This window comes from Manis javanica, chromosome 13, assembly GCF_040802235.1.
Source record: "Manis javanica isolate MJ-LG chromosome 13, MJ_LKY, whole genome shotgun sequence".
Classification (NCBI taxonomy): domain Eukaryota; kingdom Metazoa; phylum Chordata; class Mammalia; order Pholidota; family Manidae; genus Manis; species Manis javanica.
The window spans coordinates 87,710,754-87,762,964 of NC_133168.1; the positions used below are offsets into that span (position 1 = coordinate 87,710,754).

General features: G+C 39.4%; 2 protein-coding genes and 2 pseudogenes across 2 annotated transcripts; 3 read left to right on the forward strand and 1 right to left on the reverse strand.

Moving 5' to 3' along the window:
- Window positions 1–8,118: 8,118 nt before the first annotated feature.
- On the reverse strand, window positions 8,119–9,102 carry LOC108394507 (olfactory receptor 7G2-like). The gene has a single exon (XM_037009079.2). The coding sequence runs from the start codon at window positions 9,100–9,102 to the stop codon at window positions 8,119–8,121; it is 984 nt and encodes a 327-aa protein (XP_036864974.1).
- An 18,273-nt stretch (window positions 9,103–27,375) lies between these two features.
- LOC118970681 (olfactory receptor 7G3-like) lies at window positions 27,376–28,296 on the forward strand. Its single transcript, XM_037009085.2, has one exon. It carries the CDS (start codon window positions 27,379–27,381, stop codon window positions 28,294–28,296), a length of 918 nt encoding a protein of 305 aa, XP_036864980.2. The 5' UTR covers window positions 27,376–27,378.
- A 4,926-nt stretch (window positions 28,297–33,222) lies between these two features.
- Window positions 33,223–34,131, forward strand: LOC108388416 (inhibitor of growth protein 3 pseudogene; annotated as a pseudogene).
- A 6,513-nt stretch (window positions 34,132–40,644) lies between these two features.
- On the forward strand, window positions 40,645–41,343 carry LOC140845395 (eukaryotic translation initiation factor 3 subunit J-like; annotated as a pseudogene).
- Window positions 41,344–52,211: the final 10,868 nt, after the last annotated feature.

The window sequence follows — 52,211 nt, forward strand, 5'->3', positions numbered from 1 at the left end:
TTATTGCAATAAAATATAGGTATATGTGAAGCACTCATGTCACATAGTTGCACAATCTTGATTCTTTTCTTCCCAAGTGAGTCACCACAATAGAACTTTTATTACTGCTAACCCTAAAACTTTTACAATTAATATCCACAAACAATTGCAGTTCTGTATTTTGAATGCTTTATGTACACTGAACGATACTGTATATGTCTTTTATAATTGGCATTCTTGCATGTTCCATTTTTTAAATCAGTGTTTATATATTTAATCCTGCTTCATTAATTTTAATTACCAAAGAGTGATACATTATATTGCTATATGACAATTCATTTCTCCATTCCCTCATTCATGGGTATTATGGTTGGGGCCTTCTACGCTGTGTTTGTGTATGAAGACATATGCAACATAAAGCCTAGGGGGTTACTTCACCATAAAGATGATGCCTCTGGGAAGCAGAACAAGAATTGACAGGGAGACAGGAGACATGCCTGCTGTAAGCTTTTTGTTCTGTTACTTTACTTACCGAAGATGATACAGCAGAATGTCAACATTCATTAATCCTAGAATAAGTTGAAAGGTGGTTCTGTTTTTTATCTATTGTACTATCTCTGCTGCATTTATATAAAATATATGGTAATTTTGTAAAGACAAGCAGTTGTACAAGGAAGGCAGCCAGCTGAGTCTCTGTGTCTCCACTTTCTTCCCAGCGTCCTCTAGCCCAGCTATGGGGATAATAAAAACACCCTTCTGTGCAATGTTGTATCAAAAACAGGCTGGCAAGATAATGAAAACCTCTCCAAAACCCTTCCCTATGACACACAAGAATTGAAGTAGATGTCAGAAACATGTATAATCATGTCTGAACATGCATAAACATGTTTGAACATGTATAGGCTGCCAGATTACTGCTCAGAAGAACACATTCTGCCAGTTTTTAGAGAGATTAGGAGATGAGTAGATCAAGAGCTGGCTGTGTATTCGTGCAAATGCACATAGGAACTTGTTATCAAGGAGAAGACAGTCAGGTTGGAGAGCATGGCACACATGGTTGTGGTCATTTCATGCCTATTGCCTCCTGCTTCCCATAGACGCAATTGTAGTAAAACACCTGTGCTCCTCACCAAAGCCGTAGCTATGGGACTTTGTTACCTGGCTGGTACCAGTTTGGAACAAGCTTTACATGTCACCTGGACATGGAAGACAGATCTGTCCTCAGGAAGGGCAGAGATAGCAAGTGAGACAGGAGGCTCCCAGACAGGAAAGGGCAGCCCAGCATGGAGCACAGCTGTGCGCCTCCTGACTAGGTCAGCGCTGCTCCGGGAGGTTGTCACGGGCTGACTCCTCACAGTCTCTATGCTCTGGGGGGGCTGATATACAGTGCAACTCATTAAAAACTCTTTTAATGTCATTCTGATCCATTAGGCTATGCAAATCCTTAAAGACTAAGAAAATACAAGCATAGAATTCATAGGGCCTGATTCCTGCCCTGGAAAGCCATGTATACACCATGCATCCTCTTCACCTGTTCTGGACCACCTCTGTGTTACATACTTTGCGCACATGTACACATACTCCTTTGTTAATGAATCCAGACCTCTCTTTTAACGTTACAATTAAAAGCACCTGTATGTAATTAATAAAATTAGGAAAACTGATTGCAATTTTACATGTGAAATAATGTTTTTATCACTGTAAAACATTTATAATCATAGATAAAATATTGCAAAATTCAAACACTTAGGGGTATTCCATTTTAAGAGTCACGAATGTGTCCTGTACCTTGATTTCCATTTTGTCTATGTTACATAGCAGAATCTAATCTATTCTCTGTGATCATTTGCAATTGTCATCCATATTCTTCCAGACTTCATATTCTTTCTGGAAGTCTGTCATCCAGACTTCATATTCTTTCTTTAGACTTTTATAACCAATTTCCCCTATTTCCACACAATAAATACAATGTGCATATTTCTTCCCATTGGGGAACATCGGGTTGCATTATGTTTCTTCACTTTTAATTGTCTTTGGATAAAACATCATGTCACCAAAAGGCAGTAGTGTGTAGTTTTGTCCTTTATCTCATGAGATTTCATCAATAATTTAATAGATGTGGGTGATGCTCCATGTTAATATTTATTTTAAAACATTTTTCTTTAAGGACTTCAATACTTTAATGTGTTCATCAGTCTACCTTACATTTTAACTCCCTGTGTATAAACTTTCTTAATCTATATTTTTCCAGATACATTATTTGAAAATAAATTTACAGCAATTTTGCATGGTTATGTCATTTCACCCTATTAATCCCATTCACTTCAAACACATGACTGATTGATTAAAAAATGCAAAGACATAACTGAACTACAAAGAAAAAGTTTTCATGTACCACAAAAAGAACAGAACATAAAGTGGTAGATGGGCTGGAGCCAAGGAGCTCTACGGGTTTGCTTCTATATATAAGAAGACCTTTGTTCTTTCATTTAATGAGGACTAAATGTCCTAGAAAAAGACTAAGGGCTTAAATTAACATCAAGGACAGAAATGGAATGCTTTAACTTGAGAAAAATTGGTGAACATAGAACTACGGTCATGACCAGACACATGACTGTGGGTATAGAATATTTAACATTTAAAATAAACAAACCATTGTGTATATGTACCACCTCTTTGTTATCCATTCATCTACTGATGGACACTTAGGTTGCTTCCATTTCTTGGCTATTGTAAATGGTGCTGCGATAAACAAAGGGGTGCATCTGTCTTCTACAAACTGGGCTGCTGCATTCTTAGGGTAAATTCCTAAAAGTGGAATTCCTGGGTTAAATGGTATTTTTATTTTGAGCTTTTTGAGGAACCTCCATACTGCTTTCCACAGTGGTTGTATTCAGCCATAAGAAGAAAACAAATCCTACCATTTGCAACAACATGGATGGAGCTGGAGGGTATTATGCTCAGTGAAATAAGCCAGGCAGAGAAAGACAAATACCAAACGATTTCACTCATCTGTGGAATATAAGAACAAAGAAAAACTGAAGTTGGAAAACAGCAGCAGAATCACAGAACTCAAGAATGGTCTAACAGTTACCAAAGGGAAAGGGACTGGGGAGGATGGGTGGGAAGGGAGGGTTAAGGTGGGGGGAAGAAAGGGGGTATTACGATTAGCATGTATAATGTGGGGGGGGGTTGGGGAGGGCTGTGCAATGCAGAGAGGACAAGTGGTGATTCTATGGCATCTTGCTACACTGATGGACAGTAACTGTGATGGGGTTTGTGTGGGGGGAACTTGGTGAAGGGGAGACCCTAGTAAACATAATGTTCTTCATGTAATTGTAGATTAATGATAACAAAGTATTAGATGAAATTAAAAAATTCAAAAACAAACAAACAAACAAACAAACAAACAAACAAACAAACCTCCAAGGAAGAACTGAACTAATCTAACAGCTTGATCTGTGGTATTCTCAATGTCACTGAGAAACAAGAGTCAGTAAACTGAATTCAGAAGTAGAGAACTGGGGATTGGTGAGTGTAATTGTGAAGCACTACACAAGGAAGAAAGAACAGCAGCACATTGGTAGAAAAAGAGAGCAGGGAAAAATTTATCATTCACATAAAATCTGCCAGTCAAAAAGCTAACAACTAGCCATAAAAATAATCCTGTAATAGAAAACAAACAAAATGAATAATCAGAACATAAGGAAGCCAGCAAGGGCTGAGACAGATAAGAGATGGGGAAAAATATTAAAGAGAATATCAAAGAGCTAATGTCAGACAGACTGTATCAACATACAATTGATGACAAGGCAGACACAGGGTAGACCACGTGAGGTGGTTTTTGAACAATTCTAAATTTTAGTGGCTCAACCAAGGTGGTTATTGCAGAGATGATAATATTTGGCTGGATTCTGGATGCATTTTGATGATACAAACAACAGGGTTTTCTGGAAGACTGGGCACAGGCTATAAGAGAACAAAGTGAATCAAGGGTGGTGCCCAGTGAGAGAAAACTGATCAGCACCAAAAGATTTGGATTTGCCATCAATGATAATGGGAGAAAGTGTGTGCATATAATATTTGTAGATTAATATCAAGATTTTTGTCATCAAAATGCCTATTAGGCATCTATGTGGGAATGCCAAGTGGACAGTTGAATATAAAACTTCTGGAATTCAATATAGAGGATCTCTATAGAGACTTGAATTTGAGAGTCCTTAATGTGTTGATGGCCTATAAACCATTCAATAGGCTGGATACTATTGCAAAGAAGTGAGGTCAGCTGCAGGACAGGAATGAATGCTGACCCAAGAGTCTCTCCTGAGTTGAGGGCTGGGGACATGAGGAAGATGATCATAAGAGACAGACAAATAGTAGCCAGTGACATGGGAATAATAAATCCATAATAATATGTGATGCTCAAAAATGATAAAGGAATGTATTTTAGTAAGAATAAACTGAATCAGTCATATTTCCCCAGAAGAAATACACATGGCCAAGAGCATATGAAAAGATGCTTCTGCATCACTAGTCATCACGGAAATGCAAATTAAAACCAGAATGAGGTATCATCTCACACCATTCAGCATGGCCACCATCCATAAGACAAGGACTAACAAGTGTTGGCAAGGATGTCGAGGAAAGGGAACCTCCTACACTGTTGGTCGGAATGTAAATTGGTACAGTCACTATGAAAAGCAGTATGGAGGCTCCCCAAGAAATGAGAAATAGAAATACCATACATCCCAGTAATTCTACTTCTATGAATTTACCCAAGAAAACAAAATTTCCAATTTGAAAGGGAACACACATCTCTATGTTTATTACTACATCATTTACAATAGCCAAGATATGGAAGCAACCAAAGTGTCCATCATAGATGAATGGATAAAGAAGACATGATACATATATGCAATGGAATATTATTCAGCCATAAAAAAGAAAACATGCTGCCATTTGAGACAACATGGATGGATTTAGAAGGTATTATGCTAAGTGAAATAAGCCAGGTGGAAAAAGACAAACACCATATGATTTCACTTATTTGGGGAGTCTAAAATCAAAACAAACAATCCCCCTTGCCAAACTGCAGTAGATTCATAGACACTGAGAAGGGATTAGTCATTACCATGGGGCAGGGGGTGAGGTGGGTGGCTGGAGATGGTGAAAGGTATAATGAGGCACAAAAATTCTCAATAGTATTGTTGGTAATAAAAAGTTGGTCACAGGGATGCTAGTATAGCATGGAGACTATAGCCATTGATTCTGTAACATCTTTTTTATGTTGATAGAAAGTCTCTGTATTCATTGGGATGAGGATGTAATAATGCGGGTAACTGTTGAACCACTGTATTTCCTACTTGAAACCAATATAAATGTTTATCAGCTATACTTCAATAAAATATAAATAAATAAACTGAATCGATGTTGCTGTTAAGTCATTTAAGGGAAGGTTTGAGAATTAAACAATGCAGACTTGACAAGGTAGAGAACCCTGATGACCCTTTAAGAACCCATGGGTGGGCCAAATCACTGTCACTCTGGGGAGGTAAGGGGAAAGGCCTCTTATTCTACCACCTTGGCAATATCACTCTCAGAGCAGATGCTAATATATATTCTGTAATGGACTAAGCATGAACAAATTTTTCACTCCCTTTTTAGAATTCCACTACCAATGTTTCCCAATTTCATAATAGCAGCTTCAACATGTACGTCAATATTTTAAGCCTCACAGGATATAGATAAAAATTATGGGTCTTATAGTCAATAATGTTGCAATAAATTGCAAATTATCATGAGTGGTTAACCTGTGGTGTAATGTATCATTGTGATTATAACTGAAATAGGAAATGGGACTTGTTTGTTATCACAATAAATTTAGTTTTAGCTGAATGATTTGATACAATAATTGAGACACAGTATATTGGTGCAGGGTAGCTATCAGATCTATTATTCTGAAAACAACATCCAGAAAAATATCAATGTATAGATGAGCAGTATACTTATTACTGATTGGCATTATAGTGAATGGATGGACATAGTAATAAAATGCTCTTGGACATAAAAACAAATTTGGATATTCCTGTCTCACACCAAACATAAAAATTAATTTCACATAGCTTTATGCCTCAAGTTTAAAAGGTAAACATATCTGTCCCTTAGATTACAGTAAGTAGGGATTTCAACATCTAGTCCTATGATCAGGGAAAATATGGACAAATTACACTATTTCAAAATTCAGCACAATTATGCATCACAAACATTGGAGATAAAGCACATGAAAAGAGCAACTCCACTAAAAAATAGATTTTTAATGCATAAACTCATAAAGGATGGCTATACCAATAGAATAAGGAGCTCATGGATTAATAAAAAAATGATAAACATCTCAATGGAAACATGACAGATACAGATTTCAGTGGAAATACCATAAAACATGGATTTCACACAAGGAGGTAAATAAAAGGCCAATAGTATGTGAAAATGCTTACACTCATAATAAGAGAAATGTAAATTAATTAAATGATAATTTACAGCCCTTTTTCAAACTGACTGAAAATGTTTTGGTGATGATGTAGAATAGCAGGACCGTGCAATGTGTCGGTAAATTGGTCCAACTGCTCAGGAAAACTCTTTGTAACTACAGAGGAGGAAAGATACTTCACAAAAACCAGTAATTCCACTCCAACTATAAAACCATCTCTGATTTATCCCAGGAGATATAGAAGAGAATATTCAAACAGCTTTACTCATAATAGGAGAAAAATATTTGCCCAAAATTTCATCAACATCAAAAAACCTATCTTTTTTATTGTAACCCTAAGTCATATAGAGAACACTGAAAACAAACAAATAGCTGCCAAACCCCACAAACCGATTGAACCTCAGAAGTGAAATGAAGAGAGTAACAACCAAGAGATATTCATTCATTAAGTTGAAACTCTAACAAAGTCAAAAAGAAGCGAAACTTTGTAATACATTGTATACATGTACATGCGGAAGCAATAAAAAGCTGCATGAAGTTATAAAAATGACATTTTTGTAGGGTAAAATGTACAATACTGGCAATTAAGTATTGGCTGCATGAACCCAATTTCTGTGTGTGGTTACATTGCTCCCACTTTCTCTTTGTGTCTTTTCCTTATCTATCTGTATGATATGGATACATGTGATTACATGTATTTCCATTCCTCTAGATAATCCAGCTGAAGGTCCTTCACTGTAAAGACTTTTTTCCTGGTGACTCTGTGGCATCTTGCTGCGCTGATGGACAGTGCCTGCACTGGGGTCAGGTGGGGACTTGATAATATGGGTAAATGTAGTAACCACATTGTTTTTTCATGTGAAACCTTCATAAGAGTGTATATCAATGATACCTTAATTAAACAATAAATATTTTTTAAAAAAGACTTTTATTCTGAATAAGTACCATTGATTCTATTATCATACAAGTTAATATTTATATGATATCTTGGTAAGGGGAGAATTCGGATGTGGCTATATATTCAGAAGACCACACCATTCTACATATGACTTCTTTTGACTCTATGGAAAGGTCTAGTATCAACTGACCAAGGGAAGGACAGATTTCTGTTTCTTACCATGTGTCCAAGAATGACACCTGTATCTGCTTCCCGCTGATGAATTTCAAATATCTCACAATCATTTCAAACCACTGAGAGAATCTAATTATGTTGATTTTATAGTTAATGTAAATGAATGTGCTGGATGCCAAGGTTGCCTCAGAAGAGTATGTTTACCAATGACTCCTCTCACTGAGTATGAGATTGGGGACTGAAAGGACCAGACAAAAGGTAGTTTCTGGAAATGACCACAGACTTGCTTTAATCCTACCCTATCCACATTGTGCAATGCTCCTTGTTTGGAGAGTAAAGTACAAAAGAAAAAGAAACCCACTAAAACTGGAACCCCTGACTGAGCATTGCTCATATGGACTCTGAGAAAAGAAACTGAGTTGAGAGAACTGAAATCATTCTCAAACACCAATTAGCTGGACAAAAAGCATGACTGTGTGTCAACCCCACATTGAAATGCACTTGGTCATTATGTCATTTAATCATTTTAGAGACACATGGTAGTGGAAGAAACAGGCATCTGACTCATACAAAAATCCTGTCATTTTGACTCATTCAATAAAAACAAGTCTAAAGCAGTTGACATCGTTGAAAACAGAGGTATCCTACTGATTATTTTTCTCAAGGCCCCCTTTATGTCCCTGTTCCTCAGGCTGTAGATGAAGGGGTTCATCATTTGTGGAACCACGATGTACATCACTGAAGTCACTGCAGCCTTCCTGGAAGAGTCAGTAACTGCAGAGCTAATGTACACCCCTAAACCTGTCCCATAGAACAAGGAAACAACTGAGAGGTGAGACCCACACGTGGAAAAAGCTTTAAGCTTTCCCTCCACCGAGGGTATTCTCAAAACAGAAGAGACAATTTGAGTATAAGACAAAATGATCCCAGAGACAGGAATACCTCCAAATACACCAGCCACAATATATATCAGGATGTTATTGATGAGGGTGTCAGAGCAGGCCAGCTTGATGACCTGAGCAAGTTCACAGAAGAAGTGGGGGATTTCCCTGTTTGTGCAGAAGGACAGTCGCAGCGCCATCAGACTGTGGAGCAGGGTATCCATGATGCTGAGGAGCAGACAGAGCAGAATCAGCAGGACACAGAGCCGGGGGGTTATGATGACCGTGTACCTCAGTGGATGGCAGATGGCCACATAGCGGTCATAGGCCATTACTGCAAGGAGGGAGCTTTCAAAACTAATAAAAACAAGGACAAAGCAGATCTGGGCGATGCAGCCTGTATAACTGATGTGCTGATTCTGTGCCTGGATGTTCACCAGCATCTTGGGGATGGTGGTTGTGCTTAAAGAGATGTCAGCCAGGGACAGGTGGGAGAGGAAGAAGTACATGGGTGTGTGGAGGTGGGGGTCAGAGCTGACGGCCAGGATGATGAGCAGGTTCCCCAGGATGGTGACCAGGTACACAGACAGGAACAGCCCAAAGAGGAGGGGCTGCAGTTCTGGCTCCTGTGTCAATCCCAGGAGGAGGAATTCGGAAATATCTGTGTGATTTCTGGGGTCCATGAAGTTAATGAACCTATAGAAAATATTGGGTGACAAGAAAATAAAACATATGGTCCGTGGACCAGCCACAGCACCTGGGTACTTGTTAGAAATGCCAATCCTCAGGTCCGTTTCCTTCTTACTGATGACACGTTCCAGGGCTGGTGCCTAGCAACATGTTTTTACAATCCCTGCAGATAACGCTGACCTGTACATTAACGACTGAGGACTGTTACCCTAGAAACACGCTCATGCACCCCATGAACCCCAGGTAATACAAAAATCTTTTCCTCTCCTTTTATCTCTCTCTATCCCACTTCCCTCCCTCCTTCTCTACCCTCTTCTTCCTTGATCAACCCAAATTTTATTGAGAATGACTGACACACTGCAGTAAGTCCTGAGATCAGAATAAAGACCACATGGGTTTATTCCCTCACAATATTCCACACTTCCAGGCAATCAGAAAGATGAGAATGAAATTACAGAATCTGTCTCATCTTCAGGATCATCTTCTCTTAATGTGAGAGACATTATATGAGAAAAACAAAACCCAGCTGCATGGGGAAGGATGAAATGCATAGGATACTGAATAGACAGATACGAATAATGACAACGTGTGCTGGATACACAGACGTGTAAGGGAGCACCAGTGCCACACATCCAAACAGGCATGTCCTGTGCACCCGAGGTTCTCCGACTCCTCTGGAGAGAAGTGGCCGTCAGAGGACTGGTCAGTTGGTATAATATATAGACTCAGACACTGTGAATTTAATCCAGGCTCCTGCACTTGCCGTGTGAGCTGGGAAAACTTTTTAACTGCTGAGAAAGAAGCCCAGCGTTCTTGTTGGGATATTGGGAATTCTCATAATGATGAGGAATGAGTAGGTTAGACCCACCAGCACACGGGACCTCAGGCAGGATCTACATTTCCAGTTGTGACATTTTTTTTCTGCCATGAACCACAGCACCTGGTCTGTTCCACTCCTAAGATGGACCGGTGTGGGGTATGGTCCCACTGAGGAAAGAAGAACAAGGAGAGGACATGCCTAGGGTGATACGTGCACATTTCAGGATGGGCTGATGTGCTGAAAGTCCCTCCAGGAAACTTGGTCATGTACAGGGAAAGAAAGGAAATACCAACATATCAATTTGGCATGGACATAAAGCCATGAAAATGAATTAAATAGTAAAATAAACTTGATACGCGAATCAATGAAAACTTACAGGACAAAAAATTGGTATAAATTCTATGGCATGCAAACATATTAAATACGCTTAAAAGGACATTGGTATGTTTCTATGAGGGATTATTCAAACATTAGGAAGTACAGAGAATGGTGGCGAACGACTGCGTACCCTCCTGCCAACATTAGCTATTTCACACTCCTCCCCGTCCTTCCTAGAGGCATTTTTATTGCAGGAAACAAGAGGTACATCTGAAGCCCCACATCAAGGTTTGTACAATTTGGGTTCCTTTCCTTCCCAGCAGAAAACGTTGTACTAGCTTGAGATCCATTATCCACCTGCACTTTTTCTTACATGAGGTACTATTCCTGCAAAACCAGCTGCATCATTCTTGCTTTTTAAAGAGATGCACACACACAGTGTTATGTTCTGTGTGTTTACAATTGGCTTTTCTGCTAAACATGTTTACTGATGCTCAGCTTTCCTCATTCATTTGAACTCCCATGGAGTGTTATGCATTGTACATACCAACTCAAGACTCCATTTCCCAGCTGATAGATGTTACGATATTGTCATTGGAAAAATTAATATGTACGTTAAATATATATGTATCACAGTAGTAAGCATTTACTAATGTATATAATTATTACATCATTATATTGTCCATCTGAAACCAATGTAATACTGTATATCAACTATATTTTAATTTAACAAATATATGTTTAAACACCCAATATGATCGCATGCTGGGGAGCACTGTCACAATGGTGCTGCCTCTGTGGAGGGAGTCAGGAATGAAGGGGAAGTAAAAAAATAGGCATCAAGCTGATATAGTAAAATGTCAATGTTTGCTAATTCAGGAAAGGGGTTAATGGTGACATTTCCAATTGATTATGCTGTCTTATAATACAGAATATTTGCTCATTTTAGAAAGAGGGACAAGTAGACAAAGGAGGCAGCCTGCTCTGTGGGTTTGGGTCTGCATTTCCTCCTCCTCAGTCCTCACAGTCAGGCAGCCAACATGACACCAAAGCTCTTCTATGGGTGCACGTATGTGGCTTCAGGTGAAGCTGATCCCTGTAGGGAGGGGCACTCCCAGCAGCTTGTCTTGATGCGTGTCTCCTAAATGCTGACCTCATGTCAGAGCATTGTCTAGTGGACATTATATTACCTGGTTGGCATCACTGCAGGATGATGCTTGATATGTTTCCTGAAAACTGAACAATGGAGACAGAAGGTCTGCTTCTTTGAAGGGCAGACAGACACAGTGAAATCCCAGGCTTCTGGTCAGCAGGGACCACGGCAGGGAGGTGGCTCAGTTGTTGCTTCCTGGCTGGGCAGGGCTGTTGACTAAGGTGGTCACAGACACACTATTTGCAGTCTCTGCATCCTTGGGGGCTCAACATCCAAAGCTCCTCATTAAACAGACTTTCATTATTATTCAGGTCCCAGGACAGTGTGCAAACCCTTAAAGACCAAGACTCTAGAAGGAAGGCATCTGGGATGGCTGCTTCCCTGTGCTGTGAGGCCAGGTGTTTACCATCCTTTTCTCTCTCTGCATTGCACACACCTTGCACGTGTGCAAACATCAGCTTTCTCTATTTGGACCCAGTCTGCATGTTTTCAGTAGAAGCTATGACATCCAATCCTATTAGTGATATCAGGAAACCAGTTCTAAATTATATGTTTTAGATGTTAACCCCTGATCAGATAAGTCAATTACAAATATTTTCTCCCATACCGTAGAAGGCATTTTGTATTGCTGATGGTGTCCTTTGCTGAACAGAAGCTTTTTCGTTTGATGTAGTTCTGTTTGTCATTTTTTATTTTGTTTGCTGAACAGAAGCTTTTTAGTTTGATGTAGTCCTGTTTGTCATTTTTTATTTTGTTTCCCTTGCCCGAGGAGATGTGTTCAGGAAACAGTTTCTCATGTTTATATTCAAGAGATTTTTGCCTATGTTTTCTTCTAAGAGTTTTATGGTATCATGACTTACATTCAGGTCTTTGATTCACTTTGAGTTTACTTTTATGTATGGAGTTAGGCAATAATCCAGTTTCATTCTCTTACATGTAGTTTTCCAGGTACTAGTTGTTGAAGAGAGTGTCTTCTGCATTGCATATTCATGGCTTCTTCATTGAATATTAATTGGCTATATATGTTGCATTCTGTTTCCACCTTTAGTTCTGTTAGTACTTGTTTTACATATCTAGGTGCTTCTATATTGGGAACATAGATATTTATAGTGGTTATGGCCAAATAGAGAAAGCTGATGTTTGCACATGTGCAAGCTGTGTGCAGTGCAGAGAGAGAAAAGGATGGTAAACACCTGGCCTCACAGCACAGGGAAGCAGCCGTCCCAAATGCCTAGTGGACATTATATCATTATACAATGTCCTTCTTTGTCTCTTGTGACTTTCTTTGTTTTGAAATCTATGCCTGATACAAGTACTGATACTCCTGCTTTTTCCTCCTATTATTCGCAGGAAATATCTTTTTCCATCCCTTCACTTTTAGTCTGTGTATGTCTTTGGGTCTGAAATGAGTCTCTTGTAGGCAGCATATAGATGGGTCTTGTTTTTTTTTATCCATTCAGTGACTCTGTGTCTTTTGATTGGTGCATTCAGACCATTTTCATTTAGGGTGATTATCAATAGGTATGTACTTACTGCCATTGCAGGCTTTGGATTCATGGTTACCAAAGGGCCAAAGCTTCCTGACTGTCTTACAGGCCATCTTAAATTGCTAATTACTTTATTCTTTTTGAAAAGGTACCTTTTCCCCTCCCATTTCTCCTCCCCCTCACATTATATATACGGAATCATATTCTTCACTCTGTGTATCCCTTGACTAACTTTGTGAGTAGTCGATCTAATTTTGTATTTCTTTAGTAATTAATTGGTCTACTACCTTTACTGTGGGGTTATGTTCTCTGGTGGCAGCTATTTATCCTTAGGAGCACTTTCACCTAGAGCAGTCCCTGTAAGATACCCTATAGAGATGGTTTGTTGGTGGTGAATTCCCTCCACTTTTGCTTATCTGGAAATTGTTTAATCCCTCCTTCAAATTTAAATGATAATTTTGCTGGATAAAGTATTCTTGGTTTGAGACCCTTCCATTTCCTTGCGTTAAGTATATCCTGCCACTCCCTTCTGGCCTGTAAGGTTTCTGCTGAGAAGTCTGCTGATAGCCTGATGGGGTTTCCTTTATAAGTGTTCTTTTTCCTCTCTCTGTCTTCTCTCAGTATGGAAGTTCCTCAAAAAACTCAAAATAGAAATACCATTTGACCCAGGAATTGCACTCCTAGGAATTTACTCTAAGAATGCAGCAGTCTAGTTTGAAAAAGACATATGCACCCCTTTGTTTGTCACAGCACTATTTACAATAGCCAAGAAATGGAAGCAACCTAAGTGTCCATGAGTAGACGAATGGATAAAGAAGATGTGGTACATATACACAATGGAATATTTTTTAGCCAAAAGAAGTAAAAAAATCCTACCATTTGCAACAACATGGATGGAGCTGGAGGGTATTATGCTCAGTGAAATAAACCAAGTGGAGAAAGCCAAGTATCAAATGATTTCACTCATCTGTGGAGTATAAGAAGAAAGAAAAAGCTGAAGGAACAAAATAGCAGACTCACAGAACTGAAGAAAGGACTAATAGTTACCATAGGGAAAGGAATTGGGGAGGAAGGGAGGGATAAGGAGGGAAAAGAGGCATTATGATTAGCACACATAATGTAGGGGGGCACGGGGAGGGCTGTACAACACAGAGAAGACAAATAGTGACTCTATAGCATCTTACTGCACTGATGGACAGTGACTGTAATGGGGTATGTTGGGGGGACTTGATAATGGGGGGAATCTAGTAACCACAGTGTTGCTCATGTAATTGTACATTAATGATACCAAAAAAAGTGAAAAAAAATATGCCAACAAATTGGACAACCTAGAAGAAATGGACTATTTTCTAGAAAAATACAGTCTTCCAAGGCTGATCCAGGAAGAAACAGAAAATCTGAACAGACAAATTACCAGCAATGAAGTTTAATTGGTAATCAAAACACTACTGAAAAATAAAATTCCCACACGAGATGGCTTCACTGATGAATTTTATCAAACATTTAAGAAGAGTCCTCCTACTTAAAGTGCTCCAAAAAGTAGAAGAGGGAATACTTCCAAACTCTTTCTGTGAGGCCAGCATCACTCTCATATGAAAACCAGAGAAAGACACCACAATAAAAGAAAATTACAAGCAAATATCTGTAATGAACACAGATGCAAAAATACCAGGCAAAATATTAGCAAACCAAATCCAAAAAACACATCAAAAAGATCATCTATCATAACCAAGTGGGATTTATTCCAGGGATACAAGGATGGTACAATATTTGTAAATCAATCAAAATCATACACCACATCAACAAACAGAAGGACAAAAATCACATGATCACCTCAATAAATGCTGAAAAAGCATTGGAAAAATTTCAACATCCATTCATGATAAAAACTGTCAACAAAATGGGTACAGAGGTAAGTACCTCAGCATGATAAAGGCCATGTATGACAAGCCCACAGCCAACATCATATGTAACAGTGAGAAGCTGAAAGCTTTTCCTGTAAGACTGGGGAACAAGACAAGGATGCCCACGCTCAATAGTTTTATTCAATACAATAATGAAGGTTCTAGCCAGGCAATCAGACAACACCAAGAAATAAAAGGCATCCAAATTGGCAAGGAAGAAGTTAAACTGACACTGTTTGCAAAGGACATGTTATTTATTATATATAGAAGCCTCAAAGACTCCACCAAAGAACTATCAGAACTAATAACTTAATTCAGCAAAGTTGCAGGATACAAAATTAATACACAGAAATCTGTTGCTTTCCTATATACTAATCATGAACTAGCAGAAAGAGAAATCAGGTAAACAACTCCATTTACACTTGCATCAAAAAGAATAAAATACCTAGTTATAAACCTAATAAAGGAAGTGAAAAACCTATACTCTGAAAACTACAAGACACTAATGAGAGAAATTAGATACCAGTAAATGGAAACACATCCCATGCTCATGGATAGGAAGAAGTAATATTGTCATAATGGCCATCCTGCCTAAAGCAATCTACAGATTCAATGCAATCCCTATCAAAATACCAACAGCATTTGTCAACGAACTAGAGCAAATAGTTCTAAAATTCATATGGAAGTACAAAGGACCCCGAATAGCCAAAGCAATCCTGAGAAGGAAGCATAAAGCTGGGGGGATTACACTCCCCGACTTCAAGCTCTACAACAAAACCACAGTAATCAAGACAATTTAGTACTGGCACAAGAACAGACCCACAGATCAATGTAACGAATAGAGGAACCAGATATAAACCCACACATATATGTTCAAATAATATTCAATAAAGGATCCATGAATATAAAATGGGGAAAAGACAGCCTCTTCAAATAACTGGTGCTGGGAAAATGGGACAACTACATGTACGAGAATGAACTGGATCACTGTATAACCCCATACACAAAAATAAAGTAGAAATGGATCAAAGACCCAAATGCATGTCTTGGTACCATAAAACTCTTAGAGGAAAACCCAGGCAAAAACTATATTCTCTTGAATATAAACATGTGCAAGATTTTCCTGAACACATCTCCTCAGACAAGTGATACAAAATCAAAATTGAACAAGTGGGACTACATCAAACTGAAAAGCTTCTGTACAGCAAAGGACACCATCAGAAGAACAAAAAGGCACCCTACAGTATGGGAGAATATATTCACAAATAACTTACCAATAAGGGGTTAGTATCCAAAATACATAAAGAATTCAAATGCCTCAACACCCAAAAAACAAATAACCTGATTAAAAAATGGGCAGAGGTTCTGAACTGCCACTTCTCCAAAGAAGAAATTTGGATGGTCAACCGGCCCACTAAAAGATGCTCCATATCGTTAATCATCAGGGAAATGCAAATTAATTCCACCTCACATCAGTTAGGATGGCCAACATTCAAAAGACAAGTAACAACAAATACTGGTGAGGATGCAGAGAAAGCGGAACCCTCCTGCACTGTTGGTGGAATGTAAATTGATACAACCATTGTGAAAAGCAGTATGGAGATTCCTCAAAAAACTAAAAACAGAAATTCCATTTGACCCAGGAATTTCAGTCCTAGGAATTGACCAGAAGAAAACAAGATCCCTTATTTGAAAAGACATATGGAGCACCGTGTTCATTGCTGCACTATTTACAATAGCCAAGATATGGAATCAACCTAAGTGTCCATCAATAGATGACTGGATAATGAAGATGCGGTACATAGACAAAATGTAATATCATTGAGCATATAAAGAAAAGAAATCCTGCCATTTGCAGCAACATGGTTGGAGCTACAGGGTATTATATTTAGTGAAATTAGCCAGGCAAAGAAAGATAAATACCAAATTATTTCACTCATTTGTAGAGTGTAAAAACAAAAGAAAAACTGAAGGAACAGAATAGCAGTAGCCTCACAGACACTGAGAAGTGATTAATGGCAGGGTGATTGGGGATGGAGAAGTGGATTAAGGGACACTATAATTCACAGGCACAATGTAAGTAGGTCATGGGGAAGGCAGTACAGCATGGAAAATACAATGAATGACTCTATAACATCTTACTATGCTGACAGTGATCGTATAGAGGCGATGAGGACATGATAATATGGGTGAAATGTTAAAACCCCTGTGTTGTTTGTATGAAACCATCATAAGGTTGTATATCAATGATACTTTAATAATTTTGTTTAAAAAAAGAGAACAGTTTGTAATAATGAATAAAATGGAGTAACATATTCAATTAGGAATTAAGGTTGAGATCTCTTTCATTCCACTGACAGTATGGATTAACCAGCATACAAGTGCTTTGCCTGTGAAATCATAATTTCTCATTACTATATTAAATTGAAGTGTGAAAATTTTAACTCATGGTCTCATACAGGGAAAAAAATGTACCTGAATCTATTGATGTGAAATGGGAAAAGTGTTGGAAATCTTAAATATGTCTGTATTGATGACAGTAAGAAATGTTTAAAAATTATAGATCAGAATCTGCAGCATGAAAATAGAATAAAGATTAAGATACAAGAATATTCAGGGGATCTGGAATGAAGCACCAGAGTGTTTGCATTTTACTTTTATTGAGCAGTACTTACAAATGTATTTTTTACAGAAAATATTAGCTGTGTTTTCACACTGAAAGTTAGAATCATTTTCCTGATATTGCTAATTGGATTAGATGCCATAGCTTCTACCAAAAATATGCAGACTGGGTCCGATTAGAGAAAGCTGGCGTGTTCACAACATGCATGAAATGGGGAGACAGAAATGGCTGGTGAGCACCTGAACTTGCAGGGTAGGGAATAAGCCATCGTGAATGCCTCCCTTCTAGAGTCTCCGTCTTCAAGGGTTTGCACTCTCCTGGGACTTATTGAATAACAATGAAAGTCTGTTTAATGAGGAGCTTCGGATATTGGGCCCCCTGGGATGCAGAGACTGCAAATAGTGTGACTGTGGCCACCTCACCCAACAGCCCTTCCCAGTCAGGAAGCAACAGCCGAGCCACCTCCCTGACAAACACGTTTCAGGTTTCCTTCCCATGGAAGTGACAAGACCCAGAAATGGAATCCCTCCTTTTCAGTGTTTCCTGTCAATGTACCTGGTCAACACAATGGGAAACCTGTTCATTTCCTGGATGTCTTCTCTGACTCCCAATTCCACACCCCCATTTACTCTTCTTCTCCAACCTGTCCCTGGCTAACATCTGTTTAAGCACGACCATGATCCCCCAAATGCTGGTGAACATCCAAGCTCAGAATTAGCACATCAGTTACATAGGGTGCATTGCCCAAGTCTATTTTGTCCTGTATTTATTTGTTTTGAAAGCTGTCTTCTTGCAATAATGGCCTAACCACTATGTCCACCACTATGTGGACATCTGCCATCCACTGAGGTAAATGCTCATTATGAACCCCCAACTCGTGTTCTGCTCATTCTGGTCCTTCTGCTCCTTAGCACTGGGGATGCCCTGCCCCCACGGTCTGGTGGTGCTAGAGCTCTCCTTCTGCAAGGCCTGGGAAATCCTCTACTTCTGTGAACTAGATCAGGTCATCAAGCTGGCCTGTTCTGTTAACCCTCATCTACACCATCATGATTTTTTTTTTTTGTGGTTGGCTTATGTGGAGTTGTTCCTCTTTCTGGGGTGATTGTCCCTTATACTCAAGCTGTCTCATCTGTTCTGTGAATACCAACAGCAGGGGCAGGGGGAGGAATACAAAGCCTTTACCACCTGTGGGTCTCCCTTCCCACTTGTTTCCTTGTTCCATTGGACAGGATAAGGGGTTATGCTCTTACTGACTTTTACAGAAAGCTTGCTGTGGCTTCAATGATGTACATTGTGGTTGGTTCCTCAAATGCTGAACCCTTTCATCTACAGCCTAAAGAACAGGGACATGAAGGGGCCTTTAGGAAACTCATCAGGAGGATAACTTCACTTAGTGATGTTACCGTTTTGGATCAGGTTTCTAGAATGAATGAAAGGTATTGTTCTACAGAATTCCTAATTCTTCAATTACCAAGGTCTTCTAAAATGAGTAGACAGTGTATGGGCTATGTGTATTTCGTTTGACAAATGACTTCAAGTGTCTGCGCTCCAGTTTTTAGGCTTCATCCATAGAAGTAGAACTTGATTACTGGGGCGCTGTTATAGGGATTTTGGAGGACAACATTTTTAGAATAAAGTGGAGATGATGGAGAGGGCTAGGAGAGGCTGTAAGGAAGACTGTAGTCATGGGTAAAGACTTGCTTACACTTCATTCCAAGACTGATATCCTGTGAATGTTTCTCCAGACTTAGGCCTGAGAGGCAAGGAAGCCTATTTCGTACCCAGACCTGGTAATTACTGAGAGTTGTCTCTATTAAACTCTGCCTTTCTGGATCAGTGTCAGAATCCAGTATATACAGATTCATCATAGTAATATTGATATAGTTATATTATCTCAGTGTATTGAGACAAAGATGAGATTTGTGAACTTCAAGTTGAAGATGTCTTTGATTCTAGTAAGCAAAAGAAAATCTGTCTCTAATATTCTCATGCAAGGAAGATAATTATCATCTTATGGACTTCAGAGGTATGGAATATGTGAATGTAAGAGAATACAAACTCATTCATTTCTCCATGAGGCAGCCTCATTCTGGGACTACCTGGTGGCAGCAGGTGCAGGTGTCATATTTGGTCATGATGCCCAGAGAACATAAAAATGTTTGTCTTTCTCTAGGTCATTTGATAATTGGCTTTTCCATCATGTTACATGACACTTATTGTTCATAATGTCTCAGTCTGGAACTGAGAATAAGGTCATACACCCCTACTTAATCTAATTACTGGTGTGTGGAAAACAATATGAAAGCCTCAAATGACTAATAGGGCACATCACTGTGGGGCAACTCTAATACCCATTATAAGCACTCAATACAATACTTGACTCAAAAACACTCAGTAACATTTAACATACATCATAGGTTTTCATATCTTGTCTATATGCAAGTCTTACTATCTTTTTGCTATCATATATTTTTACTACCTGCTTCTGTATTTACATTTGTTTACCTTTATTGTGGTTTTTCTCATCTGAGTAATATATGCAAATCTCTAATTATTGAGTAAGCAGGGTAATGGTTAATTTTTCTTTCTGGCAATTTACTTGCTTTGGTTCATTCCAATTAATTTATTGAGAAGAATGTTTTTGACTTTTTACTGATCTTTTTAGTTAACTCTTCTTGTTGTGTATCTTACTCCTCCATGTGAGATCCACACAGAGAAATGATTGAGTGAAATTAATGGAATGACTGAAATCTTCAAGAGCTGGCTGTATAACTAGGTCTCTTTAGCAAAACTTTATGAAGAACACGGTGTTTTTTTGAGGAGAGGAAGTTGAATGTAAATTATACATGGAGAAAATAAACTGATAGGGTTAGAGACCATCATTTTCACACAAGAACAAATACACAGGACCATCAGAAAGAAGCAGCTTTCTGCATATGTGTTAAGAAGAGAAAGATGGAGATATCCTTGGGAGAATCAAGGAATAGCCTTCGTGAATGTGGACCAGAGGTACTGTTTCAGCACCACTATTGATGAACAGCTCCCTCCCTGTTGGCCTTGGTGTCTTTTATAGCCCTTCCTCAACTGGAATTCATGGAACACCTGCAGGAATGGATCACCTGGGGCCCTTGTTCATGCCACAGATTTCCATCTCACCTGAGAACAACTGACTACTGGGGAGACATCCAAAGGATGAGTTTTTAAATAAGCACATTATGGGTTTCTGATGCACCCTGAAGTCTGAGAAACTGACTTGAATATTAAAAGAACATGGGAGGATGTGTTTGTATTTTGGAAGATGAAAGGTCTTATCTCAATATTACTTGTTAAAATATCATATATGAAGTGATATTTAAAATGGATCTGTAGTTCTTAAGATTAGCAATATGGTGAAAAGGAATACACCCATTTCCAAGTTAAGAAATAAAGTATGCCAATACCTGAAGAGTTTCCAGATCATAACACCTTTTCTGACCCAGTGGTAACCATTCTCCTGAATTCTACATTGGCCATTATTTTATGTTGTTCTAGGTTGAATTCTATGAAATTAGCAGTATTTGATGGTGTTTTCTCTAAGCACTGGCACATTCACAGGATTCAACCAGATGTCTTATATATATCTCTAAACTCCTGTATATATCCCTATGCCAGTTATTAGCTATATTTTAAAAAATAAACTTTCTTATTTTTGAGCTTATTAAAAGTTTAACTGAAAGGGTTGAAATCTGTGTCTTGTTTGATTTTGCATCATTTTGCCATTGTGTTTCAAACCTGTTGTTCAAGGTAGCACTAATTTGTTCATTATCTATGCCATATAATTTTACATAGTGTAGGCTTCTGTCACAAAATAGTTATCCTTTCTGAAGTGGATAAATGCTTGGTTGTGTTCTGCTATTATGAAGTTTTATGTTTGGGTAAACTCATACAGGTATCTTCTTAGAAATGAGAGAAAATTTTATATTGAGTGTAGGTACTTAGTACATGGGAGCACTTCTCCTTTGCATAGTTCTAAATAGTTTCCCTAAGAGGCTGAACTAGGTTTCATTCCACAAGACTTTTCTTGAGATCTACTCCATCTCTAACATGTTTTCATTTTCTCTAACAACCTAGTGGTTATAATATATTTTCTAAAGAACTTAGATTTCTCTTATTATGAGATAAAATGTTATCAAATACCATGGGCCTTTTATTTTCTTCTTTGAAATATCTGTTTATAGTATTTTTATTACCCTACCTATTTTTTCTCATTAATTTATGGAAGCTCTTTATTTAATTGAGATAGTATTTTTTTGTTATATGCATTGAAAATGTCTTCAATATGTTGTGTTTTGTATTGTAAATCATTTGTAATGTTTTTGGTGAATCTAAATGCGTAGTTGTAATAGAGTTTACTTTCCTAATATTTTCTTTGATGTTTTATTCTTGGTAGGTCTTGTGCCTATACCTATACTTAGCTCAAAATAAAATATTTCTCATTTGGAATTATATATGTGAGGCATGAATCCACTTGGAGTTTCATTTTGACTTTGATATCAGATAAGATACTAAACTTATTTGATGTTTCTGTACCTTTTTATTAGTTCTTCCATTTACCTCTTCAGCAATAGATAACTATCCATTCATGTCTTGGATTTTCTCTGGGCTCTCCCTTCCAATCAATAAGTCTGTCATACCTCTCCCTGTATTAATGATTGTATTATAACAGTCAGCTACAGGAAACTGTTATAACAACTGGCCCCAAATCTTACTGTTATGTTCTCAAAGTCATGCTGTATCACAGGTTGATGTGTTGTCTGATAATCTGTAATTTACTGCAACAATATTGACAACTAAAAACAATAATTCCAACCCATGGCCCATCATGTGAAAAAATATGGAAGCCATTAACATTGATATGGGAAAAGTGGTAGTGAAATTCTATAAAGAGAACCAATGCCTGTTACATCCGAGTGCATAGAATATAGTAGCAACTGCTAAATATAATGTGGACAGGCAGAATCAATAGTCAATGAGCCATGCATAAAATTAGCCCTAAGCATTTGAATTTTTAAGGTACATTTCCTATATTATCACATATATTTATCCAGGTAATACATATCTACCCATATAAGAAAACTATTTTTGAGCTTAAATATAGTACCAGTTTTCATGATATTATTTGAGCAGGATTTTTGTGCTTAAATATACTATAGAAAAAAAGGCTAGAATCCAATAACCAAAGAAAGATGTGCCTGGCTGAGCAGGTGACTTCAAAAGAACGTGATCCAAGCAATGTGGATGAATGAGACAGCATTCACTTGCCCTCTCAGAATAAGAGAATCACACAAAGCGAAGTTCTTCATCTCTGAGCTTTGCTCCTAAAGGATTTGTGCTGCCCTTTGATCACAGCAGAGAAGGTTTGACTAATTAAGCGCTTTGGATATTGAAGTCCCAAGGGACACAGACACTGCAACCATTCTTCCCGTGACCACCCACCCACTCAACAGCTGTGGTCAGGTCATATGCAGCACACCTGAGCCTGGTTCCAGCGACCAACGCTTCTGCAGAAAAACCCAAGTGATTCACTATCTTGCAGTGCGCTCCCTCATTACAGAGCTTTCCATTTTTCTCCTTCATATCCAGGAAAGAACTAAATGCCTTCCCTTGTTGGCACCCAGGTAATCTGAAATCCCCCTACTTCATGCTTTGCAAGAGGGACAGGTCTTTGTTCACCAGTGCCTTTGGCGGGAACTGTGAGACGAATACATACAGGTGATGAGCAGAATAGGTAACCTGCAAGGTGCCTACCCAACGTTCCACCACCTTCTCAACTTACTGGCTTGTCCCTTTGCAACTCTCATTCAAAAATCACCAACTGTGATCCTAAAGCCCTGGGATTGTTTCCATCCTCAAGAGCAATGTATTCTTGCTCAATTTTGAAGAATGTGCTAGAATTCTCTAACATTTTCTTTAATTTCTTTGGCAAGGGGCAGAGGTGCGTGGCCAGCCTCTCCTTTCTTTTCCATTCCTGGCTTAGGATACCCCCTGCTAGAAGAGATCTTTGATTTTGACATGGTTTCCTGGTTATGTGTACTCTGGGAGGGAGGAGGTAGAGAATGGGGCAGACCCCAAACTATACCCTGGTACAATTCTTTCTCTTTAAGACTGTGAAATATTTGAAAAGGCAAAACAGTATTAAAAAAAGAGAACAAAGCCTGGATCCTGCTTCCTGACTTAGTAAGACTTGACATTTTGCCATCAGAGTTCTTTCTTAAAGTAATAATACAACATGAATATATCCTCTCTGTTTCCAGAGGCAACCACAGTCTTTAATTTAATTGTTCTCTATGTGTTATTTACAATTGTTTTATACATTATGTGTGTGCTCACAAGTGTGTGTAAAAGGCAATAATGAAAATGCCTCTCAGTTTGAGAAGAGAGAATATATGTGATATAATAGGACACTGGAGGGTAGTTGAAACTAATGAAACAGAGAAAAATGTGCCAGGACATTAACTGTATAATTTCTTAAAACCAAATGCATGTACAGTATGTCAAGTTTAAAATACAAAAAATATATGATTTGTGGACACTGATTCAGTGTGTGAAAAACAGAGGAATAATGCCTCCATGTTCAGGTAGTTGTCCCCATGGGAAAAGGGATTTAGGATATGGAAAAATAAATATGTGTTATTTTATTTCTTAGAAAACTTCTGCTGCAAATATGGCAAGGTAGTTCATTTAATGGTCCTTAGTGGTCAATCCCCAGGGCTTTGTCTTCTCTGTACTTTTTGTATGCTTGAAGTATGTTTGTTGGGTAACTGAAGCTTTCATGTATGTGTTATTTTAAAACTTATTTGAAGTGAAACATGATGTAGAGGTCTTGTTAGAAAGCTACCTGCTCTTTGGAACTTTTATTATTTGTGTCAATACATCTAGATCTCTTAGTCCTTTGAATTCCTTATACATGTTATTATATGTCCATAGGAAATAAGCATTAATCATTGCTGTTCATTCAGATTTCTCTCTGCCCCTGTTTCTCTGTATGAGGAAGATTCCCACCTCAAGACTCATTTCAGCCCATCCATGCTTCCCTAAAATTTATGGTTCTACAGTAAATATGTTCTCTGTTTTTCTCTCTTCCTACACCTTGTCCCACCTCCACTTGCCCTCTATAATCAGCCATGGCAATTGGTGCACTGTGTCCAAGACAGAAACAGATCGCAATAGAAAATAGTAAGAGTGTCTCAGACATCGAACACTCTGCTTGGTGATTTTGTCTACTCATTACTCATCCTTGGACAGTTCCATAAGGTTTTATGATGTTTCCCACTATCCAAAAGAGATTGAGACTTCTTGCAGAGTTAAAAAAAATTTCCTTTTTTGCAAAGCAAGTTGTGTAGACAGAAATTAATGTAAGTATTTCTGAGCTGAAATCTTGATGAATGTTTTTATGATTGCTTGTTTTCATATTTCCTCTCTGGTGAAATAAAGCTTACCTAGGGACATTCAGTTGTAGACATTATATCCGAATCTGCTGGGCACATTAGTGACACCTTTGCAGGCTTTTTCTAAAATATAGGCTAAGAGGAATATTTGGAAGGTCCATTGATGAACCTAAGATATTGCCACTTACTTACCTCTGGCCTTTTAGGTGATCAATGATTGTATTCTTAGGAACTCACCGTAACACAGACAATAGGAGTACCTTTGCTTTTTCCTGATATGTAAACTAAGTATCTCTTTGGGAATAAGTTGCCAAAGCTGCCTGACCCATCATTTAATGGGGTCTAACAAACCCAGAGCAAAGATCTGAACTTCTGTGACTGATTTTCAAAATTTCTTTCCCTAGCATTGTCTGCTGATTATATATCATGGACAGAAGTGCCAAAAAAACCCACAAAAACCAGAGAATCAAACTGCTGGTTACCATGGAATCAATTATTTCCATAGTCTACCATAAAAACAGGGAAACGAAAGAAGGGTCACATTTCAGCTTGCCACCATAGAAAGGAATAAAGGAAAAGGAAAATATATTTAGAATCAATTACCTATTAATGGAGGTCACTGTGATTCTCCTTAGTTTAAAATTTTAATTTTTATGTTGTTTTTCTACTGCTTTGCATTTAAAAATGTGATAAGCAGTTAAATGAAAACAATGTGCATGTGTTTATTTAATACCCTGGAGTGTGTGTATGTCTTTCTGATGAAGTAACTAACTCCTAAAAGTAAGGAGTCTTGTTTTCTTGTTCAATTATCATGATCATCTTAAATAACAGGCACTTCACACTCACCAGGCTCAAGCACGCATTTGTATTGATTAAACTTTTAAGTCCCACAATCAGGGCACTTGAAATATCCAGATATACTTTTTCAATTTCCTTTTTGCCTCCTAAAGCTAATTCCTTTTCTTACTATTACAGTAACACTCCTTTCAAACAGCCTGCACACTTGTGTCAGTAGATTTTATTTTTCTTATCTTAGGATTCTCCTTTGAACAAGTTGTTGGCTTAAAAATTTTTTTGTCATTCTTTTCCAGACACTATGCATTTCCTCTTTACTTCAATTCTTCAGTTTGGGGGAAAAATAAAGATGTGCTATGTGTCACTTTATAAGGATGTTCTAATATTCTAATACTTGGAAAAAAGTGAATCTCACTGACATAGCAACATAACAGCTTCAAGTTTCCAGCACCATACTTATCCTAAAATTGATCTCAGGTCCAAAGTGTGGATGGTGTTTGCATGCTGTCACCTGCCACATACTACCTGTGTGGTCAGAGATTAGAAGAACCTCAAATTCAGGGAAAGCACTTGTGCCTTTATTCAGGTAGAAAATTTCAAAAGGCAAGTGATGAAATCTGATCAGCCTTCAGGATACCTAAATCTGCACAATGCAGAGTTTACAGGACATGGTATCATGAGTTCAGCTCCAGAATCTGGAAGCCTAAGTTCAAATCCACCGAACACTTGATGGAACGTCAACTTTTTGTATCTGCTTCACCTTTGTCTTTATATGAGGCCATGGGCCATTAGGAAGATGTACAAACACTTACTTGCGGGTCAGTAGAGACACTAAATTAGTAGGAGAAAAGAGCTGACCATGCCTGACAAGACATACTGCATTAGCAATAGTAAGAGCAGTTTGTAATACTTATAATATTTATTTTTATGACATCTGATAACACAGTTATTAATTAAAACAATTATAGCAAGGGTTTTATGATAAGAATCCTGTGACAAGATACTGAAATGGATAGGAGGAATTAAGTGGACATATTTTAATGACCCATTCAAAATGAAGAGACTTTACTGAGTCATGGACTTGAAGGCCCACCCAAATCACTCTAGAGAGCATAGGTGAATCAAGTCACCATTTTGCACCTTAACTATACTGGGTCTGCTCCAACCTGTGAATGACCCTCTATGCTCTGGGTTTGTGGTCCTCACAGTAAAACCCAGAAGACTGGCAGCAACATCTGGGATTTTGCTAGAAAGGCAAATTTTCAGCTCCTTGCCCTACTATCTTCTCAATCTCATATTCTGAATGTGGAGTCAGAAATATGGGTTTTAACAAGGCCTCCAGTGGATTCGTATGCAAAGCACAGCTTGAAAAACTCTGCTCTAACACACAGTTTAATATTGCTTGGTTTTGAGTTTCTGGCTTACTAAATAGAACCTTCGGTGATTTCTCAAGGTTCCTATCTTATCCTATTTGTTGTTTCCTATCTTATCCTATTAGTTGGCTCAATGTGGGAAAAGAGTGAAGTATGTTTGGTTAATTGGGTAATATAGGTGGGAGGGCAATAGAGACAAAAGAGGCTGAGAAAGGACAGAGACTCAGAAAAAGGCATAAAGCAAACGAAAAGATTAGTAATATTTTCTTCATCTCACAATACAGATGCCAGAATATTCTAAAATAAGGGATCCTTGTACAATCTGTTACATGCCCTATCACCTGTACTTTTCCCATTAGACTCATCCACATGGAATCAGAAAACAAGACTGGTGTAGCAGAATTCCTCCTCCTGGGCCTCTCAGAAGACGCAGAACTGCAGCCTGTCCTCTTCGGACTTTTCCTGACTGTGTACCTGGTCACCATCCTGGGGAACCTGCTCATCATCCTGGCCGTCAGCTGTGACCCCCACCTCCACACCCCCATGTATTTCTTCCTTTCCAGCCTGTCCTTGGCTGACATTGGTTTCAGCTCCACCACGGTCCTCAAGATGCTGGTGAACATCCAGGCACAGAGCAAATCCATCAGCTACAGCGGCTGCCTCACCCAGGTTGGTTTCGTCCTGTTTTTCGCAGGCGTGGAAAACTTTCTCCTTGCAGCAATGGCCTATGACCGCTATGTGGCCATCTGCCATCCTCTGAGATACGCCGTCATCATGAGGTCCTGCTTCTGTAGCCGGCTGGTCCTACTCTCCCTGACCATCAGTGTAGGGGATGCCCTCCTGCACAGTCTGATGGTGCTGCGGCTGTCCTTCTGCAGGGACCTGGAAATCCCCCAGTTTTTCTGTGATCTTGCGCAGGTCATTAAGCTGGCCTGCTCTGATACTCTCATCAATACCATTTTAATGTATGTAGTCACCAGCCTATTAGGGGGTGTTCCCCTCCTTGGGATTATCTTCTCTTACATTCAGATTGTGTCCTCTGTTCTGAGAATACCATCAGCTGGGGGAAAATATAAAGCCTTTTCCACCTGTGGGTGTCACGTCTCAGTTGTTGCCTTGTTCTACGGGACAGCATTCGGAGTGTACATTAGCTCTGCCTTGACTCACTCTTCCACAGACTTTGCAATAGCCTCCGTGATGTACACTGTGGTCCCACCGACGCTGAACCCCTTCATCTACAGCCTGAGGAACAGGGACATGAAGGAGGCCTTGAGGAAACTCCTGTGAGGAACATCTCCTTTTGGTTTTCATGTCATCTCTTTTGGGCTTGTGCTTCTAAAATGAGTCAAAGTATAGGAATTATGTGATACTGGGTGAGTCTAAATAGCTGACTCTTTCTTTATGAAGTTCTTAAGCTACAATGATTAAGTGTCATGACTCAGGATAATTCAACATAGGTTTGAAAACTGAGAGTGGTTTTCTCTAACTTAAGGGTTTGGGGAAATTCATGTGAATTCTCTGATCTTGATTTATTGGGAAGGTTCCATCAATGCAGACCTGCAGTAATGGATTATTTCAAGTTATTTTAGTGGGGATATTCTCAGGAGAATTTTAGTCACTGAAAAAGTATAAGGTAAGTGTCGGAACCAAACAAGGGTATCCTTGAAGCTAGAGGACTGGCTTCAGCCTAGATCTCAGATCTCTTAGCACTAAAGAAATTGTAACTGTGTGAGAGAGAGGGATGTGTTCATTGGCTTGGTGTCTTGCCAATGGGTTTCAGCCCTGGGCAAGTTTGCTATGGATTCAATTTGACCAAAGAAAATGACAGTAAAATGTTCTTGGGGTGAAAGGGTTATACCCAACTCTACTCCCAGGTAGCAGGTCAGTCACTAGAATCCCATTCAATCAGAGCGAGTCTGCACACAGCAAGCTGGTCTCTGCCTCTGGGCCCCTCTGTCTGCACACCCATCCTCTGGGCCTCTGTCCTCAGTGCTGCCACCACTCCAGCCTCTGCTCTCTTCTCCTGCAGCCTTGCTGCAGAGCCCAGAGCACTGGGAAAAGCTCTTTATATAGTGTCAAATTGCCCACAGATGTACAATGAGCTGATCAACCAGGGCCAGGTGAGAATCCCTGGCCACAGAAACTCTCATTTTATCCACTCTTGGCCACAGCAATAATTTCATTTTGTGTATATATCAAATCATACCATTGCATCACCTAAATAAATATTAATTTTAAGAGAAGAGAAGGAGAGGCCTCTATGTTTATTGCCACACTATTTACAATAGCCAAGATCTGGAAGCATCCTAAGTGCCCATCGAAAGATGAATGGATAAGGAAGATGTGGTACATATACACAGTGGAATATTATTCAGCCATAAGAAGAAAACAAATCCTACCAGTTGCAAAAACATGGATGGAGCTAGAGGGTATTATGCGCAGTGAAATAATCCAGGTAGAGAAAGAAAAATACCATATGATTTCTCTTATTTGTGGAGTATAAAAGCAAAGCCAAACAGAAGGAACAAAATAGCGGTAGACTCAGACACTGAGAAGTGACGAGTGGTTACCCAGGGGTACAGGTCGGGGTGAGTGGGGGAAGAGTGAAGGGGATAAAGGGGCTGAATTATTTGCAATCACAATATAAGTTGGTCACAGGGACCATACAGCCTGGAGAATGTAGTCAGTGGTCCTGTAATATCCTACTACATTGATGTGTAGTAACTGCACTAGAGGGGGTGAGGATTTAATAAAGAGGAAGTTTTTTTATTTATGGTATATAATAAACATGTGAAGATTATATTGCAGCACTGAGAGGACAATTATTTCTTCTTGGGGGATTGAGAAGAATGTGCTCTTCCTTCTGGATCTAGAACAGTCACCAAGATTGAGAGTGAAGGCACATTTCTGGTAGAGGGAAAACTTGATCAACGAAATACAGTCATGAGCATGAAAGGCTTGTTCCAGGAATGATACACAGAATAGTGAGGTATGACAGCAGTTGAGTACTTTCTCCACGAAGCAATTTTATTATATATCTCCCAGGACTTTAGTTCTGGGGGCAAAAAATCTAACTGCACAGCTTAGTATTACTTACTCTGTTCTTTTTTCAGCATCAATCCAGATTTTAATCAGCCATTCATAATAATTGGGTATTCATAAAAATAATAGAAATGATACAAATTTCTGTTACAGTTATGATGCTACTAAGCAGCCAAACTAAGGATGCATATGGCAGTTTTAATTTCACATGCCAGCTCTGAGCGGCGCCGCTCCCGAGATCACATGGAAGGGCTTAGAGGCCTCGCCTGGGTTTGCTAGTGGTTCTGGGGCCATTAAGGGTTGTTTCATTTTTATCGAGCCCTTAATTTCACCTGTTACTCCCTGTTTGTAGCCAAGGTTGATTATATGCCAGATGTGGTTAATTCTGATGCTGTGACCACCTGACACGTGATGTTATCAGCTACCAATCAGAGCTCCTGATTAACGTAAAAGCTGCTGGGGTTCATGTAATTCTGGCCAGAAACTGGGCACGTAACGCTTTAATTTAGCTGGTGCAGATTTGTCAGGGTAAATGGAGCATTCCAAGATATTCACAGCACAAAGACCCTATTGCATTTTTTCATGGACTTTGAGGGATCTACTACTTCTAGGTTACCTGTCATGTGCCTTGTAGGGAGGATGTTTCAGGAGACTGGAGCATAGTGTGGGATCAGATGGTAAATGACCCTTTAAGCTGTCTTCAGGAATTCGAACTTTATGTATTGAATGGTAACTAGAGGTCTTCAAGTGGGGAAATCACACAATCTGATGTTTGTTTCGGAAAGGAAATTCTGGGAGCCATACCGAGGATGGGTTGGGGAAGGGAAGAAGGTATTCTTGACTGAACGCATTTCATTTCTACCACCTTCTGGAATCTCATCATTCCTCTTTGGTAACGCGAGAATCCCTTAGTTGGTTTATTTCACATTCTCTTTGCTCAATATTGATTTTTTTAAAGCTGCAGTCACATTTCTCTTCTTTCACCGTTGTCTGGCTTCGCCTCCTCCCCTCCTTTTCTTTCAGGCCGTGGTAGCCGGGCATGTGCATCAGCACTCACGGCCTGACCGCTCTTCTCCCGGTGATCAGCGGTGCCCTGGGCGTCGGCTCTGAGGGCCGCTCTGCACTCCTGCTGCCTGGCACTGTCGGTGGCATCTGGTGTTGCTGACTGCGGTTCTTTAAAGTGTTCTCCTGTGATTATCTCCAGTTTCTCCTACCTTTCCAGCCATTGCTTTTCAGTCTATATATAGGCTTTTCCTCTGCTTATACTTTCAACATTCCTTTTCCTTAGCGTTCTGCTTCGGGGAACTCTTCGTTTCCTCAGTTCTTCCTGATGAAACTCAACTACATCCTTGACAACTCTAAAGTCTGTGTCTTCTCTAGGTTCCATTTCAGTTATCTCTCAGCTGTAGGACAGATGCAGCTAGATCGCTGCATTTCTTCCTGACTTTCTAGAAATGTCATTCCTGGAATGGCCCCCAGCAAGCAGCCTGTTCATTTGGTAAAAAGTTTTGTTAGCTTTTTCAGTCACGACAACTGCATGGGTCAAGATGAATGGACTCTCCTGAACAGAAGGATTATGCTTCTCTCTCCTTCCCTCAGAAAAATAACTGCTCCAAAGACCTTTTGTCACAAACTTCTTTTTCTTTTTGAGTTTTTTCAGTGACTTCTAGTTGTACCAGCTTTGTATCTTCTGTTACTCCCAAGACCCTTCTCCATTCATTCGGTCAGTCGACGTGTGCGTGGCCTCCCCTCCCCTTGCTGGGGAGCTTCCCCTCCACACTGTGCTTTGCGCCACTGGCTGGGGGAGAGGCTGGGCGGCGCCCAGGAACGGCACTTGGCGGCTCCCCCTCTGCCCCACCGCCTGGCCGCTGAGCGCTGCCGCCATGTCTTCCGGAGCCAACGTAACAGAGGAAGTTTTCAAATGGGTGAGTAGTTTCCATGGCTATTCCCCAGGCTTAGTACAGAGCGGGGAGGTAAAAACACAAGCCTCCCTCCCACTTTTTCCCCATAAATTCGCACCTGCTGCTCCAGGTTTCGGTGCAAATCCGCCTGTCTCCTGGAACTAATCGTGCTCCTATGAAGCCTTCAATCATTTCTTAGCACTTCTGATGGAGGCACCAGACGTCCTGAATTCACACTATAGTACAAAGGTATAATCAAAGCTCTGTGGTACTATTGTAAAAATCACACACCCAGGTCAGTGGAACAGAAGTGAGAGCCAGGGAATAAACCCTCACATATATAGTTGGCTTATATTTGACAAGGGAGCCAAGGATTCTAAGTCTTTCCATTAAAAGCTGCTGGGAAAACCACAGAACCACATGCAGGAGAATGAAATCAGAGCCCAGTCTTAAACCACTCACAAAAATGAACTCACTGTGGAATAATGGCTTAAACATAAGACCTGAAAGCATATAATGCCTACAGGACAACAGAGGGGAAAAGCTCCTTGACACTGGCCTAAAGAAATTGACCATTACAAAAGAAACAAGCCAAAACAGAGTCATTTGCCCACAGAACCGAGTTTAATTACAGCTTCCCATATTTCTGGCATGTGACCCAGACCCAGAGTAGCATGATAGTTACCAGGTTGCAGGGGCTTTGGGTAATGGGAGATGGATGTCAAAGGGTACATCTTTTGATTGTAACATGAAGAAGTTCCAGGATCTGATGTACAGCATGGTGACGACACATGATAACCCTCTACTGTGTACTTGAAATCGGTGAAGAGTATGTCCTAAGGGTTTAAAACAAAAGAAATGGTAGCTATGCAAAGTGCCTGATGTGTTCAGTGATTTGATTGTCATAATCAGTTCACAGTGGATACATACATTGAAGCATCAAAGTTTACACCTTAAGTATATAGTTTTATCTGTCAATTATACATCAATAAAGCAGGAAAAATAACAGTGTATTTTAAGTTTTTTCAAAAGCTCTTTTGTAATGTCACAATACATTAAATAAAAATAAAGGACATGCAGTGACAAGCACTGTCAGGCTCCAAAGTGGTTGTTTTTGTTTGTTTGTTTGCTTTTTTTTGTTTTTTTTCCACCGAAGCCGAGTGGGTGCTGCTAGCAGAGGCGCCATATTGGAACGGACGAAATTCTGGTAACAGCGAGTGACACAAATAAACCCCTGAACCCCTTTGTTTGCCCATCCCTAACGGCCAGGATGTTGTACCCAGAGGACTATCTGGAAATGACTGAGCAGCTTCCAATGGACCTGCGTGACCGCCTCACCAAGATGTGCGAGATGGACCTGCAGGTGCAGAATGCAATGGATCAACTAAAACAGAGTGAGTGAATTCTTTATGAATGCAAAGAAAAATAAACTGGAGTGGAGAGAAGAGCAAATGGCATCCATCAAAAAAGATTACTATAAAGCTTTGGAAGATGCAGATGAGAAGGTACAGTTAGCAAACCAGATATATGACTTGGTAGAGCGACACTTGAGAAAGCGGGATCAGGAACTGGCTAAGTTTAAAATGGAGGTGGAAGCTGATAATGATGGAATTACAGAAATGTTAGAGAAGCGATCTTTGGAACTGGATACTCCTTCACAGCCTGTGAACAGTCACCACACTCATTCACATAGGCCAGTGAGAAAAAGGAAATATAATCCGACCTCTCACCATACGACAACAGCTCGTATTCCTGAAAATAAGTTTAAATCTGAAGTCTTCTGTCTCCCTTTCCGTCAGATACCTCTAAGGAAAGTACGCTAGGGTGTTGAAATAATAATTCTACAGCCTCTTCTAACAATGGTTACAACGTGAATTCCTCCCAGCCTGTGGCATCCTGTAATATTGGCTCACTGTCTTCAGAAACTGGTGCAGGGGCAATTGCCATGGCTGCTGCTCAAGCCGTTCAAGCTACAGCTCCGAGGAAAGAGGGACAGAGAACCTCAAGTTTAAAAGCCAGTGGTGACGCATTTAAGTCCACAGTGCAGTGCTGCAATGACAAGAGGCAGTCGGGACAAATAAAGGGGGTCATTTCATTTGGGAAAGAGAAAACTTCAACCTCAACATTTTATATAGGACTTTCAAATAGACGAACAGTGCATTTCCAGGCAACCACTTAAACGATTTACATAGACAATCCAATAAGATCTTGAACTTGAATTTTATGGGTTGTATTTTAATAATGTAAGTAAAGCATTTATGCACTCCTGGTGTGCTATGAATATTATTCCTGTTAGCCTTCGATCATGTCAGTGGCCAACACATGCAGACGTTTGTACTTCTCAACCATTTTCTCAAGTCATGGGCATTCTGTGACTTAGACTTCAGAGAATTCCAAGGATGATTTTAGGAGAAGTATTTTATGCTCCACAGGCGTGTTCTGCTACATGTGCTGCACTCAGAGCTTTTAACGTCACACTGTATATAAATGGCTGCAAAACCAAAAAACAAAAAAAGTCAGTGCTTGTAAAAAGAATTTAAGATAATGGTTTTTTAAAGGCCTTTCTAATAAGCTTTGTTTCTGTGTGAAACAAAACTCAGCAGACTGAAGGAAATGGTTCATGCAAAAAAGTGCTCACGATTCTAGAGTACCCAGGTACGTAAACAGAAACTCCTGTCAGTAAAAACGAATCTGTGCATGAGCCTTTATATGTTTCTGTGTCCAGATAGAGTGCAGCCCATGAGGGTGGGCGGGGGAGGGTCTGAATGGGAAAGGGTGTTAAAGTGATACATTTTTATACCAAATGTGTTTCTTTTTTCGTGCAAGTAATCCTTGTAATTGGAATTGTCTCAGGTGTTAAAGTTTTTTTAAAAATTAAAAAAAGTAAAATAGAATAAAGGACATTAAAAAGAGTGAAGGGCCTTGAAATTGGATAACTGCTCTACCCAAGATGATTGAATCTCAGAAACACAATGATCAGAATGAAAACCAAGACAAGAATTTATTCCTTCACTTTAAACTTCAACAAGGTGAACAAGAAGGAAATGTATTCAATAATTCATAAATAGCTATACACTGGGGTCAAGAAGAGATTCATCAGAGTTTGAAGGTAATGACAGTCTTGTAGGACAGGAATGATCAAATATTGGCTGAACCAATCAAATTTCTGTCTCCATGGATACAGTGCTTCTTTGGTAGAAATATATCCTACCCATGAATTTCTTCAAGGTTGCCTTCGGATCCCTGTGTCTCCTCCACATCTGTCAAACTTAAAAGCATACATATGGTAACAGTTAGGAACACTCAGATGGTACAGAATAAACTCCTCCTGTGAAAACGTCTTTTTCCAAATCGTTAAATTCACCTTTTTATCATAAGTTCGTGGTGACAAACTTTGTAAGAGAAATAGAGAGTGGACATATCGTTTTGAGGGCCAACATTCAACCCATTACAAAGCTGTCATCTGTTTGACTCCATGGAAAGATCTATTTACAACTGACCCAGAGAAGAGCAGGTTGCCGTCTCTGGGAACATGTCTGAGTATTGAGTATTGGCTGCCACCAACTGCTGACCCTGATGAGAGCTAGTCCTTGAAGACTTTGTGAAGAACAGAATGAATTCCCCACTCGTCCTGGACCTTCCCCACCTCTGAAATTCGTACTGAAAGATCAGTCTCTTTATTGTTTGATCCAGCTATACCGGGAATTTCTTGTTCTTATTAGAACTGAAAACTTTTCCACTGTAGAAATCAATTGTGTAACAATCATCTCATATGACTGAGATAATCTGATCATACCAATTTATAGATCATGAAACTATGATAGATGCAAATGTGGCCTCAGAAGGAAATGGTTGACAAATGAGTGGTCTCAATAATTAGGGCATTGGGAAGTAAACTAAAGTTCAGCTGCCTTGCCTTACTGTACTTTTAATCTAAGTTGTAATTGACAAGAATGCATCATGGGCTTGGGGGAATCTAACCCGTAGGTATGATCATTGGCTTATTTCAAAGCTTCCGCTGGTCTATTCACTTCCTACAACTTTCCTTCTACTGAAATCATGCAAACAGAAAATCACTAAAACTAGAATCCCCTGTTTCAGTCTCTGCTTCTAAGGAAGCTGAACAAAGGAATTGAGTGTGGAGAATGAAATTGTTTGGTAAACCTCACAGAATGAGACCTAAAGCATATTCATGATTCAAAGTGAAGTACAAATGTCCTTAGCCATTATCTTATCTTCTCATTTAAGAGGAACTTAGAGGTGGAAGATTCAGACATTCTGCCTCTCCCCAGATTTATGTCACATTGAGTCATTCTAGACACCCAAGTCTTAGGCAGACGACACCATCACAGGAGACAATGTATTTTACCAGTGAGTTTCCTCAAGTCTCCCATCACATCCCTTTTCCTCAGGCTGTAGAAGAAGGGGCTCATCATTTGAGGAACCACTCAGTACATCATTGAGATCACTGTCATTTTCCTGGGAGAATACAGACTGAAGAGCTAAGTGCACCCCAACTGCTGTCACATAGGACAAGGAAAACACTGACAGGTGAGACACACTTATAGAAAAAGCTTTGTACTTCCCTCTGAAGACTGATTTCCAAAACAGAGGAGACAACTGAAGTGTAATAGAAAATGGTTCCAGAGAGAAAAATACCCCAGATAAGGCTAATCATAAAATATATCAGGGTGTCAGTGGTAAAACTATCAGAACAGCCCAGCTTGATGACCTCAGCATAGAAGTGGGAAGGTTCAAGTTTTGTGCGGAAGAATAGCCACACCACCATCAGACTGGAGAAGGGCGCTGACAATCTGATGAGTAGGACGAGAAGCATCAGAAGAATAAAGAGTTGGGGGTTTGTGACGACTATTATTACTCAGTGGGAGGACATGGCCACATAGCAGTCATAGGCCAGAAACACAAGGAGAACGTTTTCCAAGCTTGTAAAAAATAGGACCCAGCTTGTCTGGATGAGGCAGTCTGTGTAGCTGATGGATTTGCTATGTGTCTGGATATTACAATAATTCATTGACTCTCTGTACAAACTTACTAGAAATATGTTATTGTCATCATTTAACAAGTAGAAAACTAAGGCACAGAGAGAATATGTCACTTTCTCAGTGTCTTACAGCCAGGAAGTGAGAGAACTGGACACCAAAGACATCACAGAGATCGCTAAATGGCAATCATATTACACTGTATAAATGTATCAAAGTAACACTGTATACCTTACATTTACAAAATGTTATGTAAACTGGGAAGTCAATAAAAACTGGGAAGAGAAGTTGGCAGAGAGAGAAGATGAAGAGCCCAGACACAAATTTTTAAGAGAAATTTATGTATATATAATAGATGTTGTTGGAAACGAACTAATCAAAGGGGGAATAGATGATGCAGGAGAGTGGGGAGATTTCTTGGAACTCTCTTCTAAAGTAGGCAGGAGTGATGAGCTCTGTGCACAACAAGAAGTGTTGGTCCTCATGAAGAACAAAGACAAGCAAACACATTAGCCTCGAGAAAAATTAGAGAGCAAGTCAACTTGGAAACATATAAATTAAATTCATCAATGACAATCTTGTCATGAAATACCACAATTCGTAAAGGAATGATTTCACGTAATAGCCAAGATATGGAAGCTCCTAAATGCCTGTCAGTGGATTAACAGATAAAGACGATGCAGGACGCATATACAATGAAACATTTTTCAGCCCTTAAAAAGAAGGAAATCCTATATTTGTGACAACATGGATGAATATGGAGGACATATACTTAGTGAAATAAACCAGATAAGAAGTTAAACATTGCATGGTTTCACTTACATGTGAAATCTTTGCTGGTCAAACTCATGGAGGCAGAGAGTAAAACCATGTTCAGTGAACACAGAGGGTATTAATTTACTTTAAACTTTAACAATCTCAAGAAGAAACAAATTTGTTTAGTGAGTTGTATAGTAACAGATATATGGAAGGTAACAGGGTACATTAGGTCCTACAAAACTGACAGTATTTTAGGGCAAAAGAAACCTCTTCTCTTTGTATCCTCCTATCTTCTACAGTCTACCATCATCCCAATTTTATTTAGAGAATATTTACTCTTTGCCCACACCTTGCCAACTCATCGGAATCAAGTAGGAAAACAATACATGGTTTTTGACTTGAGTAATATCTCAAGTCTTCAAAGTACCTGGAATACCAAAACCAAAAAATAGTGATTCTGGATTTTAGGGCAGTTGATCTCTGTTGTGCCTTGTATCAGCATCAGCTAGAGGACCTGATAAATCAGATTGCTGGCATCCATGCTCAGAGGAGCAGATTTAGAAGTTTCACATGAGCTGAAAACATGCCCTAACAAATTCCCAAATGCTGATGCTGTTCTGGAGATTCCCCTTGTAGGACCACTACTGAGCATTGACTCTTTGGGAAATGGATGATAACATCAGTGCAGGATGGAATAGACCCAGGACGCCTCCTGAACGGACGGTGAGGATCATCAGTGCCCTACAGGATCAGCTGCGAGGGAGTTAGGATCACGAGTCAAGAAAGCCTCTTCATTATCAATGAACTTCCAGATTCTGTCCTTTTAATTCCCCATGTGATGTCAGCAATCCATGGTTTCACACCCTATCTTCCAATATAAATTAATAGTAACATTACAGAATGCATAATAATAAATGGAATAATTATGGCAAACTGCTACCACCACCACCTCTTCTAGTATTTATGTAGCTCTAACTATTAGCAGGCATGGTTTTCAGACATGTGCTTACTTTAATTTTATTTTTTAACAGACCTATGAAATAGGTATGCACATCAACTCCCCTTTTACCTATGACTTCACATAAAGATAAAATGAATGCAGTCATGGGTACATGGATATATTGATACATGGCACCTGATATGTGCTTTGGCAGTGAAGGGATTTGACTCATATAGCCAGAATTTCAAGCTGAGCCTATACCACCACCAATATGTGACCTCTAAGTAGTATGGAATTAGGTATCCAAATTTTCAATTCTCAAACCACACACAGGTAGATGGTAGCAAGTGCAACCTCAAAATAGGATCCATATTCAAGACCAAACATATGTTTAAATGTCGTAGTGTCATGGCTATGATTTTGATGAAATATTCATTTCTCCCTACTACTAAAAATACAAAACTCAAACCATTATTCTTCCAAGGTGATATGTAACATATCTTCTTTATCCAAATTGGAAGAGTGAAACGAGAGGTGAAATACACATATGGATTTGAAAAAAGAAAAAGAAAGCTCCAATTTGTTGGTGTGTCCTTAGCTGAATACCAGCATGGCCAAGGTAATCTCCAACACAACTACCCAGGTTGCTCTTGTAGCTGCCCTGGTACGAACACAGGAAGATTTCGGAGAGAGAAAGGAAAATTTGGGCCTCTATAGATTATCCAGGACAAACTCATCCTCTGAAAAGACTCTAATTCCAAATAAGTAACTTTCATCATTTTAACATCTATTATTAACAACTTAGAGGAAATGGGATATGGACATTGTATTTTAAAGGCCACTATTCATCCCATTACAAAGATATCTTCTTAACTTCATGGAACATTCCAACATAATCAGGCTCAAGGGAGGACAGTTTTCTGTCTGCAGGTATCATATCTTGATATGACATCTCCATGTAGAACCACAACCTGATAACCCTGAGGAGAACCAATCCTAGAAACAAAAAAGAGTCAAGTGATCTGAATGTATCCCTGTTCCGCTTGTCCTGTACATTACCTTCTACTGGATCCTTGCAATGACAGATAACTCTATTGTTTGGGGATACTGGAGTCAGGTATCCTTGTTCTTTGAAATGAAGGCATTCCCCGTGATGAAGCTCATGTATCTCACAACCTTCTCAAACACTGGGAGAACCCATTACGGAAATTTCATAAAATAAAACTCAGTAGGGTAAATGCTAATGCTCCTCAGAAGGATACCAATAGCCAGTCTAATCAATCACTACATAGGTCAGCACCATTATTGTACTGCAGACCAGACTCTGGGGTGCAGCTGACATGGCCCTAGGGGGCCATGAGTTCAGGGGGATGCTAGACTCTAGATATGACCACAGCCTGGCTTGTATCTTTCTCTTGACCCAGCCACCTACTTCAACTTTTTTAGTTTTCAGAACAATCCACAAAATAAAATTACTAAAACTGGAACCCTTGCCTCAGGCTCTGCTTAAATGAACCTGAGCCTTTGCTGACTTTAGAGAACTGAAATCGTGTGTCAATTCATAGAGCGATACAAAAAGCAAAGTCTGCTTTCACCTCCAGGTGAAAATTAACTTGGTATTATATTACCAAGGCTTTTAACAAAAATTTAGAAATGGAAGAAGCAAGCACTGTGGATCAATCGCAGTTTTATGAGATTGCCTCATTCTAGAAACCCCAGTCTGGAGTAACTGGCACAATCACAGAGAAGAAGGTACCCCACACTGATGAGGTTCCTCAAGGCCCCCTTCATGTCCCTGTTCCTCAGGATGTAGATGAAGGGATTCATCATTTGGGGAACCACAACATATATCACTGAAGCTGCTGCAGCTTCTTGGAAGAGTCAGTAACTGCTGAACCAATGCACACCCCAAAAGCTGTCCCGTAGAACAAGGACACAACTGACAAATGTGATCCGCATGTGGAAAAAGCTTTACATGCCCCTTCCTACATGCATGTGCACCTCCTGGGAAGGCCTGGATGAGGGCGAGGACGTCAAGCATATCTGGGATGACAATGATGATGAAAAGAAAAGAGGAAGTAGAAGAAAAAACAGAAGGAAGTTTCAGAAAAGAAAAAAATATCAGAGAAGATAAAAGAGAAAGAACGGCAACAGAAGAAAAGGCAGGAAGACATTCAAAAGAGGAAGAACCTGAAGAATATGAAGTGCTAACACCCGAAGAACAATTAGCAGATAAACTGTGGCCAAAGAAATTACCGAAAGAGTCAGACCTTAAATTAGCAAAAGAAACTTTGGGTGTTCATAGTACAGTTTGTGGAATACATGCTATGAACCCAACTTCAAGAGATGAGTTTACAGAATTTGGAAAGTTACTAAAAGACAAAATTACACAATATGAAAAGTGATGATATATTATGGCAGTTTTTTGGAAACCTTAGTTCTGGATGTGTGTATTTCATTTGAAATGGATGACTTGAAAAAGATGAGCAATTCATTGACTGTGCTTTGCAGTGAAAAACAGAAGCAAGAAAAGCAAAGCAAAGCCAAAAAGAAGACTAGTGTGTTTCCCGGACTGGGGTTAAAGGCCACCATGCAGGACGATCTGGCAGATTATGGTGGTTATGATGGGGTATATGTACAAGACTACGAAGACTTCATGTGACATTTTATCTTCTCCTTGTGTCTTCTTTCTGTTGCCCACAGTCCCTTCAACATGTGGCACAACTTCCTTTCCTTTCAGTTCAGCCAAATGCTATAATCGGAAGTGCAGTATCTTTTGCGCTATTTAACCCCTTGACACTTAGATAGTAATGTGTGAACGAGGGAACTGGGATCTCCCTGCCAAGGGGTTAAAATTGGGAACCTCAGTTGCTACTAAAGCATAGTTAAAAAAAGCAAACCTAATAATGTTGTCATTGTTGCTGATTCCAAAAGAGCAGTCACTAAATTGGAAACAAAGGTTGCAACACGACAAAAAATTTGTGTAGTATTTACCAGCACCATTCAGTAATACGGCCTTAACCATACCTCCTTGAACTACTTCGTAACGTGTCCAGAAAAGCAGTTTTCAGCAAGGGCATGTGGTGTGCACCTAGTATTAAAATTGCTTTGTCTTAAAATTGAGCATGACGATATTAAAAAAAAAAGACTGCTCAGTGTGAAGATACCGTGGCTGAAAAGCACTAGTGTAATACTTAAAATCAGATGACCAAACCCTCCAACTTTGAAGCTGAAGAAGGTAAACCTCTCCATTATTGCATTACAAGTTGTGGAATCTCTTTAATGCAGCATAGACTGCCTAGTTATATTGATCAGACTGTTGTACTGCTGGAGTACTTCAAGTTGGGGAGGGGAAACTCTACTTGTTTTATTTGCCTCATTTAAATGTCTGAGAAACAAATCTCCTAGGCTGCAATGGAATAACTTTAACAGGGTTTTGGCCTTTACTTCCCTTTATAAAACATGCTCAGCAAACTGAACCAGTTACAGTTTGGTAAATGGTTATGTTAACAATTATGACATCTTCAATGCTTTATAAAGTGACTAATTTGATAAAATCACTATTGTGAGGACCTAAATTTGTGTTATCTCTCAAGAGATATTTTTGGAGAGTAGATGTCGGTCCCTCCTGGCTTCTGACCCACAGATAAGGGAGGAGACGGGATGAGTTAACAAAGACCTGAAAGGCCAGCCAGGGGGCTAAAGGTGTCCCAGCACAAGAGTAATGCCGAGAAGGCACTCCTCATATTTATTGAGCAAATGAACCCAAACATCCAAAGAATTCTGAGCAAATGAACCCAAACATGATCAACACACAATCATTATTTGGCCCTGAGTCCAGCCCTAGGGCGTGACGCTCCTCAAGGACACGGACACCATGTGAGGGTGGCGCGAGTTGTAGGAACTGTTTTGTCTTTTCTCATTGTTACTGATCATGCGTCAGGGGTTGTAGGGGAAACAATCAGGTCTTATGCATTTGTACATTTGATTTCCATATTACTTGATTTATGTATTAATCCCATTAATCTCACAGCAGAGAACACCATTCTTGGGATTAGAGTTCTCAGTGTGCTTATAAAGCTTAATAGGTGCTTGGTAAGTAGTTACAGCTTTAAAACAAAAATGAGTTGCCAGGCCCTTAAGTGTTATCCTAGGGCAACAAAGGTATAGGGCTGTTTTCCTCTTATTTATTTAAGAAAATTGTTTAGATACTAAAGCCTAAGTCGATACCTAAAGGAACTATTTATTTGGAGTAATTGTGCTTATAACTCAGGTTATGGCTCCAAGCATAGATTGCGTGATCTTCATTATATACTGTCTTTTAAGCAATTTAACCAAATTTGTGGTGGGAGTCTTTTTTTGAAACCATTACAAAATCAAAAGTAGGGACAAAACAAAAGATGTTTTTAATTTCTCTTACATAGGAAATCGTGGTCTACGAAGCTTTGATTGAGGCTCCTAAGTGGAAGACAGGACCATTGAAATGACTTGAGGAATTAGCAAAGCAGTGACCACAGAGCAATAATGACAGCAAATGAAGATTGTTTTAAGACAAGGGCTAAGATTTCTTAGCAGTAGTAATGACATACACTGAATTTAAAATCTATTTTATTACAGAGATCAGTCTCTAAGAAATGGAAATGTGCCATCTGTTCCTGAACTGTGTAAATAATATTAAATTCCTTTGAAACTGGAAAAAGAAAGAAAAAGCTTTACACTTTCCCTCCGCTGATGGCATTCTCAACACAGAGGAGACAATTTGAATATAAGAGAAAATTATCCTGGAGACAGAAATACCCCCAAAGAGGGAAGTCACAAAATGTATCTGGATATTATTGATGCAGGTATCAGAACAGGCCAAGTTGATGACCTGAGCAAGTTCACAGAAGGATCACGGGACTTCCCTGTTTGTGAAGAAGGAGAGATGCAGCACCATCAGACCGTGGAGCAGGGCATCGCCAACGCTAAGGAGCAGAGAGAGCAGAATCAGCAGGACACAGAGCCGGGGGGTCATGATGACCGTGTACATCAGTGGGTGACAGATGGCCACATAGCGGTCATATGCCATTGCTGCAAGGAGACAATTTTCAAAAACTACAAAGACCATGAAAAGCCAGCCTGGGTGAGACAGCCTGTATACGTGATGCTGATTCTTTGCTTGGATGTTTACCAGCATCTTTGGGTTCGTGGTTGTGTTTAAACAGATGTCATTAAAGGACAGGTGGGAGAGGAAGAAGTACATGGGGGTGTGGAGGTGGGGGTCAGAGCAGATGGCCAGTACGATGAGCAGGTTCCCCGAGATGCTGACCAGGTACACAGACAGGAACAGGCTGTAGATGAAGGGCTGCAGTTCTGGATCCTCTGTCGTCCCAGAAGAAGGAAATCAGGAACTCCTGTGTGATTTTTGTGTTCCATGGTATTTGTGAATCTGATGGAAAAGAGGGGGTAAAGAAAAGAAATGAATAATCCTCAGCTGAGCAGCAGCATCAGTTGGAAACTTGGTAAAATGAGCAGTGGTGGTAGCTCTCCAGGCTTACTGTGGATAAATTCTGAGCTGAGGACCAGGAATTTACATTTCAACAAGCCCTCCAGAGGATTTGATATTTTCTAAAGTTTGAGGACCAGTGCTTAAAATAAAGTACTAACGTTATTTATATTGTGAGCCCAAGTGAATAATCATATCTTACTCTCTGCTACTTTCTCCCTCCATCACCAGCTCCCACACCTCATCCTCCATCCACTCCCTTTTTTTGTTCCTTATTTTTACTGATCACTCATGTTTATGTCTAAGAGGTTTTTGCCTATGTTTTTTCCCAAGAGTTTAATGGTTTCATGACTTACATTCAGATCTTTGATCCATTTTGAATTTACTTTTGTGTATGGGGTTAGACAATGGTCCAGTTTCATTCTCCTACATGTAGCTGTCCAGTTTTGCCAGCACCATCTGTTGAAGAGACTGTCATTTCCCCATTGTATGTCCATGGCTCCTTTATCAAATATTAATTGACCATATATGTTTGAGTTAATGTCTGGAGTCTCTAATATGTTCCACTGCTCTTTGGCTCTGTTCTTGTGCCAGTACCAAATTGTCTTGATTACTATGGCTTTGTAGTAGAGCTTGAAGTTGGGGAGTGAGATCCCCCCTACTTTAGTCTTTTTTCTCAGGATTGCTTTGGCTATTAGGGGTCTTTGGTGTTTCCATATGAATTTTTGAATTATTTGTTCCAGTTCATTGAAAAACATTGCTGGTAATTTGATAGGGATTGCATCAAATCTGTATATTGCTTTGGGCAGGATGGCCATTTTGACGATATTAATTCTTCCTAGCCAGGAGCATGGGACGAGTTTCCATTTGTTAGTGTCCCCTTTAATTTCTCTTAAAAGTGACTTGTAGTTTTCAGGGTATAGGTCTTTCACTTCTTTGGTTAGGTTTATTCCTAGGTATTTTAATCTTTTTGATGCAATTGTGAATGGAATTGTTTTCCTAATTTCTCTTTCTATTGGTTCATTGTTAGTGTATAGGAAAGCTACAGATTTCTGTGTGTTAATTTTGTATCCTGCAACTTTGCTGTATTCCGATATCAGTTCTAGTAGTTTTGGAGTGGAGTCCTTAGGGTTTTTTATGTACAATATCATGTCATCTGCAAATAGTGACAGTTTGACTTCTTCTTTACCAATCTGAATTTCTTGTATTTCTTTGTTTTGTCTATTGCCGTGGCTAGGACCTCCAGTACTATGTTAAATAACAGGTGGGGAGAGTGGGCATCTCTGTCTAGTTCCCGATCTCAGAGGAAAAGCTTTCAGCTTCTTGCTGTTCAGTATGATGTTGGCTGTGGGTTTATCATAAATGGCCTTTATTATGTTGAGGTACTTGCCCTCTATTTCCATTTTGCTGAGAGTTTTTATCATGAATGGATCTTGAATTTTGTTAAATGCTTTTTCAGCATCTATGGAGATGATCATGTGGCTTTTGTCTTTCTTTTTGTTGATGTGGTGGATGATGTTGATGGATTTTCGAATGTTGTACCATCCTTGCATCCCTGGGATGAATCCCACTTGGTCGTGGTGTATGATCCTTTTGATATACTGTTGAATTCTGTTTGCTAATATTTTATTGAGTATTTTTGCATCTATATTCATCAGGGATATTGGTCTGTAATTTTCTTTTTTGATGGGGGTCTTTGCCTGGTTTTGGTATTAGGGTGATGCTGGCTTCATAGAATGAGTTTGGGAGTATTCCCTCCTCTTCTATTTTTTGGAAAACTTTAAGGAGAATGGGTATTATGCCTTATCTGTGTGTCTGATAAAATTCTGAGGTAAATCCATCTGGCCGGGGGGTTTTGTTCTTGGGTAGTTTTTTGATTACCATTTCAATTTCTTTGCTCGTAATTGGTTTGTTTAACTTTTGTGTTTCTTCCTTGGTCAGTCTTGTAAGGTTGTATTTTTCTAGGAAGTTGTCCATTTCTTCTAGGTTTTCCAGCTTGTTGACATACAGGTTTTCATTGTAGTCTTTAATAATTCTTTGTATTTCTGTGGAGTCTGTTGTGATTTTTCCATTCTCATTTCTGATTCTGTTGATTCTCTTTTTCTCTTTATAAGTTTGGCTAGAGGCTTATCTATTTTATTTTCTCAAAGAACCAGCTCTTGGTTTAGTTGATTCTTGCTATTGTTTTATTCTTCTCAATTTTGTGTATTTCTTCTCTGATCTTTATTATGTGCCTCCTTCTGCTGACTTTAGGCCTCATTTGTTCTTGTTTTTCCAGTTTCAATAATTGTGATGTTAGACTATTCATTTGGGATTGTTCTTCCTTCTTCAATTGTGCCTGGATCGCTATATACTTTCCTCTTAAGACTGCTTTCGCTGCGTCCCACAGAAGTTGGGGCTTTGTGTGTTGTTGTCATTTGTTTCTATATATTCCTTGATGTCTATTTTGATTTGTTTATTGATCCATTGATTATTTGGGAGCATGTTGTTAAGCCTCCATGTGTTTGTGAGCCTTTTTGTTTTCTTTTGTAGAATTTATTTCTAGTTTTATACCTTTGTGGTCTGAAAAATTGTTTGGTATAATTTCAATATTTTGGATTTTGCTGAGGCTCTTTTTGTGGGTTTAGTATGTGGTCTATTCTGGAGAATGTTCCATGTGCACTTGAGAAGAATGTGTATCCTGTTGCTTTTGGATGTAGAGTTCTGTAGATGTCTATTAGGTTCATCTGTTCTACTGTGTTTTTTCAGTGCCTCCGTGTCCTTACTTATTTTCTGCCTGGTGGATCTATCCTTTGGGGTGAGTGGTGTGTTGAAGTCTCCTAAAATGAATGCATTGCAGTCTATTTGCCCCTTTAGTTCTGTTAGTATTTGTTTCACATATGCTGGTGCTCCTGTGTTGGGTGCATATATATTTAGAATGGTTATATCCTCTTGTTGGACTGAGCCCTTTATCATTATGTAGTGTCCTTCTTTATCTCTTGTTACTTTCTTTGTTTTGAAGTCTATTTTGTCTGATATTAGTACTGCAACCCCTGCTTTCTTCTTGCTGTTGTTTGCCTGAAACATATTTTTCCATCCCTTGACTTTTAGTCTGTGCCTGTCTTTGGGTTTGAGGTGAGTTTCTTGTAAGCAGCATATAGATGGGTCTTGCTTTTTTATCCATTCTATTACTCTGTGTCTTTTGATTGGTGTGTTAAGTCCATTTACATTTAGGGTGACTATTGAGAGATATGTACGTATTGCCATTGCAGGCTTTAAATTCGTGGTTACCAAAGGTTCAAGGTTAGCCTCTTTAGTATCTCACTGCCTAACTTAGCTCACTTATTGAGCTGTTATATACATTGTCTGGAGATCCTTTTCTTCTCTCCCTTCTTATTCCTCCTCCTCCATTCTTCATGTATTGGGTGTCTTTTTCTGTGCTCCTAGGAGTGCTCCCATCTAGAGCATTCCCTGTAAGATGCCCTGTAGAGGTGGTTTGTGGGAAGCAAATTCCCTCAGCTTTTGCTGGTCTGGGAATTGTTTAATCCTGTCATCATATTTAAATGATAGTCATGCTGGATACAGTATCCTTGGTTCAAGGACCTTCTGTTTCATTGCATTAAGTATATCATGCTATTCTCTTCTGGCCTGTAGGGTTTCTGTCAAGAAGTCTGATGATCGCCTGATGGGTTTTCCTTTATAGGTAACCTTTTTCTCTCTAGCTGCCTTTAAAACTCTTTCCTTGTCCTTGATCTTTGCCATTTTAATTATTATGTGTCTTGGTGTTGTTCTCCTTGGATCCTTTCTGTTGGGGGTTCTGTGTATTTCCATGGAGTGTTTGATTATTTCCTCTCCCAGTTTGGGGAAGTTTTCAGCAATTATTTCTTCAAAGACACTTTCTATCCCTTTTCCTCTCTCTCCTTCTTCTGGTACCCCTATAATACAGATATTGTTCCTTTTGGATTGGTCACACAGTTCTCTTAATATTGTTTCATTCCTGGAGATCCTTTTATCTCTCTCTATGTCAGCTTCTATGCGTTCCTATTCTCTGGTTTCTATTCCATCAATGGCCTCTTGCATCTTATCCATTCTGCTTATAAATCCTTCCAGAGTTTGTTTCACTTCTGTGATCTCCTTCCTGACATCTGTGATCTCCCTCTGGACTTCATCCCATTGCTCTTGCATTTTTCTCTGCATCTCCATCAGCATGTTCATGATTTTTATTTTGAATTCTTTTTCAGAAAGACTGGTTAGGTCTGTCTCCTTCTCTGTTGTTGCCTCTGTGATCTTGGTTTGCCTGCAATTTTGCCTTTTCATGGTGATAGAAATAGTTTGCAGAGCTGGAACGAATGACGGCTGGAAGAACTTCCTTTCTTGTTGGTTTCTGGCCTTCCTCTCCTGGGAGAACAGCGACCTCTAGTGGCTTGTTCTGGGCAGCTGCGCACAGACAGGGCTTCTGCTTCCTGCCCGGCTGCTATGGAGTTTATCTCCGCTGTTGCTGTGGGCATGGCCTGGCTCGGGCTGCTGCTCCAAAATGGTGGAGCCACGTTGGAGGGTGAGTGGTCAGGAGGCTATTTATCTCTGCAAGGGGCCTCTGTGTTCCCTGCTGCCCAGGGGATTAGAGTGCCCAGAGATCTCCAGATTCCCTACCTCTGGACTAAGTGTCTCACTGTGCCCCTTTAAGACTTCCAAAAAGCACTCGCTGAAACAAAACAATAACAACAACAAAAAAATTAAATAAAGAATTATTAAAAAAAAACAAACTGCTCGCTTTTCTTTTTCTTCAGGCACCAGCCTCAGGCATCTGCTCACCAGTTTGCTGCCCTGTTTCCCTAGTATTGGTGTCCCTGTCCCTTTAAGACTTCCAAAAAGCACTCGCCAAAAAAAAAAAAGAAGAAAAAAATGGCCACTCGCATTTCTTTGTTCTCCGGCGCCGGCCTCAGGCATCTGCTCACCGGTCTTGCTGCCCTGTTTCCCTAGTATTGGGGTCCCTGTCCCTTTAAGACTTCCAAAAAGCACTCGCCAAAAAAAGAAAAAAAAAATGGCCTCGCGTTTGTTTGTTCTCTGGCGCCAAACTCCAGTACCCACTCACTGGTCTTGCTGGCCTGTTTCCCTAGTATCCAGGGCCCCACGCATGCACTGTGTCTGTTCTCTGGTCTCGATGGCTGGGGCTGGGTGTTCAGCAGTCCTGGGCTCCCTCTCCCTCACTGCTCTGACTCCTCTCCTCCCGCTGGGAGCCGGGGTGAAGGGCACTCGGGACCCGCCAGGCCGGGGCTTATATCTTACCCCATTCACAAGGCACTGGGTTCTTGCAGGTGTGGATGTGGTCTGGATGTTATCCTGTGTCCTCTGGTCTCTATTCTAGGAAGAGTTGTCTTTGTTATATTTTCATAGATATATGTGGTTTTGGGAGGAGATTTCCACTGCTCTACTCATGCCGCCATCTTGACTTCACCCTCCTCATTGCAATTTTTACATGTGAAAACATAGTGTTTATATTGTTCAAAATATTTATAAATAGAGGTAAGATACTGTAGAATTCAAACACTTGGGGTTGTTTCATTTCTTAGAGGCATGAATGTGTCTTGTTCCTTCACATCTGTTTTCTTTGTGTTACACAACAGAATCTCATCCATTTTCTCTGATCATTTGTGATTGTGATCCATAATAGCAGACCTCAGTTTCTCTTTTTAGACTTTCAAAACCACTTTTCCCTATTTCCACACAATAAATATATTGTACATTTTTCTTCACCTTAGGGGACATTGGGTTGCATTACAGCTTTCCATTTTTATTGAGCTTGGAATAAGACATAATGTCACGTAAAGGCAGTACTGCATAGTTTTGTCCTTATGAAATTTCATTCATAATTTAAAAGATGTGGATGATACTCCATGTTAATATTTATTTTAAAACATTTTCCTTTAAGGACTTTAATACTTTCATGTGTTCACCAATACATTTGACATTTTAACTCTTCCTTTATGAACTTTCTTAATCTTTATTTTTCCAGATTTATTACTTGAAAATCAATTTATGACAAGATGACACAATTATGTCATTATTCACCATCTCCATCCCATTCACTTCAAACACAAGACTAATAGATAAAAACTGCAAAGACATAACTACTGACCTACAAAAAATTTTTTCCATGTGCTACAGAAAGAACTGAAACATAAAGCGATACATGGGCTGGAGCCACGGAGCTCCTTTCAGATAATGAGAATGAAATGTCCTAGGAAAAGACTAAGTGCTTGATGTCAAGGGGACAAGTGGAATTTCCTTATTTGTGAAAAAAAGGCTGAACGTAGAAATATGGGAACGACTAGACCCATGACTGTGGACATAGAATATCTGACGTTAAGGTACAAACCTCAGAGAAGAACTGAGCTAATCTCACAGCTGGATCTGCAGTTTTCTCAATGTCACTGAGCAAGAAGAGTCAGTAAACTGAATTCGACAGCAGAGACCTGGGGATTGGTGAGTGTAATTGTGAACTTGGTAGACAAGGAAACATGAGCACATGGATAGAAAAAGAGAGAGAGGAGAAAACTTTTGCATTCAAAGAAAATCTGCTAATCAAAAGGCAATAGAAATAATTGCAATAGCAATAGAAATAAATCTGAAACAGGAAACCAGCAAAAAAAAAAAAAAATCAGAACATAAGAAGGCCAGCAAGGGTGGAAACATATAAGAGATGGGAAAAAATATTAAAGCGAACATCAAAGAGCTAATGTCAGACAGATTGTATGAACATACTATTGATGGCAAGCAGACACAGGGTAGTCTAGGTGAGGTGGCTTTTGAACAGTTCTAAATTTCTAGTGGCTTCAATAAGGGTGTTAATGGTGGAGATATAACATTCGGATAGATCCTGGATATATTTTGATGATATCAACAACAAGGCTTTCTAGAAGATTGGGCTTAGGTTATAAGGGAAAGAAGGGAATCAGGAGTGGTACCAGTGAGAGAAAACTGTTCAGCATGATAAAAATGGGAGTTTCCAGCAATGATGTAGGGAAAAACTGTGTGCGTGTAATATTTGTAGATAAATATCAGGATTTGGTTTTTCAAAATTGCCTGTTAGCATTGATGTGGGGATGTGGACAGTTGAATACACACTTCTGAAACTCAAGATAGAGTATCTTTATGGAGACATAAATTTGGGATTCCTTAGTGTGTGCTGGCCCATAAACCATGAGTCTGGATGCTATTGCCCAGGGGTGACGTCAGCTGCGGAGGAGGGCTTAATGCCGATCCAAGAGTCCGTCCTGTGTTGGTGGTCGGGGAGACAAGAAAGACGATCATAGGTGAAAAATAGTAGCTATGACAAGGAATAAATCCAAAATAATACAGGGTGCTTAAAGATGATAAATGAAAGTATTTTAGTACGAAATAAACTGAATCAGACATTTTTCTGAAGAAGAAATACAGATGGTCCACAGGTATTTGAAAATATGTACCACATCAGTAGTCACCAGGGGAATGCAAATCAAAAGCACAATGAGATTATTACCTCACCAGTCAAAATGTCCACTGTCTAAAAGACAAGGAAACAACCAATTCCAGCAAGGATGTAGAGAAATGGGAACCCTCCTACACTGTTGGTGGCAATGTAAATTAGTAGTCAATGTGGAAAGCAGAATTGAGGTTCCTCAAAAAGCTAAAAATATAAATACCATATGACTGAGTAGTTCTAGGAATTTACCCAAAAGAAACAAAATCTCTGATTCAAAAAGGTATATGCACCCCTATGTTTATTGCTGTGTTATTTACAATGGCCAAGATATGGAAGTAACCAAAGCGTTCATCAGTAGATAAATGGATGAAGATGTGGTACACATACACAATGGAAAATTATTCATATTTATTATTGGGATTCACAATGGAATTTATTCAACAATAAAAATAATGAAAGAAATAAATCCTGCCATTTGGATTAACATGCATGGAACAGGAGGTTATGATTCTCAGTGAAACAAGCCAGGCAGGGCAAGACAAATACCATATCATTTCACTTTCTGTGGAATACAGAAACCAAAATAAAACAGATGAGCAAAACATCAGTAGACTCATAGGCACTGAGAAGTGAC

Excerpts from the sequence above, each read along its gene's own strand:
- LOC108394507 (XM_037009079.2), bottom strand. The coding sequence starts at position 9,102 with ATGGACCCCAGAAATCACACAGATATTTCCGAATTCCTCCTCCTGGGA.
- LOC118970681 (XM_037009085.2), top strand. The coding sequence starts at position 27,379 with ATGGAATCAGAAAACAAGACTGGTGTAGCAGAATTCCTCCTCCTGGGC.